The 72089-nt window shown below is 43.4% G+C and overlaps 2 protein-coding genes and 3 pseudogenes across 2 annotated transcripts; 3 read left to right on the forward strand and 2 right to left on the reverse strand.

The window, feature by feature from the left end:
• Positions 1-419: 419 nt before the first annotated feature.
• Positions 420-1320, forward strand: LOC136386294 (olfactory receptor 10Q1-like; annotated as a pseudogene).
• Positions 1321-1426: 106 nt separating this feature from the next.
• Positions 1427-7285, reverse strand: LOC136386295 (urotensin-2 receptor-like; annotated as a pseudogene).
• Positions 7286-14456: 7171 nt separating this feature from the next.
• On the forward strand, positions 14457-15559 carry LOC136386296 (EKC/KEOPS complex subunit LAGE3-like). Its single transcript, XM_066357784.1, has 3 exons — positions 14457-14689; positions 15038-15169; positions 15421-15559. Exons 1-3 carry the CDS (start codon positions 14457-14459, stop codon positions 15557-15559), a joined length of 504 nt encoding a protein of 167 aa, XP_066213881.1.
• Positions 15560-24716: 9157 nt separating this feature from the next.
• On the forward strand, positions 24717-25936 carry LOC136386297 (EKC/KEOPS complex subunit LAGE3-like). The gene is made up of 3 exons (XM_066357785.1): positions 24717-25054; positions 25507-25635; positions 25834-25936. The coding sequence occupies exons 1-3, from the start codon at positions 24717-24719 to the stop codon at positions 25934-25936; spliced, it is 570 nt and encodes a 189-aa protein (XP_066213882.1).
• Positions 25937-26534: 598 nt separating this feature from the next.
• On the reverse strand, positions 26535-28639 carry LOC136386298 (splicing factor 3A subunit 2 pseudogene; annotated as a pseudogene).
• Between the last annotated feature and the right edge of the window lie 43450 nt (positions 28640-72089).

Genomic DNA, 72089 nt, shown 5'->3' on the forward strand with positions numbered 1-72089 from the left:
ATGGCAGAACTTATATCCTACAGGAATTCCCCTGAGGTCAATGACCCTGGAAGGCCAGTTGCTCTGTTTATATCTATTTAGTAGCCTCGAATTCAGCATCTCCCCTCCAGACAACTCTTCAACATGTAGACAGAAAGACTATCCTTAAGGTCTGTGAAAAACAACTCCATGTGTGCACTTTACTTATCTTGGTACATTCTTGTAAACTCAACAGGTGAAATAAGTGATATCACAATGCACAGGTCTGTATTCTCAGTGAGCAGAGGGCAGAATTCCAGAGGCCTGACAAAGTGGGTTCCGGGCCCTGAAGGGGAGGCTATACTCCCATCTGTGCAAAGGGCTCCAAGTGGCCCACAACTTGGAGAATTGCTAGAAGACTGCCTTTTCCAGCCCAGGATCTCTACAGAGGGGAATATAGGATGGCCCCATTGCAGAAAAAGCACATGTTAACCTTAGAGGATATTATCTTGGGCTTTGGGGACCTGGCTGGACAGAAAATCTTTCTTTTTGGACTCTTTCATAATGCATCTTGTCACCCTAACAGGGCACACAGCCATTGTGTCATTACCATCACTGACTCCCGCCTCCAGGCCCCCGTGTACTTCTTCCTTAGCAATCCATCCACCACGGAAATTTGGTATATATTGGTCATTGTCCCCAACATGCTGGCCAATTTCCTGTCCAGCAGCCAACAGATGCCCATGCTGGGCTGTGCCTTGCCAATGCACCTCTTCATGGCTCAGGGAGGAGCAGGGTGTTTCCTCCTAACCGTGATGGCCTATGCCTGCCCCATAGCCATGTGCAACCCCCTGCATGACACACTCACCATACGCAGGGCCCTCTGCCTGCACATGCTGGCTCTCACACAAGTCAGCGGCTTTGCACTCTCATTCACCCTTACCACACTAACCACCCTGTTGCTTTTTTTGTCAGTCCCACGAGATCAGTCATTTCTCCTGAGACATGCAGGACAATGAGATTGCAGTTTTCCTGGTCTGCGTGCTCATCTTGAATACGCCCTTCTTGCTGATACTGCTCTCCATGGGTTCCCTTTCACTGCCATCCTCAGATTCCACTCAGCTGAGGGCACAGGCAAAGCCTTCTCCACCTGTGCCGGGCACCTGCTGTTCTCTCCTCTGCACTACGGCCATGTGATATTCATCTACATTTATCCCAAGTCATGCTACACCCCAGAAGAGGCCAAAATTGTGTCCTTATCTACACCAGTGTGACTCCCATGCTCTACCCCATATCTATAGCCCCAGGAACAGGGAAGTCAGAGTTCCCTCAGGAGACCCCCGCAGAGCCACAACGGGATGAGGCAGCAGCTAAATGCCAGGTGAAGGGCAAAATGGAGTCCACCGGGGCTACCTTAAACCCCTTACAAGAACCCAGTCGGTCACCTCACTACACACCTTAAGCTCTACTACTCCCTCTGAGGGCTGCTTCCTGGTTCTGCATGCGTCTGAACCTTACCACCCCATTTTCTATGGTCAGAGATGGAAGGAATACTGAGGCTTTTCAAAATATGGCAGTTCTGGGGTGTTTTGCTGTCCCTTCGTGGACAGTTACACTCATCATCTGGAATGCCATCAGAGACATGAATAGTGACAGGAAGGTCACGAGATGTCCCAAACAGCATTAAGGTAGCACCTGCTCTGACCAAAGAGTTGCTGAGGATAGAAACACAGGCGGCTCCCAAGTCCAAACTCTGTAAAGTGAAGAAGTGGAAAGGCAGAGCCTGCCCACAGACTGAATCCTGCATCATCAGAAAATGACCTAGAGATCACCTGGGATACAACAAAGCGAACCAAAGCAGCAGCAACAGCAGCAGCACTGTCGGGGGATGGGGCACTGCGGCCTGCTGCACTCCCATCCCGCTCACCATCCTCACTAGGGCCCTTCACTCTGTGCCCCAGTCCAGACTCTGGGCCAGGTCACTTCTCCTACTTCTAGTGGTTAAAGGGCCACTTGCCCCTGGCAGCCTGTGCCTGTGCCGACTGCCCCTCCTCTAACCTGACCTGCGGGCTAGGGCGGGTGCCTGTCCACTGTGGCCCCACGTGCTTACTCATCACCCAGTACTGAAACGATTTGTCTGTCTCCCTGACTGGCCTGGAGGCCTGGTGAAGCAAGAACCATGGTGAACCTCTGTTACCAGAGGACCTGGCACATAACAGGTATTCGGTAAGCAGTGATTGAACTCTGCTCTGTTCGTTAGAGCACGAGCTGTGGTTATCTTCAGACCCTAATTGCTAATGCAATGAAAGTCTTCAATATCCTGCTGAACCAAGGCCTCTGTGATTCAAGGACTCAAGTCAGAGATGATGATCTCAAGAAAAATGTTTGCTGACAGCACTGACACCCCACACACTGTGCTAAGTGCCACGGATGCTTGAATTTTCCTCCATCAAAACACTTAGCAAGAAATAATTGGTGAGTGAATAAATGAATGGAGGATCGAGCATCTTGTCTATACCAAGCACTGGGCATAGCATGGGGGATACAGAAAAGCACATACTCGGTCCCTGCCCTCCAGGAGCTCAACAATGTAGCCTGGGGGTTGAGGCACCAAAACACTTTTTTTTGTCATTATCACAATTGTTACAAGCTCTTCATAGGCAGGAGGGATCTGTCCCAACAGCAAACCTAGGAACCCCCACATTCTGTTAGGAGTGTCAGGAAAGGGGGCCTGTGTCCTTGATGACCCCTCATTGGACAACTAAACCAGCATGGTGCCCATCTCCCTCTGGACTTCACACTCAGTCAACAATACATTTCCTTATAGTCTAAGCCCAAAGGACACTCTGAACTGGCTCACAGAAAAACACCATGAGCATCAGCCATTTCCAACTTGCCTGCTCCCCTGCATTTGTGGATCCTCTTACTTACCCCATCATGCTTAGGCCACGACCCCATCTGCACTGGATACAGAGCTGTCCCTGCCAGCAGCGTGAGGTCAGAGGGCATGGAGAGTAGGGTGCGGGGGCCCAGAGTCTTAGCAGGAACAGCAGCCTGCACAGGAAGGAGAGCAGGAAGAGATTCCAGAGAGACTCAGAAAACACGGGAAGGAGCTCAGTAGTGGCAAAGCAGAGCTCTTCATTTGTCTGCCTGGACTGTTTTTTCCCTCCATGGACTCATATCACTATGATCCAGACACGGCAACACCTGGAGGTCTTCCGTGAGATCACACATCTTCATCTGCCTTTCTGTCCTTTGTCCTTCCTGAAATCTGTGGCTTTTGACCTGCTAACAAGTATTTCCTGTGTTTTCTCTTGAATTCCTACATCCACCTGTCTAACCTGGTGTGTTCCTCTTGTCCATACTGTTAGCCTTTCTGCCCAAGGAGTACCAATTCTTGGGGAAAAGGTTTTCTACAGCACCCTTCCCTGTTTCGTTATTCCAGTTCCTGGACCAGTGCAGGGTCTGCGATCGCAGAACAAATACTTGCCCAAGGAAGCAGCTGGATGTGGGGAAGAGACCCTCCTACTTCCAGTCCCATCCCCCCTCAACCTGTCCCTTCATAGACAAGCAGAGGTGGAACAAAAACCAGCTTTTGAAAATGACATTTCTACTGTTGTTTCCAGGGGCTCTGGTTTTAAAAGCTACTCTGAACCCAAACCTTAGAGAAGCTAGGGTAGGTCTCTGCAGGGTCATTCTAATACAGAATTGGAGACACCCAAAAAAGTCAGGTCAAGGAAGTACTCATGGTGTACTGGGCCTGTCACCACCTGAGGGGGCAGACAGAACTAGGTACAGAGTTATCACATTTAACTCGATTTCCTTTGTCCCTCATTTAGCCGACTGACTGCTGAATATCCTCGTCAGCTCAGAATTTCTACCACATCCTGTGCCCATCAGCTTAGGCTGTTGCTTCGGACCACACAGGGCCTTGTACTGTTGTAAAGTACATATTTTACGTTAATTCCACAGGTTACATAGAGACACTGAGGCAGGATACAGAAGAAATTTTAGGAGGAGATTTATTAATAAGCCGCCTACATATGACATACATGGGGTATAGCCAACCCAAATCTTGCAGCCGTGAATATAATTCTGAGGCGAGTTATATAGACATGATCACATACAGGTTGGGGGTGCATGACACAATAGTTAATTTCCTAACAAGTTTACAACATTCATCTATAGGATCTATTAAAAGGAAAAAACATTCCTACATATTAAAACTTACAAAGTAACACAATAGTGGAAAATGTCGTTTTACATATCAAAAGACATCCCCAAATATTCTAGTGTCAACCCCCATCCCTGCTGCCACAGCAAAATGGTTAGCTCAGGATAAGGCCAAATGAAAATACCCTTGGAAACCTAACAAGCTAGTCTCCACTTGTTTAGTTTACAAGTTTTTATACATATAAAGGATTTCAAGAGGGATGATTATTAGAAAGCATATAAAATGTTACAGAATGTAGGTTTTTCAAGCAAGGGGGAGTGGTCTTGTGACTCCTTTGTCTAGAGGTAGATACATCAATCACACAATTTCAGGATGAGAGGGGGCTTACATGATGTCAGAGGATAAGCCTTTGTAAATCACCCATTAAGGAGAAAGAAAGGTGAGACAAAAGGGCTACTTAAATCTTTCTTCCCTCTCCCTCATTCCTGGCTGGCTGTTTACCTTCTTCCTCACAGGTGTGGGGAAGGGAGGGGGTCCAAGTCTCCTTCTTCCTTCCATTCAAAACCTTCTAGTAGGAAAACCTCTCCATTTACAATATAACAGCCCTTCCTAAGCAGGAAGGCAATCAGCCATCTTGAGCTGGTGTAAATCACACACAAGTATAAAAATCATATTTACAAAATCTCTCTGAACGCTTGGCCTAAATCATAAAATGCCTTTTAAGCCTCTTAGTAAAAGGGGGTTTCTTATCTCAGGACATAGTATGTCTTTGTAAGCCAGGAAGCTCCCACATTCTTCTCCCTCCATTCTCCACAGAAAGGAGGGGGCAAGAAACCTGACTCTTCTTTCTAAAATATTAATATTAATTTTTGTAATTCCTCAGCACTTTATCACAATCCCCACTGGTTTTATATCCTGAGCCAAATCCTTGACACATTTTAACAAGGTGCATGAGGCTGTTGAGTAGGCCGGAGCTTGAAGTTGAGGCTAGGATCAGTGATCTGCAGATCCTGTAAGTAGGAATATCAACCTATAACATGCAACAGATATTTAACAGGTAGACTTGATGTTTTCATTAATAGTAATATAGTCTACTGAAGAAACAAATGCTATTGATTAATTTCTTACAACCTGTACAAATCTTTTGCAACTTATATAAACCCTTAATTTTTATAAACTTTCTTAACTATTCAGAAATAACTGGTTTTTATAACTATTTTTTTTTCTTTTTTTAAAGTATTTTTATATTTTATACTTTTTATAATTCCTTTTTAGTAAGAACGTTTAATTTTAAAATTTTTAACCTTTAGTGACAACTAAACTGGCAATAAGTAATTTTTGTTTAAAGTATATTTCCTTTTGGGGTTTCCTTCCTCTCAGTAACTAGTATTCATAGGTTAAGTATAAGCACATATATTTTCCATTTACCTTGTAGCTTTTCTTCTAGCAAAGGGACTTATATTTCCCTTCTGTATGACTTATAGAAGTACATGCATTAAACTTTAAGAGAACTTGTTCTGGCTTTCTTTTTACCTTAGTTTTTCTTTTTTCCCAAAGTGTAAGTAAAAGGAGGTCCTTAGTGAGTCTCTTTAGGCATTAACCATGTGTAGACCAGCCAGCTTCCAGTTTCTGGCTGGAGCAGGGCATGCCGTAGTTCTCCGGGTCAACTTACAAGGGTTGGTGGGGTTAGTCTCTGCTGTCCATGAGGGTGTGTGTGCTGGGACTGCAGGCCTCAATTGGCTATGATGGACCCAGGTGGGCATGCTTTCTACCTTGACTCAGTGGGAGTGGTCAGGAACCCGCTGTGTGGACCCATCCACGGGGGAGTCAGTCCTTGGGTGGTGTACTTCTTTACCCAGACTGAGTCACCAGGCTAGAAAGGATGTACCAAATCTCCTGGCAGTGTTGGAAGTGCCTCTCAGACAGTATTTTGAACAGCATACTGAGTAATTTGCAGACCCTGTAAGCACTGGAGGCTGGGACACTCAGGGACAGAACCCCCCAGGGTCCTCCTGGGACAGACTGATGGACTCAGTGACCTGCTGACAGCTGGAGGACAGCAAACTGCCAAAGGCATGCTGGGAGTGGTAGGGGCACTGCCAGAAGTCTTGGGTGCCCATGGGCCCACTGGCACTCCTGCTGCCGGGTGAGCGCCAGCGGAAGTCACGGTAGTTCTCATTAGCAGTGTGTAGAGAAAGGGGTCGATGCAGATGTTGCCATAGGTGAGGCAAGTGATCAGGTAGTTGATGATGCGTGATCTGATGGGGGATTTGGTGTGAGCGGGCATAGGACAGACCAAGGTACTGGGCACATAGCTAGCTATATCCCGAAAGGCTATGAAGCAATGCCCAGAAACGCGAGCACATTGCCCAGGATGAGGTGCAAGCACTTTGGGGTTGGGGCTGCTTCTGCGTCAGTGGGAAGTGGAGGACCCTTTCTGCGACACGGCTCAGGTATAGGCCCAGGCCAGGTGCATGTAGAGCAGCCCAATGACCATGCCAGGCCCCACAATGCTGGTCCTAAAGAGCAGTGTCAGGTAAACACGGTAGGTGCTCTGGCCCCAGGCCAGCAGGCAGAGGCTCTTGTGTTCCCTGTGGACCAGCCGAATACCCAGCATCATGGGCAGCACCAGCAGCAGCACCAGCAGCCACGTACCAAGCGCCAGGACCTTGCGATAGCCCTTAGAGCACTGTGCGGTGTCCAGCGGCCTCAGCACTGCAGCATAGCATTCACTGCTCATGACAGTCAGGGTGAAGATGGTAGCATGTATGGTCAGGAAGTCCAGGCTAAAGAGGACACGGCAACCCATGTCTCCAAAGTGCCATTTCTTGGTGATGTGTAGGTGGTCACAATGAAAAGGATGCTGAGCAGGTAGAGCAGGTCATCCAGCACCAGGTTGACAACATAGATGTACATGGAGGCTAAGGTTCGCAGGAAGCAGCACACGTTGCCCGCCACACTCACCACGCCCATGACCAAGAGCACTGCTCCAATGGCACCCGTGGCCACCAGGTCCTCCACGGAGCTAGGTTCCATCAGGCTGGCCCACGAGCTGTTGAGGGATGTGTTGGTGTGGCTGCATGGTTTGAGCACAGAGCTGCCTGTCATAGCTAGCATAGGGAACCTGCTTGCAGGCTCTGGGCTCAGAGCCATCTCTGCTGCCTCAAGTTGGACTTAAGGCTGGGGTGTGCTGTGACAGGGACATCTGTGGGTGACAAGCCTGTCCTCGGTCACCGTGCAGCAGGTCGAGCTCCTGCAACCACACTTCTGCAAAAGCTTCGCCTTGCTCTGTACTGAGCAAACAAAAGCGGGCCGAGCTCTGTATGACTAGGTCCTGGTCGTCGCCACCGCCTGCCCAGCTGCCGGTTAGGAATGCACCAAGGGCCCACGTGGATATTAATTAACTGGGGAGCAGGTGCCAGGAAAGGGGTTGCTGAGGGGCGCACCAGGAGGAGCCTGCACTGGATTGAACATAAGATAGGATTGAAGGGAAGACAGTGCTGTTGGCACTGGAGGGGTGAGAGGGGGTGCACCTCGCCCTAAGGAGGGCCACTTTTCACCAGTTTTTAAAAACAAATTTGGTTAAAGTTTCCTTTACGATTCGATTCATGCATTCTACCTGCCCTGAACTTTGGGGCCTGTAGGCACAATGTAATTTCCAATTAATATTGAGTGCCTTTCCCACTAGCTGTGAGATCTTGGATATAAATGCAGGCCCATCATTAGAATGGGCAAGCTAAACCTGCAAAGAATTTCATATAGCAATTTCTTAACAACTGTTATTGCAGTCTCATTTCTAGTAGGAAAAGCTTCTACCTACTTGTCAATTACTTTAGTAAAATCTATTTCTAAATGTTCTGCTGGGAAAGTTCTTCTCTCTCTCATTCTCTTTATAATTTCTTTTACTTTGCTTAGTATTTATTTGGGCACAGACTAAACCATTGGACATTATGCCTTCTGAAATAGATTCTAAGTCTGGCTTTTCTAATTATTTCTTATGCTTAATCATCCCTTTCCTTCTGGCAAAATATTTTTCTAATTGGTTTTGAATAAACCTTTGGCAACAAGGGTTCTAGTAAAGTCTCTAAAATTTCCTAAAAACCCACTGGTTTTAGGGCTACCTTATTGGTAGTATCATCAGCTGCTTGGTTTTTCTTGAGTTTCTAGGGAATCCCCCTCTTTTGGTGCCCTGGATAGTGGATGAAGGCCACTATTTCAGGGGAGCAGGCTCCTGCATTGTTGGGGTGAGGATTTGAGCCTCACCTTTGTTAGTTCTTAAGCCTTCTCCTGATGGCCCCTCTTCGACTGTGCCTGTCTTAGGTTGTTGCTGCCTTCCAGAATCTTACCCGTCTTTGGCTAACTAGCCATCCTAGGGGCCAAACAGAGTTATGTGATTGAAGGAGGAGCAATATCCCTTGCAAAATGCTTAGTTTTATTAATTTTATAGCAGCTGATGATGCTATCTTAAAAAAAAACTTATAATATTGTACATTTCCTTTCTAATTTCTAGAGCTGAATGTTATGTAAAGGCTAAGTTGACTATCTTAGTATCTTCTGGCACCTCTAGGTCTAGAGGGGCATAGACTCCGTAAGTTTTCCATAGTTTAAGAAAGCTGTAGGGGTCTTCTGAGGATCCTGAATAACTTCTGACACATTAGATAAATTTATGGTTCTTTTTCTTAGTATTTTCTCTGATCCTGGCTAAAAGAAACTGGTGGAAAGTGCTCAAGATTTCCTCACTTGCTTGGGTGCTTGAGTCCTGCTTAGGCCAGGCAACCAGAAACACTTTCTCAGAGTGGTTTTGGTTGCTTAGGTGGGGCAGCATATGTATCATACAGATTCTAACACTCCTGTTAAGGTTCGAGGCTTCCCCGAGAAAGGGGATTCTGAGCTTTCTAATTCTATAGGTCCCTTGGCAAAAAAGTATTTAAACTATTTTCTATTACATCTATGCCTCAAATTCTAAAGATCTAGTTAAAAGCACCAATTGAAATGACCAATATTTCATTAAATAAATCTTATACTCTACTTAATCACAGATTCCCTTTTACATTCCAAGAAAACATACCTTATTTATGTTGTAACTTTATGCACCCTAACATAATGTCTAAAAAGCTAAAGAGAAGCAGATTTCTGTTCACATCCTTTAGCCTTTTTAATCTGGGCTTAAAACTTAAATGTTTCCTACTACCACAATTAGTCATCTATTTTCTGTTTTCTCCTTTCCACCTATTATGTTGAGAATTCTACTGTTAAGCCAATCAATAGTAATATTTGTCACCTTATCACAGTACCTCGATATTTTTAGGTTAAGCCTAGACAGGAAAAACAGGGCTAAAATTGAAGTCCCTCGCTAGGTGGTGCACCCTTCCCTGGGCCATTGTTCCTACAGGAGTTGCCACTGGATTACAGGGACCTACCTGTTTGTTCACATTGGCCCTATGGCACTCTCAATCCTATTGTTTCCCTGTTGCTGGAAGAGGGGTTCTTAATTGTTTGTTACAGCAGAAAATAAAACTGAACTGCTTTCTACTCTCGTCTGAGTTTGTTTTCAGTTACTGGGCCTCCACATTTTCTTGCCTTTGTCCCTAGTTTGGAGGGGAGGATGTGGGATTCAGTTTTTGTTGTCAATTGAAGACAATTTAGGAAATGGAAGATGATAGATACATGAATTACAACTGCCCTTTTGCTGTTCCCCTTGGCTGCCTGACCCCACCCTTAATTACCGGACAATAGCTCCTGGGACAAAGGAATTCCAGGAATCTGGTCAACCTGCCCCAAGAAGGAGCATTCCAGAAAGCTGAAATCCTAAAACCGTAAAAGGGAACATACCAGAACCTTTGACTCAGTATCCTCTCAGGCTCTCCCAAACACTATATAATTCACCCCTAGTCTGTAACCAACACTCTTCTCCCTGGGAGAAGTGCCCAGCAGGGTTCCTTTCTTCCTTTCAATAAAGCCTGTTACTCTGGTCTTATCGAACTCCCATGGATTCCAACAGAAGAAAATGCAAATGAATTGCGTCATGTCATTCAGCATTACTAATTGTCAGTATTTTGGATTATGTTCTTAGTTTTATAGTTGCATTTATATATTAAATGCACAATAGTGACATATAAAGTGTAGTTTTCGCACATTCAGGATTAAGGTTTTTTCTGAACTAGATTCATTTAACATATGAGCTTTTTCCTTTTTCTAAAAAAAAATAAATACATGCCATTAGACCCATAAAAATTACAGTAATGGAATTGTTAGACATTTAATGTTGCCATTTTTCCTTACTGTAAATAATGATTCGATGGAATTCTATATGATTTTGCCTGAATGATTATTTCCTCAAGACTTATTCCAGAAGGTAGTATTACTGAGTTATACATGTATGTTTCTGTTTATTGTTGAAGGCTGTTGGTCTACACTACACAGCTGTTATCCAGAAAGTGTGTCTCCCACCAGAATTCTAGTTTGCCCACGTCCTTATACCAGTAGGTCTGATTTGGCCAAAAGTAAAGAAAGGAAGAAGAAAGAACAAAACTTAGTTTGCACACGAAGATTAATCATCTCAGAAACACTAGAATTGGAATTCTGGGGCTTACTAACATTTCAGATCAGTGGAGAAGAGTGTTGAGAGGATTAGTTAAGTGTCTGGGGGAGGAGTTAACTCTCTCTAATATACAGTGCCTTGTTTCCTACAACCTTGCCAAATTTGCCTATGCTTTTAGCAGCCTCCTGAGGATCCAATCAGATTTTCTACATAGGTGATCAGATTGTCTGCAGATAAGGCAGTTTTATTTTTTTCCTTTCCAATCTGGATGATTATTTGTGATTGATTTCTCTCCTCATAATAAGATCGAATTTTCTTGCTTCTTTGCATACTGGCAATTTAAGATCAGGTGGAAGACTTTGTCAAATTTTACCTTGGGTGACATTTGTGTCCCCAAACCTACCCTTGAGCTTCGTTCTGGGATTCTGTTAAGTTACTTGGAAACAGTTTGGCTCTATTAGATTAGGAAATAATCTTTCCTAGCCTTGTTCTTTTAAAACATCAGAAATGGACTTTAAATTTGATGAAATATCTCTACCACATCTGTTGGCTTTGTCACCAAACATGCACTCTTATCCCCTTGGTACCAGTATCCTTAATTCCTCCTAGGCATGCGCAGTACCCTTCCCTGACCAATCAGAACACAGCTTTCCTTCAGCCATGGTGATCCCATCCACCCACTGACACCTGCAGGGGTAGATGGCGTGCAGGCAGGCATTGGACAGAAGGGAAGTCGGGGCAAGAAAGGCAAATCTCAGACAACTAAATCTTGGATAGAGCCATGCCTAAAGCCAGGTACTACCCCTTACGCTTTCAGTTACATAGACCCAGAAACTCTCCCTTTGGCTCAAGTCAGAGTGGAAATTTTGATTGTTTTGTCTTTTTTTTTTCACTTGCAATAGAAAAGTCTTGACTACTACTGAATTGAGGAACCACAGTTTTATTTATCATTTAACCAATTTTTGTGATCCCGAAACTTGGATGTCCTTTATGTAAAGGAAGAAATGAGCCTATTTTCTTGCTAAGGGATTGTCTCCCTGCTGATCAAGCCTTGTTATGGCAGAAGATGGGACAAATCTCTTTTGTAGTAAAACTCCCAAGGAGCAGGGGAGGGACTGCCAGGAGCAGCTGCAGGAAAGGGACAAGGAGAAGGACCATCCCCTTCTCAATAGTGCTCCCAAATTTGGCTCAGTTTATGTGTTGTCTGTAGCTGTTCCATTGTGAATAGCATAAAAATTTGAGGAAATGCTTTTGCCATATTTCAACACTATTATTTGACTCAGGAAAGAAGTTGTTCACGTGACTGATGGATGTGTATATATGTTGTCTCAGTTTTGCCTTACTCATTCACATGAATGAAAATATCAAGAGACATTTGTGTCAGAGCCACACTGTTCATCACTTGCAAGCACAAGTTGGCTACAGACACAACAGTTTGGCAAAAGTCAACCAAAGCAGGCCTGGCCTGTGGTGGCGCAGTGGATAAAGCGTCGACCTGGAAATGCTGAGGTCGCCGGTTCGAAACCCTGGGCTTGCCTGGTCAAGGCACATATGGGAGTTGATGCTTCCAGCTCCTCCCCCCTGTCTCTCTCTCCTCTCTAAAATGAAAAATAAAATTAAAAAAAAAACACACAAAAAAAGTCAACTAAAGCAATCTGTGAGAATCCATGAGGTCTATGAAATTTACAGTAAAGACTATTTTATATTTTACTATTATTTGTGAATTGTGTGCTACACATTCTTTATGTGGGTCAGAATTATAACAAAATTAGAATTATACTAAACTTATATACATGTGTATATGCATACTTCCACTCCCCCCAATCTGCCCACACTCCAGAGAACCAGTTGTTAAACATTTACCAGCATGTCACAGCTACCAAGGGATGGTCAGGTACCACGGCAAGCCTGGGCCTACAGAGGCAGGGATAGGGGTCAGTGCTACTGCATCCTGGGAAGTGCTGAGGAATGCAGCCACTCCCAGAACTGCAGGGAGTCTCAGAAAATGTGTGTGGGGGACAAATCGCCCTGGTTCTCAGTCCTCACACCTTCTGGTCTCTTGCCCGTGCCCTCTATTGGCTGAGCCCAATTGGCAGCCTGTAAAGGGAGCTTCCCGAGTAGCGACATCCACCTGGGCAGCCGACAGGGCACAGCAGAGCTGGGGAAGGTCAGTAACCAGAACAGCAGGAAGAAGGGTGGCCCAGAAATAACAGACAGGAACCTAGACATGGCCGCTGTCACTTCCTGGGCCTGAGGGGTAAGGGGTGGGCCTGGCACAAGAGGGTGAGCAGTCAGCAGCACTGATAAGGAGAGCTGGGAAAGCACTGTCCCCAGGCAAGGAGGGGAAGGGTGAAGGTGAAAGAAAGTAAAATAGCCGTCATCACAGATCTTGACCCCGATAGCTCCTTGGACTCCAGGAGCTCCAGGAGGGCACTTGGATTTGAATTGTTTAAAAAGTATTTCTCACAAAATCTTAGTTTACTGTCTCTGTCCTGGCCCTCACCTAAGATGACCTGTGAGACCTTGGGTCCTCCTCCTGTCATACCTCTCACAACAGCTAGTATGGATTATTGATCAGTGAAAACATTGTTTCTATGTTTGGTCACATAAAACCTCGGCTCCCTGTTAAAAATAATCACATAGAGAAAGATAAAGTCAGTGAGTAGCACTCTGCTATGGACTGAATGTTCGAGTCCTCTCCCAGAAAAATTCATATATATTGAAGCCCTGACCCCCACCAACATGGTATTTGGAAGCGGGGCTTTGGGGAGGCAATAGAGCTGAGATGAGGTCGTGAAGGCGGGGCCTGCCGTGATGAGTGACCAGCCATGAACACACTTCTCAGCACTAATCTCCCAATTTGGGGGAGACCCCTTTTCTTGGAAGTCACATGCTTCCCCATCTGATGTTTTGCTTCATCTTTGGTTTTATGTGGGGGTGGTGAGAGAGGTTGATAGGGTGAGGCAGTAGCCCTTATTGCATGCCTGGCGCAGCACGGTTTGGGAACTGCTGTCAAGGCCGGGGGAGTGGAAAACTCTAGTTAATCTCCTGTCATGGGGAGGGGGGCTCTGTGGGCACTTGGGCACTTTCACAGCACGTCCTTGGTAAAAGTTTCTGGGTTCGCCCGAGGGAACTGGTTGGGACAGGAGCTCATTAGTACATTTTTTTTTTCAGAAATACTAGTTATTCTCAGAATCCTAAATGTCTGAAGCGGGTGGAGATATTTTAATACGACTCAGTTTCCCTACGTGCCCTCCGACACTCACCATTTACCAATGGACACAGAAGGCCCACAAGGACCTGGACCAGTTCTTCCCCTCAGGGCACAGCTCTCCCAGTCCTAACCGTGGTGTCCCTGCAAGGCTAAGTTGGTCACATCTTGACCCTATTTCTCTGCCACATTCGCCCCATCTTTCTGCTCCCCTCTGTCTACACTCGTTCTGCCACCCTGAACTTAGCCCATTCGGGGGCCATAGCACCAGGGGCTTTCACACTCACTCTCTCCTCCAAGATGGAGAGGGTCTGCAGAGTGGGCCTCAGGCACAGAGAGGGGCACAGAGAGGAGGAGCTTCGTGAGGGGGCCAGTGTCTCCCTAGCAACGGGGTCTTCGAGAAAGGGCAGAGTAGGTGGCAAGGATGGATTTGTGGGAACCAATCCCATGGCAGGAGCCTCCCCAAGGTCTGTGTGCGCAGGCGCTGCGTGCGGAGGGGCGGGGCTTTGCGGAGGGCCGGTCTCTTAGTGGTGAGCGCACGGTGTGTTGCCGTTTGAGGCCAGCGAGCTGCCATGGAGGCCCCCGAGGACGAGGACAAGGAAGGCTCAGGCAGTGTGGTCCGTGGTGCTGAACCACCCAGTAGCCCAGGGGGGAACCCCGTGGGCCCTGGAGACACAGGCAGTGTGGCAGGGGAGAGCGCAGCAGCTGAGGGCGCTCCCCAGGGCGAGGAGGTATCCGTGGACTTGGGGCAGGCTGCACAGGCCGCTGCCTCGGACAGACCCATGGAAAGCCAAGGGATGGTGTGGTATCTTTCTCAAGAAGTCTCCTTTTCCCCATGGAAGTAAAGGGTGAGGGGATGGACAGGAGGTAGGGGGACACAGGAGGATGGGCAGGACAGGCTTTGCGGGCTGGTAGGAGCGGGGTAGACTTCTGTGGGGACATCGTGGAAAATGGGGACCCAGGGTGGCCAGGGGAGCAGCTGCGGTGGCCTGGAGGCATACGGGTGGTCTGAGAGGGGCTGTGACGCAGAGGTCCTTGAAGGGTCATCCTGGAGGGTGGGCTGAGAGGAAGCCTGGGGGACGCCCGGCCTCTTGACAGAATGGGGGCATGAACCATGAAGTCTGTGCGGATGGTGCACTTTCCTTAACTCCAGCAGCGCCCTCACAGTGCCTTTCCAATCCTACCTGCATGCGGAGGTAGCCCGCAGTGTCCTGAGCCAAGATGCTGAGCCCTACCGCGGGACGGTGCATTGGGAGCTCACAGTGACTGGCAATTGGCTGACAGTGTAAGTTCTAGAAGGGACTCGGTGGGAGTAGCAGCAGGAGGAGGTGGGGTCAATCTCTGCTTGTGGGGCACTCTATTGGAGATGTGCAGACAGCCAAGGGTTGGTGGAGGGAGGGCCGTGGGGCCCAGATCTGTCACAGCCTGCGGACCTCTCTAATCAAGGGGTAAGTCTAATTGCCACCTGGGGGGAGGGGTGGACCTGAGGAAGGCCAGGAATTATGGCCTCTAAAGTGATTTTCTTTTCCCCTTTAGCCAATTAACTGCTCAAGATTCTGACCTCTTGCAAAATGCCGCTGCCTCCTTGGTCAACCGGCTAGCCATGGTGTTTCGGAACATACAGCTCTTTGAACCCCCGCTTTTTACCACATTTCAGCGCTCAAAAGGGGCCTGAGGCCACGAGGGTATCCTGTCCTGGGTAATGCATCGTTACCTTGGACCATTATTTTTGCAGTAGTTGCCACTTTACTTGTGGGGGGGCCCAATTGTTTGCATGTACTGGCCCTTTGGCACTCTGCCCTCTTGTTTTGATTGATGCTTAAATATTGCCTTCGGCAGATAATAAAACTGAGCAGATACGTTGTGCCCGAGTTTCTTTCCAACATCTAGATTTTATTGCCTTTGTCTTGGGTTGGAGGGAAGGTTCTGGGGTTCAAATATTCAAGTAGTACAAGCAGTTGAAACAGTTTAGGAAATGAAAGAAAATGAAAATTACTGGGTCTTCTCTTCCAGCATTAACTACTGTCAGCATTTTTAAATACTTTTATACTTTTAGAGTTCTAGGTCTACATTAAATATATATAACAGTCATATGAACAAGTTAAGTTTTGCAAAGTTAGCACTAATTTTCCTGAAATTTTCTCATCCAACATCTGGGCCTTCACTCTGTCTAAAAATTATTCAAAAACACCTTCTTGAATGGATGCATAGAAGATGTATTATAATGTAATTGTTCAACGCTTAAATCGTACTCATTTTCCCCTATTGTACATAATGTTTTAATGGGATTAGTGTTTATAGGCCTCTGCATGAATGCTTGTTTTCTTAAGATAGACTCCAAGAGGTAAAGCTACAATACAAACTAGCTCTCCAGAGACTGTGCCACCCCCACCAGAATGCTGGTTTTCCCACATCCTTGTCACTGCTGCATTTGTTTCCTGTTGTAAATAATAAATAAATAGCCCAGTTTGCATGAGCATAGCAGAGAATCCAGAAATTCTAGACTAAGAATTTTGTGCTTTACTGCCCCTGTTTCAGATCAGAGAAGAAAAGTGCCAGGACAACTGGTTAATTATTTGAGGGAGGAAAGGAGGCAGTGTAGTGTATTCTTAGGAAAATATAATTAAAACAAAATTATCTTTGTGGAGGTACTATGCGATGTACTTTACCTACATTATTATACATAATTCCCACAACAACCCGTTAAGCTAAGTACTGTTACACATTTTATCGGTGAAGAATTGAAGCTCAGAGAAGCTAAGTGACTTTCTCAAGGTCACTCAGCTGGGAAGTGGCAGAAACAGAACTTGAATCTTGAACTGTTTGATTCAAGCACCCACTCTGTTGGCCACATTGTCATACCAACCTGAGCACTGCTACTTGAAGCTGCCAGGAAGCTGAGATAGTGAGTTTCCTTTTGATGGCGCTGGGAAACCTCCATGTGACTGAGGAAAAATGGAGGAATGTACAAATGTAGGAAAAGTAGAAGAGAAAGGCAGGGTGCCAAGAAGCCCAATCCAGGCTTCCCAGTGCTTCCTTATTCTCCCAGGTCCTCTTACACCTTGAAACCTTATGTGACGTCTTTGAAAAGGATGGACAATGGTGATACCTGTTTCCCTACCCACCTTTCCCTGTATCCTCAACTCTGAATAGGGCTCTTTTCAGGTACTTTCAGGAGCTACGAAATAAAAATAGAACAGCAGGTTCTGACAACCTAGAAAAAGTCTCCACAGAGGTAGGAGAAGCTTATTACTGAGTGAACATTGCACCAGAATGTGATGTACATCACAGGCTATCTGCCAAGAGATTCCAAAGGCAAACACAAATCTAACCCCTATATATAGCAAGCAGATATAACTGATTATATATATAGTCCCAAGATATACATATTAGTCCTCAAATAAGAGGACTTGACACCACCAGTCTCCCACATACTTCATCTGAAATTTACCTGGCAACTGGGGTGCCATATGTATCAGTACACCAGTGTTTGGACTGAATGTTTGTGTCTCCCCACTCCTCCAATTCATGTACCGAAGATCAAAACCCCACTGTGGCTGTCTTTGGAGATGTGGCCTTTTGAGAGGTAACTATGGTTAAATGAGGTCCTAAAGACCAGTGTCCTTATAAGAAGACATCAGAGCTTACCTGCGCTCTCCCCTCCCTCTCTCCCTCCGCACGCACTGAGGAAAGGCCATGTGAGGACGTAGGAGAAGGTGGCTGTCTACAAACCAGGAAGAGAGTCCTCACCAGAAACTGAATTTCCTGGCACCTTGATTGTGGTTCTAGCCTCCAGAACTATAAGAAAATACATTTCTGTGGTTTAAGCACCCAGTGTGTGGTATTTTGTTAGAGCAGCTTGAGTAGACTAATACAATTGGCTTTCTGCATGGGAAAAATAAGTGTCTCATATCTTTATGACAGGATCTAGTTTTGCAGCTTGGAGCCAGGTGCCCACTGAAGTTAGGCTTCTACCCTCCCACAGAAACTGAGTGATAGGGACACAAGCTTGCTTGATGTTTATATTTTAAAGAGATGTTTCCCAGTTCCTTGAAAAGATATTCTTGTGTCATAAAGCTGGCAAGAAGCTTTATTAGTCTTTAAAAATATTTACGTTCTTGCTTGACTGGTGGTGGCACAGTGGATAGAGCATCAGCCTGGGATGCTGAGGTTCCAGGTTTGAAACCCCACCGTCACCAGCTTGAGCATAGGCCCATCTGGCTTCGGTGCAGGTTCACGACCTTGATCGTGGGACTGCGGCCTTGAGCATGGGATTATAGAGATGATCTCATGGTTCCCGGCTTAAGCCCAAAGGTCCCTGGCTTGAAGCCTATGATTACTTGCCTGAGCCAAAGGTCGCTGGCTTGGGCAAGGGGTCACTGGATTGGCACCTATGAGAAGCAATCAACGCATAACTGAAGTGCCACAACTACGAGTTGATGCTTCTCATCTCTCACTGTTCCTGTGTCTGTCTGTCTGCCTCTCTCTCTCACCCTCGCTAATAAATAAAAAACTATTTACATGCTTTCAAAGAGAAACTTACAAGTTTTCTAAAGTAAATGCTTTAAGAAAGGAGAACGAATGTGTCTCTTCTCCTATTTCAACAGAGAGAATTAAGCCTCTTTTTATTTTTTTGTATTTTTCTCAGGTGAGAATCCAGGAGGCAGACAGACAGACTCCTGCATGCACCAGACTGGTATCCCCACCCTCGGTATGCCCACTAGGGGGCGATGCTGTACCCAATCCAGGGTGTTGCTATGCTCCAACCGGAGCCATTGTAGTGCCTGAGGCAGAGGCCGTGGAGCCATCCTCAGTGCCGGGGCCAACTTTGCTCCAGTGGAGCCTTGGCTGCAGAAGGGGAAGAAATGGAGAGGAAGGAGAGAGGGAAGAGTGGAGGAGCAGAAGGGTACTTCTCCTATGTGTCCTGACCGTGAATCAAACCTGGGACTTCCAAGTGCTGGGCAAACGCTCTACAGCTGAGACTGTCAGCCAGGGCCAAGCCTCTTATTTTTAATTTTTACATGTTCTAAAAATAGCTCTCTCTAAAAATATGTGTATCCTGCAAATTTGCTAAACCCTCCTCTAATTAGTCTAGTCGTTCTTTTGTAGACCATCAGCTTTTCTCTGTAGGTGATCATATATGCAAAGAAGGCAGTTTTTCTTTCTTTCCATCCTCGATGCCTCTATTGCTTGATTTCTCTCCTCATTGTTGGTTGGATTTTTCTGCTTCTGTAGTTTTTTATTGGATGCCAAATATTATAATTTTGCCGAGTGCTGGATATGTTTATAATCCTAAACATACAGTGTGGGGAAAAGTAGGTTTACAATTCTATGTGAAACACAGTGTTTATTTTTGTATTACTATTTATGAATTATTGTGTTATTTGCCATACAAAAAACTAGAAACTTACTTTAACACAACCTTTTTTAAGCTTTATTCTGGATGCTGCCCAGTGACTTGGAAAGAGTTGGATCCTTTAGAGTCTCATCTGAAGATTTGCTGCGTGGGCCCTTTCTGTGTAGGAGTCCTTTTTTCTCAGAGTACTGAGGCGGGACCCTTCGGAGCACCCTACCAGATGCCTCCCAAATTGTAACGTCTGCCATCCTGGCCGGTGGGGATAGTCAGCAGTCCCTGTCCTGCTTGAGCACTGGGCATTGTCACCTTTCATCTCTTCAGGTGGTTCTTCCCCCGGCCTCATGTTGTTTCCTCACATGCTTGTGCTGATCAGTGGTCTGTGGAATATTCCAGTGGGATCCTTTGAGGATACATGTGGTCCTCACTCTGTGTCACTTTTTTGCCTAGTCCTCTACACCACAAACTGGGTGCTGAGAATTTCAGTTCCATGTCCTAACTCAGGGTATCTGTAGGGAAAACAACTGTGTTAGGCTTGCTCACTTGCACTTTGCATGATTAGTGTGTGAGCATGTGGCAGACCCAGGTGGGTGACGCCTATGTAAGGCTATGGGTGCTTGCCCTGAGGGCAGATTGTGAATATCTAGCCAGCCACTGCAAGGGACCATTTTCCTGTTTGCCCAACTGCTGCTGTGAGAGGTGGTGTTTTTCAACCTCTTTGCTAATCCACTATTGTGAGAATCTATTAAATTTAAATGGCCCAACACTTTCCGTCTCCCCAGTTCCTTTACAATCTTCTCGAATCCAGTGTGAACCTTCCTGGCCTCGACCATCAGCATTACATATGGCGCTATGAGTAGGATTCGGATCAGATCGGTATGGAGCCACCAACACCCTTGAAGGGTGGAATAGAGGAGTGGCTGTTGTTCTCCGGCATACGGTTCTCTTTAGCTATCCTGTTGGGGGCCATAGGCTGCGTGTTTTTATAGCCCTGCCAGAAGAAACCAAAAGCTCTGTGCAAGACACTATGTGAGGTTAAAAGCTCTAGGATGAACTGTGGACTGAGTGCAGACAGGGGCTGAACCACAAAGTTTTTGGAGAGGGAGACTGACCAATTTTGAGAACTCCAGTGAGCTACAGGCTGAGAGGTAACAACAGCTAGAACTTGAAACATTGATGAAGAAGAAGATTGCAAGTTCAAGAGCTCTAGTTTCTGTAGAAGCTGAACATGTTACCAGCAGTTGTTAGAGAAACAACTATGGGTTCAAGAGCTCAAGTTTCAGCTTTAGGCCAAGGGGTGGCAGCTACAAGAGCTAAAGCAGTTGCTAAAGATGGAGCTGCATTTGTGCAGCAGTGGAGTGGCTCTGAGTCTGTGGTGGCAGGCATTTCTAACTCCTTTGAGGAAGAGGAGGGTCAGGTTAAATCTGCTGTCACCAGACTCAGAGCCCACTGGTGTTCACCCAGACGGTAAAAACCCAGCATCAAAAAGTGCCTCAGGGGCAGGTACAACATCCTCTGCAAGTAATGGAGCACTTTGTGGTCTAGCCCTATACACAGATAGAGTTGATGGAGTTAGGGGAGAAATTCAGGCAGAAATCCACTGAGTCCCTGGAAGCTTGGTTGCTACGGTGGTGGGACATAGTGTCGGGTTGCATCATGCTCTCCGGAACACAGATGGAAAAATAAGCTGCCATTACCACACACTCTTCCTTGAGGCAGTGTCTTTAGAATTGCCATGACAACACAGGAAACCATAGCCTATTAGAATGGATGATGAGCTCTGACCAGTTGGTTCAGTGGTAGAGCATTGATTGATCCAGTGTGTGGATGTCTCAGGTTTGATTCTCTGTCAGGGAACACAGGAGAAGTGACAAACTGCTTTGTCACCTCTCTCCCTCCCCCTTTGCTCTCTCTCCCTCTTATTCTCTCTCTTCCCTTCCTGCAGCCATGGCTCAATTTGTTCAAGCGCATTGGCCCGGGCAATGAGGATAGCTCCCTGGAGCCTCCACCTCCGGTGCTACAAATATTTTGGTTGTGAGCATGGTACCAGATGGGCAGAGCTTTCTCAAGGAAAATGCACGCAGGGGTAATTTAAAATTATGAATATTTACAGTAAGCTAGAAATCATTCCTTGGAATAATTTAACCATATAAAAATTTTCCAACACTAGTTTAAAAAGGTATATGTGGCCCTGGCCAGTTTGCTCAGTGGATAGTGTTGGCCTGGTATATGTATGTCCCAGGTTTGAATCCTGGTCAGGTCACACAAGAGAAATGACCATCTGCTTATCTCCCCCTCTTGTTCTTGTTCTCTCCTTCCTCCTTTCCTGAAGCCAGCGGCTTAATTGGTTTCAGTGCAGGCCATGGAAGCTGAGGATAGCTCCGTTGATTAGAGCATTGGCCCAGACGGCAGTTGCTGGTGGCTGCCATTAGGGGCACATACCAGAGTATGTCTCTCTATTTCCCACCCTCACTTGAAATAAATAAATAAACAATCAAACACGCAAATAAATAAATAAATTATATGTGTGAGAGAGTATCAGGCATAGTTTCACAAAACTCCTTTTTTTTTGGCTGGGGTGAATTGAGCAAAACTGTTTGAAGTCCACTGATGAAGTAGACAGAATCCTGGGCCTGGCCTTCTGCCCTCTCATTGTCTGCTCTGACACTGGAGCACAGAAAGTGGATATGACAATCCATCCCGAGGGTCTCACAGAAAGAAATGTGATTCCCCGCCTCCCCTGTGAGCTCCTCACTGCTGAATCCAAAGGGCAAAGATGGAAACTGCTTTCAGGATCTCTCACTATGTTTAGAGTGCAATGCTACGAAGGCATGAAAACCTTCATGTGGGAAGTGAAAGTGAGAAATATGGAAAGTTGGAGTCACATGACAGAGACATGGCTTAACAGCCCCGGGGAACAACAGCAAGGGAGGATCATTTCTTTGAGAAGACCTGACTGTCAGATTACTAGGACACAGAAGAGGCGTAGAGGCAGGCTGGTTTCTCTCAGATGAGGGTGAACATTTTCTCTCCCATTCTGATGTTGGAATCCTACAATTATTAAACTGTGAAAAGCCTCCTATGTCTGTTCTTCTCTCATTCTCGCTTTAGGACAAAAGTTGAAAAGCACCAAGGAATAAGTGAAGTGTACTTGAAACAAGTGGTTCTCAAACTTCAGAGACATCAGGTCATGTGCCCCACGCCCTTCCATAGAGCTATATCCCCAGATTGCTAGGCTCTACCTCCAGGGTTCCAGAGTATGCATCTCTAGGAAGTCCCAGAAGACATGATGCTGATGGTCCACAGGCACAACCTAGAGAAGAGCTGCTCTAACCAGGTGCACCTGCCCATGGTAACCGAAATGAACCACTTTTGAATCGAGTTAGTTCCTTCCACTGTCTACCCCTCCTCATCCGAGATTAGGATGGTCAGATCTTCTCACCCCATTGTTGGTTGGCAGAGACGGATGTATTTGCCTTTGTTTCTTCTCTCTTCCCTCCTTGTCTCTGACTGGCTGTAGAAGGAACTGACTGGCTAGGTCTTACTCATTGTTCATGTCTCCGCTGAGATGTCACTTCTCCCCTGATAAGAATTGGTCAGGTACTCTTCCTGGGTGATTTTGCAGGCCCTTGAACCTCCCCCAATATACTGCGTGTCACTTTGTATTATAATAGTCTGTTCCCTTTTCTGTGACCACCAGATGTTCTAAAAATGTTTAATCCTGAACTTGCAAAATGTTTACCGTATATGTTATTGTACATTTAACATATAATTGCAACTATAAAACTAAGAAAATATGCCAAAATACTGACAGGTGTTAATGCTGAATGGCATGACAGAATTATGTTCTTTTTCTTCAGTTTCCTAAATTGTCTTCAGTTGACTAGAATAACAATCCCAGACCTCCCCTCCAAACCAGGGACAAAGGTAAGAAAATGCAGAGGCCCAGTAACTGAAAACAAACCCAGATAAGAGTAGCAAGCAATCTAGTTTTATTTTCTGCTGTAACAATTAAGAACCCCCTCCTCCAGGAGCAGATAAACAATAGCGTTGAGAGGGGCAAAGGGCCAATATAAGCAATTAGGCGCCGATAATCAAGTGGCAACTCCCGTAGGAATCAATGCGTCAGCTACAGATCCACTGGCAGTTGTAGATCCCTTTTTGTGCCCTAGGCTCAATGAAGAAACATGGGGGAAGAACGAACAGTGAAAGCTGGTTGAGACAGGAGGTGACAGAAGTTTGGATTTCAACAGGATCTTCAGTAGTCAGTTGGCTAAATGAGGAAAAAAGAAAATCAAGTTAAATTTGAAGACGCTGCACCTAGCTGTCTGACCCTCAGGTGCTGACAGGCCCAGTATAGCACAGGTTCCTCCTCAGACCTGATCTTTGGGGGTCTTCAATTCACCCACTATTAGAATGATTCTCCAATGACTGACCTTAGCTCCCTGTCATCACTACGCCCCCCACCTTGGGCCTTTACAGAACTAACATAATTAGCAGATTGTCAGACACTATAAGCTCCTTCCCAACCTCCCCTGGGTAGGGTTGGGCGTGTGTGGTCAGGAACTGGCGGGCCATCTCTGCCTCTACGAGTGATGGGAAAGGCACAGTGAGGAAGATAAGGGAGACTCAGTTAAGGCACCATGCCATGCTGACTTTGCCTATTTCCCCTCAGACCTCTTTCACCTGTCTTAATCCATTCACACCTGCTCTCCTCCTTCCTGCTCCCTCGGGCCTTCCCCCCGCCCCCATCTCAACTGGCCACCCCTGGTCCACCCCCTCAGCAGCCCCGGTCCCCCCTCTTCCTTCAACACTCGGTACTGCCAGGTTGACCCTCTTTTCACTCCGTCCCTTTACCTCGCCTACGTCTGCCACGCTGGCACCCGACCAGTCCCCAAATAGGATACAACTTGGACAGTCGTCTTGTTGGCCTTCTGGCTGTGGACACTGCACGCTCACTGGGCCCTGGCAAGGCATCTCCACCCGGTCCGGGGGAGAGGAGTGCCCACAAGACCTGTGGACTTCCACTGGCAGGGGCACCGGCCTCTCCGCTGCCGCCTCTACCGGGGCGCTCCTGGCCTCCAGGGCCACCCGGACTGCCAGCGTCACTCAGACCGTCCTGGCCTTCGGCACCGGCAACCTCGGGGCCTCGGCCTGGGTTTTCAGCCTGCATGGCTGGCTCCTCAGCCTTTCCTTCCGACTTCTGAGCGCCAGCAGTTCCTGCCACCAGTTTCCAGAAACTTTTCTTGCGAGGCCCCTGGGCAAGTGACTGTTTCCCGCGCGCAGCGTACAGCAACGCGGGAGTGAGGCTCCGTCTGAAGCCCCGCCGCTTCAGGAGCTCCGCCCCTTCCAGGCGTCCCGCACTTGGACTTCCCAGAGCGCCTGCGCAAACAGGTCTGTCCGCCATTTCCTTCGGCGGGCTGAGGGAGCCGTCTGGTTCGAGTAGGCCTCTGAAGGCTGCAGGGAAGTTGCAGCCGCCATGCAGGCTGTAGACGAAGATGTAGGTCTTAGAGCCGGTGCAGGGGGCAGCCTCAGCGACCCTGAAGACCAAGGTGGCCCTGCGGGCCCTGACAGCCGTGGTCCCCCCGGGGTCCTAGAAGGCCACGCTGGTCCTGGCGGCCCCCAGTGCCGGGGTGACCTTGGTGCCTCTGACAACCAGGGTGGCGCTAGTGGCCTGGGTGGCCCTGGAGACGGAGAAGGGATGAGGTCGGCAGCCGTCGGTGCTCCCACTGAGGCAGGGGCAGCACAAGCGTCAGGGCCACGTAGAGATGCAGCGTCATCAGTGGCTGTAAGACCACGAAACCGGAAGATGGTCTTGTATCCTTTCCAATGAGCCCCTGAGGCCTAGAGGCCAAGGGATGGTCAGGGACGCCCTGCAAGTCCAGGGCTGGCTTTCGGGGACAGGGCAAAGGGCAGCCTAGAGGAGTCCAAAGTGGGAGCGTGCAGGGGAACCTGCGGTAGCCTGGTGGGAAGGGAGTGGACACCCGAGGAGGCTGGAGGGTGGGAAGCAGGCCTGAGGAAGTGGGGAGGTCGGACAGGATGGAGCGAGTGAGGAGGGAGGCAGGCCAGCTGGCCTGAGCTGGCTCGACTGGGCGGTGTTATGGGACCGGGTGGGGGGTGTGGGGGCGGTGGCGGTGGGGAGTGGGGGTGCATGACCTGAGGGGAGGCCTGGGGTGACAGCCACCCTCTGAGGAATAGGGAAGTCTGAGGGAGGCACTGGCAAATTCAAGTTCAGTTGCTGGTGGTGCCTTAACCCCCTCTCCCTCCAGCAAGCTCAGGGTGCATTTCCGGTGTCCCGTGGAGGCAGAGATTGCCCGCAGGGCCATGGACCAACCCCTCCAACACCACCAGCCGACTGTTCGAATCGAGTTGAAAGTGAAGGGCAGCGTCTTTGCTATGTCAGTCCTAGAAGGGGCCAAGATGGGGGAGGGGAGGGCAGGCGTTCAGGGCCTAAGAGCCAGCCTTAGGTGGAGAAGGGCTCTGTAATGGATACAAGGAGACACACAAGTGTTAGTTCTCAGGAAGGGGTGTGGTGTGCTGGGTGGAAGAGACGGTCATCACCTTTAACTTGATGTTTACCCCCCACCCACTTTTAGCAAGTGGGCTGCAGAAGACCCTGGTCTCCTCCAAGTTTCTGTCAACGCCTTCTTAGATAAGTTCTGCGTGGTGATGCGGAACATTCGGTGCATTTGGCCTTAGTTTCCACCACGGCTCACCTGGGGAAAGGGGCTGGGACCTAACCTGTGACCCCCTACTGGGCAACGCACAGGGACTTGGGGCCTGGAGTAGCGCCTCTCTTTTCCAGGGGCCTCGTTGTTTCCCCCTATTGGCATTATGCTCTCTAAGCCCACTTGCTTTGCTTCCCTGTTGCTTGAGGAATGGGGTGATTAAAGGTTTGTACAGCAGAAAACAAAGCTGAGCTAGCGCTGTGTGTCTGAGTTTCTTTTCACCTACTGCACCTGCACATTTTCTCGCCTTTGTGTTCATGTTGGAGAGGTGGGGAGGTTCCCGGATTCATATACTGGTACAAAGCACTTGAAGGCAGTTAGGAAATGGAAGAAAACGAAAATCAATTCTGTCCTGACATCGTCATTAACTACTGTCAACATTTTGGAATGCTTTTGTAGTTTTGTGCTTGTATTTGTACATTAAGTGGCTAATAATAATACAAATGTATAAGATTATTAATAGTATGATTTTGCAAGTTTAGCATTAATTTCCCCTGAAAATATTTCATTGAACATATGAACATTATCTTCTTTAAAAAAAGTTTTTATTTTTCCCTCAGATAGACTGTTTAGTGAGGTCTGGGGACAAGGGACAACCCACAACAAAACACTAACACTGTCCCCTGGAGGGACAGGTAAGACAGGAGAGAAGACTTCCAAGGAGGGGTTGTCTTTGCAGTTGGCTGATGGAAGGGGCAGAATGTTCCCAGGACCCTCAGAGGGCATGGGGGAGACTGGACCCTGGGAATGGAGTGGGGAACTCCAGGAGCTGGAGGATGAACCCCAGGAGGAGGTGAGTGGACCCCAGGAGGCTGGAGGGTAGACTTCAACATATGGGGAGGGTGGACCCTAGCAGAGGGAAGATAGACCCCAGAGGTCGCTGGGTGGACCACTGGTCTGGGGGATGGATCCCAGGAGCTGGATGTTGGGCCCCACAGGTTGGTGGGTGGGCCACTGACGCTGGCCGGTGGACCTGGAAAGCTGGAGGGGGTCATCTGGGGAGATCTGGGGGCCCTGAGGATGCAAGCCCACTGGGCAGCATGGGGGGGCAGAAGCAGGCCGCCCAGCTGGGGCGGAGACAAACACTGGGCTTGACAGCTGCTTTCTACCAGGAGGCCCTGTGAGGAGGCTCGGCAGGGAGGTGGCTTCTCCATCTTGAAATGTAACTGAAGGAAGAACTGTTTGTTTTCCCAATTCCAGTGAGCCAAACCTTGCTCTGGGCCTTGTCAGAGTCCCAAAATGCACCTGAAAGGCGATGGTCTCGTAGGGCTCAGCCGCCGTCAGCAGTTCTTGCCAGCACAGCTCTATGAAATTGATTCTCTGCTCGTAGGCAGACAGGAAGCTGTAGCTTACTTAGCATGATGCCCTCGACGATCTCAGGGTAGTAGCTCTGGAAGAGTAGGCTCTGCTGGCCCACCTCTGTGTCCCACTGTGTAGCCCAACTGTGCAATCTTCACAAACTTCTTCACCTCCACCTTCACCTTCTCTGGTGCCAGCTGCATGCGGGGCTCCTTAGCCTCCGTGGTTCCTTGTGGAGCCAGGTTGGTCTAGTGCAGGGGTCCCCAACCTTTTTACACAGGGGACCAGTTCACTGTCCCTCAGACCGTTGGAGGGCTGGACTATAAAAAACTATAAACAAATCCTTATGCACACTGCATATATCTTATTTTAAAGTAAAAAAACAAAACAGGAACTAACGCAATATTTAAAATAAAGAACAAGTAAATTTAAATCAATAAACTGACCAGTATTTCAATGGGAACTAACTATGCTCCTCTCACTGACCACCAATGAAAGAGGTACTCCTGGAAGTGCGGCGGGGGCCAGATAAATGGCCTCAGGGGGCCACATGCGGCCCGTGGGCCATAGTTTGGGGACCCCTGGTTTAAAGTATAAGAAGAGAAAAAACTCAGGCACACTAAAATAAGGATTCAGTGGCGGCTGGAGTTGTTTCAGGTCGGTGAGAAAAGGTGCTGGGACCAGGGTTAAGTGTTTGGGGGAAGGTTTCAGCTCCCTTTAACATAACTTTTATCCTGCAATCTTGCTAATGTCAGTGATGAGTTTTAGTCACTCTTTTGTAGTTCCCACTGGATTTTCTCTGCAGATAAAGTTTTTCTCCTTCCTTATAATTGGAGTGTTTTCTCTTGATTAATTTATCTCCTCGACACACCAGCCTGGTTCCCATCTCTGAAAGAGCTTCAGCTTACTCCCAAAGCTGGTTCAGAGCTTGATACACCACCATGTGTGGTCCAGACAGCTCTGCATACTCTTCTCCTATTAATGCAGCTTAAGAGTGCATCTGGGAGTGACGTCATAGAAATGGCGCCGTGAGGACACGGACCAAAAAATCTCCCCAAAATTTCAACAAGTTCAACAACCAGAGACAGAAAAACTTATTCTTGGAGCATCCGAGAGTTTCACACCCTGAAGGCGAAGGTAGGATCGAGCGAAAAATTGGCTAAATATATAATCAACCCTGAGGGAAATAAGTCGGACAAAGAAACTCTTTGACTTCCTCACTAACCTGAGCAAAGGCTTCTTTCACTTGGAACTGAGAGTCGGGAGGACTTAGGGGTGTGGAGGTAGCTAGGCTATGGCGCGGACGTTCATTCAAGCCGAGGAAAGAGTATTCCTGTGGTGAATCAGCCCACATGAGCAAACACCAGTGTGCCATGCCCCGAACATCCCAGCCTCCAGCCCACGCCATGAGCGACCGCCCAAGCCCTGGGCCATGGGCAGCCCAGCCTCCTGCACACCCAGCTGTGAGCAGCCCAGCCCCCGTGCGCAGGGCCGTGAGCAACCCAGCCCCCCACGCGCCAGGCCGCAGCTCAGCCTCCCACGCCGGGCTGCGAGCAGCCCAGCCTCCTGTGCACCGTGCCGGGAGCAGCCCAGCCTCCCGTGCCCTGGGCGGCAAGCAGCCCAGCAACCACCCATGTGCGAGTAATCGCCTGCGCCATGAGCAGCAGCTGCCAGCAGTGCACCGGGAGTGTGCCTCCCAAGCTTCTCTAGGCGGGAGGGGTGCCTCACCCAGCCATTCAAGCTAACAATCAAGTGTTGGGGGAGGGGTATGCGCACAGCTTGCAGTTCATTCTGCAGAAATTCCGCGGATCCAATCGCTGAAATTAGCCTAACCCACAGGCTGCTCACCTCCCAACTGACTTACACAGTTATAATTGACAAGATCTCTCTCAGTCCAGCTATCCAAGACAAGAGGCATGATATTTTTTAATGCCTCTTGCTAAAGGGGTAGGGGCAACTTCTGATTGGCAGAGCTTTCATACTCAGGAACATATGCTAAAAAGAGGGACTTGGCAGTATTAAGACCTCCTGTACTGCAGGCAGAGACTAGGGCATCTTCTTCCCACCCAAAACAGGCTACAAAGTGTGGAAAGCCTGGGGACAGTGGTCCCACAGAGTGCTGGGTGTGCTGAACAGGCCTAGAAGCTCAGAGAACATCACCTTGAGAGCAATTGGCTCCCAGCCCCGCCTGATTACGCTGGTGGCTCTGACTGCCAGAGCCTTACCCAGAGCCCTGCATTAAGTGGGGTTAAAGTGAGGATTTGCCAGCTCTCTAAACCTCTTACTCCCCAGGCAGAGGCAGCAGCAGCCTCATAGCTGGATCATCAGGCTGCTAATTCAGGAAGGAGAGACTAGGAGAGAGGCTCTGGGAAAATGGACTCTCTCATTGTTGGAGCCTGCAAACGCTAACAAGCCTTGACTATCAATGAGACTGAAGCCAAATATATGACATTGCCATAGAGTCTCATCAACTGCAAATCCCTACCTAAGCATGCCACAGGGGCAGAGCCTGGGGTACAGAGTCACTGACTAGGAAGAGGGAGAGGAAAGAAAAGGGAAGAAGAAGATAACCTCTCAAATTCAAGAAAAATCAACAGACTTTATAATTTGTTCCACAATTTCTTTTGTTTGTTTGTTTCTTTCATCTTGCCTTTATTAGTATTATTTCTATTTCCTAAACCTTGGTCCTGTTATTCTCTGCCCATCTTACTCTTTCCTTTTCTTGAACTACACTACCCATAACTGTTTCATTTTATTTCTTTTCTTCTTCCTTACTCTCCATGAGGGTTACACTCCAAAACCCTTAACTCTTGCTCTTTTTTTTTCTTTTTTCTTCCTTTCCTTTTCCCCTTTTTCTTGTTTCTCCCTTTCTATTAGTTTCTTCTTTTCTCCTTTTAATTTTCCTCTCATTCAATCCTCAAACACAAATTATTTTATTTGGGACTCAAGTATTTTTGGATTTTGGGGGGGCATTCTGGGTGCTTTTTACTTCGCTTTTTAACTCAGTAGCATTCCTCCCAACCCAGGATCTCCATTCTATTCAGTCTTTGCTCCACTTAATACAATAGTTTGTTTTTCCCCCCTTTTTCTGGTTTCTCTCTTATCCCTCTCATTATATCTCTTAGTCGACCATTACTTACAAGCAAATATTATACTTGACCCAAATTTTTTCCTTTTTTGCATTTTGTGGGTCCCTACTTCCTTTTTTGCCCCTTGAAGAGTTCCCCCCAACTCAGGCCCTCCGTTATAGGCAGTTTTTGTTTCATTTAGCATAATATACTTCACAGTTTATCACAATATTTTCCTAAGGAGGAGGGAAGAGGAGGGGAAGAGAAGAAAGAAAAGGGGAGGGAAATAATAAATTATTATTGGGGTTTTTTTCCAAAATTTTTTTTTATTTTTTATTTTTTTATTTTATTTATTTTATTTTTTTCTACTTTTTATTCTTTATTAATTCTCATTAGTGCTATCAACAAGACCACCCTCAGTTGCCATTAAGAAAAAGGAAATCAAATATCATGGATACAAAAGAAAGAGAAGTAACACAGATAGATGTGGAAAAAATCTATGGAGAAAAAATTTAATATATTGGAAACCTTGGAGCTAAATGACAGAGAATTTAAAATAGAAATCCTAAAAATACTCAGAGATATACAAGAAAACACAGAAAGGCAATTTAGGGAGATCAGAAAACAACTCAACGAACACAAAGAATATATTAGCAAGGCAATTGAAACTATAAAAACAAATCAAACAGAAATGAAAAACTAAAATTCATGAACTAAAAAACGAGGTAAGAAGCTTAGCTAATAGAACAGGCAAGATAGAAGATAGGATTAGTGACATAGAAGACAAGCAACTTGAGGCACAACAGAGAGAAGAAGAGAGAGACTCAAAAATTAAAAAAATGAGAAAGCCCTACAGGAATTGTCTGACTCCATCAAAAAGAATAACATAAGAATAATAGATATATCAGAGGGAGAAGAGAGAGAAAATGGAATGGAGAATTTATTCAAACAAATAATAGACAAGGACTTCCCAAGCCTGTGGAAAGAACTAAAGCCTCAAATTCAAAAAGCAAACAGAACACCGAGTTTTCTTAACCACAACAAACCTACTCCAAGGCACATCATAATGAAAATGGCACAAACCAATGACAAAGAAAAAATTTTCAAGGCAGCCAGGGAAAAGAAGAATACAACATATAAAGAAAGGCCTATTAGATTATCATCAGATTTTTCAGCAGAAACTCTACAAGATAGAAGAGAGTGGACCCCAATATTTAAAGTCCTGAAAGAGAGGAACTTTCAGCCAAGAATACTATACCCATCAAAGTTATCCTTCAAGTACAAAGGAGAAATAAAAACATTCACAAATACAGAAAAAATGAGGGAATTTATCATCAGAAAACCCCCACTCCAGGAAATACTAAAGGGGGTTTTCCAACCAAATCCAAAGAACAAAACAAAACCACAAGAACACAATAAAACCAAATTTAAACTGTGACAACAAAAGCAAAAAAAAGGGGGGGAGAGGACAGAGATTAACAGTAGCAAAAGACGATGAAGTGCAGAAACATTCGCAAGATAGGGTACTACAATGAATATCATATTCATTCATTACTTAATGGTAACCACCCTTGAAAAAACCACCACAAAAGCACATGACTTAAAAAAGGTAGCAAAAGAGGAAAGAAATATGGAATACAAAAAAACAAAAACAAATGATAGAAAAACAAAAGAGAAGGATCAAACAAGACACAAAACTAACAGAAAGCAATTTATAAAATGTCAATAGGGAATCCACGTATCAATAATTACACTAAACGTAAATGGATTAAACTCACCAATAAAAAGGCACAGAGTAGCAGAATGGATTAAAAAAGAAAATCCAACTGTATGCTGCCTACAAGAAACACAACATCTAAGCAACAAGGATAAAAACAAATTCAAAGTGAAAGGCTGGAAAACAATACTCCAAGCAATAACATCCAAAAAAAAGCAGATGTACCAATACTCATATCTAATAATGCTGACTACAAGACAGCAAAAGTACTCAAAGACAAAAATGGTCATTTCATAATGATTTAGGGGATGTTGAATCAAGAAGACATAACAATCCTTAATATATATGCACCAAACCAAGGAGCACCAAAATATATAAGACAGCTACTTATTGACCTAAAAACAAAAACTGACAAAAATACAATCATACTTGGAGACCTCAATACACCGCTGACGGCTCTAGATCAGTCATCCAAACAGAAAATCAATAAAGATATAGTGGCCTTAAATGAAACACTAGAGAACCTGGATATGATAGACATCTACAGGACACTTCATCCCAAAGCGACAGAGTATACATTTTTCTCTAGTGTACATGGAACATTCTCAAGAATTGACCATATGTTGGGTCATAAAAATAATATCAGCATATTCAGAAAAATTGAAATTGTACCAAGCATATTTTCTGATCATAAAGCCTTGAAACCAGAATTCAACTGCAAAAAAGAGGGGGAAAAAAACCAGAAAAACATGGAAACTAAACAACATACTTTTTAAAAATGAATGGGTCAAAGAAGAAATAAGCGCAGAGATCAAAAGATATATACAGACAAATGAAAATGACAATACGACAGCAGAATCTCTGGGATGCAGCAAAAGCAGTGATAAGAGGGAAGTTCATATCACTTCAGGCCTATATGAACAAACAAGAGAGAGCCCAAGTGAACCACTTAACTTCACACCTTAAGGAACTGGAAAAGGAAGAACAAAAACAATCCAAAACCAGCCGAAGAAAGGAGATAATAAAAATCAGAGCAGAAATGAATGAAATAGAGAACAGAAAAACTATAGAAAAAATTAATAGAACAAGGAGCTAGTTCTTTGAAAAGATCAACAAAATTGACCCTTGGCAAGACTTACCAAGGAAAAAAGAGAAAGAACTAAAATAAACAAAATCCAAAATGAAAGAAGAGAAATCACCACGGACATCATAGATATACAAAGAATTATTGTAGATTACTATGAAAAACTTTATGACACTAATTTCAACAACCTAGAAGAAATGGATAAATTCCTAGAACAATACAACCTTCCTAGACTGAGTCATGAAGAAGCAGAAAGCCTAAACAGACCTATTAGTAGAGAAGAAATAGAAAAAAAACATTAAAAACCTCCCCAAAAATAAAAGTCCAGGCCCAGATGGCTATACTAGTGAATTCTATCAAACATTCAAAGAAGACTTGGTCCCTATTCTACAGAAGGTCTTCCAAAAAATTGAAGAAGAAGCAATACTTCCAAACACATTTTATGAGGCCAACATAACCCTCATACCAAAACCTGGCAAGGATGGCACAAAAAAATTAAACTACAGACCAATATCTCTAATGAATACAGATGCTAAAATACTAAACAAAATACTGGCAAATCGAATACAACAACATATTAAAAAAATAATACATCATGATCAAGTGGGATTCATCCCAGAATCTCAAGGATGGTTCAACATATGTAAAACGGTTAACGTAATACACCACATCAACAAAACAAAGAACAAAAACCACATGATCTTATCAATAGATACAGAAAAAGCATTCGATAAAATACAACACAACTTTATGTTTAACACACTCAACAAAATAGGTATAGAAGGAAAATATCTCAACATGATAAAGGCCATATATGGTAAACCATCAGCCAACATCATATTAAATGGCATAAAACTGGGGACTTTCCACCTTAAATCAGGAACAAGACAGGGTTGTCCACTCTCTCCACTCTTATTTAACATGGTGCTAGAAGTTCTGGCCAGAGCAGTCAGACAAGAGAAAGAAATAAAAGGCATCCATATCAGAAAAGAAGAAGTAAAGGTATCACTTTTTGCAGATGATATGATCCTATACATCAAAAACCCGAAAGACTCCACAAAAAGATTACTAGAAACAATAAACCAATACAGTAAGGTCGCAGGATACAAAATTAACATACAATAGTCCATAGCCTTTCTCTATGCCAACAATGAAATTTTAGAAAACGAACTCAAAAAAAGTAATCCCCTTCACGATTGCAACAACAACAACAAAAAATTCCTAGAAATAAACATAACAAAGAATATATAACGAAAACTACAAAGCATTGTTAAGGGAAATCAAAAAAGATACAATGAGATGGAAAAATATTCCTTGTTCATGGGTAGGAAGAATAAATATAATTAAAATGGCCATATTACCCAAAGCAATATATAATTTTAATGCAATTCCTATCAATCTTCCTATGACATTCTTTAAAGAAATGGAACAAAAAATTATCAGATTTATATGGAACTATAAAAACCCCCGATTAGCCAAAGCAATCCTAAGGAAAAAGAATGAAGCTGGGGGCATTACAATACCTGACTTCAAACTATATTATAAGGCCATGACAATCAAAATAGCATGGTATTTGCAGAAAAATAGACACTCAGACCAATGGAACAGAATAAAAAGTCCAGAAATAAAACCACATATATATGGTCAAATAATTTTTGATAAAGGGGCCAACAACACACAATGGAGAAATGATAGCCTCTTCAACAAATGGTGCTGGGAAAACTGGAAAGTCACATGCAAAAGAATGGAACTTGACTGCAGCTTGTCCCCTTGTACGAAAATTAATTCAAAATGGATCAAAGACCTAAATATAAGACCTGAAACAATAAAGTACATAGAAGAAGACATAGGTACTAAACTCATGGACCTCGGTTTTAAAGAGCATTTTATGAATTTGACTCCAAAGGCAAGAGAAGTGAAGGCAAAGATAAATGAATTGGACTACATCAAACTAAGAAGTTTTTGCTCAGCAAGAGAAACTGATAACAAAATAAACAGACAGCCAACTAAATGGGAAATGATATTTTCAAGCAACAGCTCAGATAAGGGCCTAATATCCAAAATTTATAAAGAACTTTTAAAACTCAACAACAAACAAACAAACAATTCAATAAAAAAATGGGAAGAGGACATGAACAGACACTTCTCCCGGGAAGAAATACAGATGGCCAACAGATATATGAAGAGATGCTCATCTTCATTAGTTATTAGAGAAATGCAAATCAAAACTACAATGCGATACCACCTCACACCTGTTAGATTAGCTATTATCAACAAAACAGGCAATAGCAAATGCTGGAGAGGCTGTGGAGAAAAAGTAACCCTCATTCACTGTTCGTGGGACTGTAAAGTAGTGCAACCATTATGGAAGAAAGTATGGTGGTTCCTCAAAAACTGAAAATAGAACTACTTTATGACCCAGCAATCCCTCTATTGGGTATATACCCCCAAAACTCAGAAACATTGATATGTAAAGACACATGTAGCCCCATGTTCATTGCAGCATTGTTCATAGTGGCCAAGACATGGAAACAACCAAAAAGCCCTTCAATAGAAGGATTGATAAAGAAGATGTGGCACATATACACTATGGAATACTACTCAGCCATAAGAAATGATGACATCGGATCATTTACAACAAAATGTTGGGATCTTGATAACATTATACGGAGTGAAATTAGTAAATCAGAAAAAACCAAGAACTACATGATTCTATACATTGGTGGGACATAAAAACGAGACTAAGATACATGGACAAGAGTGTAGTGGTTACCGGGGGTGGGGGGGAGGGGGGCGCGGGAGGGAAGGAGGAGAGGGGGAGGGGGAGGGGCACAAAGAAAACTAGATAAAAGGTGATGGAGGACAATCTGACTTTGGGTGATGGGTATGCAACATAAGTCAATGACAAGATAATCTGGACATGTTTTCTTTGAATATATGTACCCTGATTTATTGATGTCACCCCATTAACATTAATAAAAATTTATAAAAAAAAAAAAACCAAAATTTATCTCCTCATAATGCGTTGATTTTTCTGATGCTTGGTATACTTTGTAACTTTTTTGCCAGCAGTGAGCATTTTTGGCCCACATCTAAGTTTATGCTAAACGAAGTGACTCATGGTGAGCACCTAAGATAGTTGTAGGATGGGAGCTGACCGTGCCAGAGTGACCACTTATGTGGTTAGAGAGTTGAGGCTTTGAACCAGGTGATATCAGTGTGACCTCCAGGAAGGAAAGGGTGCCTGGAGATTGAATTCAATCATGCCTGCAGAATGAACCCTAATGAAACACTCTGGACACGAGCTCCGGAGAGCTTCCTGGTTGATGATACCCATTGATATGCTGCAAGAGTGACACACCCTGAGGACGTGGGAGCTTTGTGTCTGGGACTCTCCCAGACCTGACATCTCTTCACTGGTTTATCCTCATTTGCAACTTTTATAATAAAATTGTAACAGTGACTGTAGTGTTTTCCTGAGTTTTGTGAGATGTTCTAGTGATTTACTGAACCTGAGGGAGTAGTGGAAACCGCTGAATTTTGAGCAATTGGTCAGAAGGTGGTGATCTGAAAATCCTAGAGATTGGAAACGTTGTCTGCAGTGAGGGGAGTCTTGTGGAAAACGGTGGTCTCCACATGGCAACTCTGATCTAAGTCCAGGGAGCGTCAGAATCGTGCTGTAGTACATTGGTCTTCAGCTCCAGTGTTCCCCTTAGGCGGGCCGTCCCAAGCTCTAGGCTGGCCAGAGGGAAGTTCGCAAGTTCACTAGGCTCTCCCACCTAATCCACATTCTTCCCAATCAGTTTTATCGAGTGGTGGGATTCAGCCTGCTTGCACCAGGTCGGCAGAATCGATACCTACTTTTTTGTTGACTTTGGCGAACCGGTTGTTAAAATGGCGCATGTAATCAGGGTTCTCTGTAAGGTGGGCACCTGGGCAGCTGCCCAATGTAGAAATCACAAGTTTACATTCCTTACTCTTTGTTAACGTTCATCTGCGCAACAGCGTATTCTAAGCACCCGTGTTAATGTTCATTCTGTCCATAGGTGAAAAAAATTGATGAAACTATGCTTGTAATACTTATTTATTCATTTCATAAAACTCCTGACACCTTTGATGAAATATTACATTTCAGTTCCCTCGCATTTGTTACTTCAGTAAACAAGCTGTCGTTGGAAATACCTTGAATAACAGTTTTATAGTTTTTGGCAGGTATTTTTTTTTTCTACAGTGACAGAGAGTCAGAGAGAGGGATAGACAGGGACAGACAGATAGGAACAGAGAGAGATGAGAAGCATCAATCATTAGTTTTTCATTGTGACACCTTAGTTCTGGGGTCGGGAAGCTTCTTGGCTGAGAGAGCCATGAACGTCACATATTTAAAATGTAATTCCGTGAGAGACATACAACGACTCATGTACATTACGCCTTATCCAATAAAAATTTGGTGTTGTCCTGGAGGACAGCTGTGATTGGCTCCAGCCACCATGAACATGAGCAGAAGGAAATGAATGGATTGTAATACATGAGAATGTTTTATATTATTAACGTTATTATGTTTTTATTAAAGATTTGTCTGCGAGCCAGAAGCAGCCATCAAAGGAGCCACATCTCGCTCACGAGCCATAGGTTCCCGACCCCTCCTTAATTGTTCATTAATTGCTTTCTCATATGTGCCTTGACCGTGGGCTTTCAGCAAATCGAGTAACCCCTTGCTCAAGCCAGTACCTTGGGTCCAAGCTGGTGAGCTTTGCTCAAACCAGATGAGCCCGCGCTCAATCTGGTGACCGCGGGGTCTCGAACCTGGGTCATTTGCATCCAGTCCGACGCTCTATCCACTGCGCAACTGCCCGATCAGGCTTGTCAGGTATTATTTAACATTTTTTCATTAATATTTTAAAACTCTTATAACATAATCTCATTTTGCGTGTCTTTTATTGTTCTTACTTAAGTATTAAATGCATGAAATAATAAACTACCTTTTGTTATATCTTCTTATACTTAAAATGGTCATTGGGGCAGAGAACTGGTTGTTAAATTATTTGAATCCCACCACTGCTTTGATCACTAATAAAGATGATGTTTAGATTGAAATGCACTTCAATGTTTGCAGACAATAAGTTAGACCTGTTTGAAAGAGGTGAGAAAGCAACAGTCAGCAAGCATGAATGGATGGTGTCAGTGAACTAACTGCTTAGAAAGCAAGCCCTGGCTGGTTGGCTCAGCGGTAGAGTTGGCCTGGCGTGCGGGGGACCTGGGTTCGATTCTCGGCCAGGGCACATAGGAGAAGCGCCCATTTGCTTCTTTACCCCCCCTTCCTCTCTGTCTCTCTCTTCCCCTCCCACAGCCAAGGCTCCATTGGAGCAAAGATGGCCCGGGTGCTGGGGATGGCTCCTTGGCCTCTGCCCCAGGCGCTAGAGTGGTCGCGGCAGAGCGACCCCCGGAGGGGCAGAGCATTGCCCCCTGGTGGGCAGAGCTTCGCCCCTGGTGGGCGTGCCGGGTGGATCCCGGTCGGGTGCATGCGGGAGTCTGACTGACTGTCTCTCACCGTTTCCAGCTTCAGAAAAAAAAAGAAAGAAAGAAAAAGAAAGCAAATGATTCAGATTGTCCAAATGTAAAGCCACACATTTTTTTTCAGAGGAAAGTACAGGCTACAGAAATGATTTGATTCATTCCAGAGTAACAGAGAAACATGAGTAAAGGAAAGGGGGCCAGTTGATTCAAGAGGTGAAGACATGTTCTTGTATGAAAGCTGTATGGGACTTCAAGTGTCTCAGTCAGTTATAGACGACCTCAGAAATGAGTTCTGTTTTGTTTTCTTCTGTGGGAGCTGCAAAGGTGGAGGCTTGAGCGGAGGTGGTAAGTTTTAGTATAAAGGTTAGAAAATAGGTTTTCATCATTATCACTGAAGAAACATATGTCGGTACAGAACTGGATCCCCATGCTCAGGTAGAAAGCAGGCATAGGCACTGTGGTCAGATATGTGAAGGAAACCCAAAGGAACATACTGAGCGATCATCTAGTGTTGGCTTCTGCGAATGTTCGCATCACAACAAGATCATGAATTAAGCAGACCCACCTAACAGTCTGAAAAGGCAGAATTGCAATCAGTGGGACATCTAGATGGCTCTGACTCCCACCACTGCAAACAATGCTGTGATGAGCACCCTCATACATAACCCTTAAGGGGATAGGTGACACATTCCCAGGAGCAGAACTGCTGTGTTTTAGGGATGGGCATACTTATTTGACGGAGTCACGTTAGGGTGCTCTTTTCTGTGGCTGTTCTCATCTCCACTTCCACTACGTACTTGGGAACTTGGGGGGTTTACTCCTTTGTAACTAGACTGTTCATATCCTTTGCCCATTTAAGGAAAGGTTTTGGCACTGGTTGGTTTGCTCAATGGTAGAGCTGGGCTCGGCCTGTGGAAGTCCTGGGTTCAAGTCCAGATCAGGGCACATGGGAGAAGCGACCATCAGCTTCTCCATCCCACCCCCTCCACTACAGACAACATTTGCAATCTCTGGGAATTTTAGACAACCTATCTACTGAAAACTGCTAAAAATTCAGAGGTTTCCACTACTTACTCAGGTTCAATAAATCACTAGAACATCTCACACCGGCTGATGCTCTACCACTGAACAAACCGGCCAGGGCCCATTTCCACATACATTTTAGAATCAGTTTGTCAACTCCTGCAAATTCAGGATTTTTATTACCTTTACACAAAATTTATAGAATAATGTGTTGAGAAAGCTGGGTCTTCCAGTCCATGAACATGACATGCTTCTCCACTTATGTAGGTTTTCTTTAATTTCTCTTATCAACAGTTTTTAGTTTTCTTTTCTTTTTCTTTTTTTTTTTTCTTTTTTTTGTATTTTTCTGAAGTTGGAAACGGGGAGGCAGTCAGACAGACTCCCGTATGCGCCCAACCGGGATCCACCCGGCATGCTCACCAGTGGGCGATGCTCTGCCCATCTGGGGTGTTGCTTTGTTGCAACCAGAGCCATTCTAGCACCTGAGGCAGAGGCCATGGAGCCATCCTCAGCACCCAGGCCAACTTTGCTCTAATGGAGACTTGGCTGCAGGAGGGGAAGGGAGAGACAGAGAGGAAGGAGAGGTGGAGGGGTGGAGAAGCAGATGGACGCTTCTCCTGTGTGCCCTGGCTGGAATTGAACCTGGGACTCCTGCATGCCAGGCCAACTCTCTACCACTGAGCCAACCGACCAGGGCCTCTTTTTAGTATTTTTTTTTATTTTTTTCACATATTTTATTAAGTGCATCACTAAGTATTTCATGTTTTGGGGTACCATTACAAATGACAGTGATTTTTAAATTTTTCTTTTTCTTTTTTGTAGAGAGGATATTTTTTTTAAGTAGAGAGAGGGAGAAAAAGAGAGAAAGGGATGGGGAACAGACAGGGTCAGACAGACAGGAAAGGAGAGAGATGAGAAGCATCAACTAATAGTTGCAGCATTGATTGTTTCATAGTTGTTCACTGATTGATTTTTCAAACATGTCTTGTGGGGGGGGAGCTTCAGCTGAGCCAGTGACCCCTTGCTCAAGCCAACTACCTTGGACTCAAGCCAATGACCTTGGACTTCAAGCCAGCGACCTCTGGGCTCAAGTCAGTGACCTTGGGGTTTCGAACCTGGGTCCTCAGAGTCCCAGGCTGACTCTATCTGCTGTGCTACTACCTGGTCAGGCATAGATAGGATTTTCTACATACACTAACATGTCATCTCTGAATAAAGATGATTCTGTTTCATTTTTTCCCAATTTCTATGAGTTTGATTTCTCTTTCTTTCATAGTGCACTGCCTATGATTTACAGGACAGTGATGAACAGAATTCTATCTCTTACCATTAAGTATCATGTCAGCTGTAGGACTTTTTGTAGATTCCCTTTATCAGGTTAAGAGAGGTTCCTTCTAGTTGTACAGTTCTGAGCGGTTTTCATCATGAGTGGTTGTTGAGTATTGTCAAATGCATTTCCTGCATCTATGGAAATGATCGTTTTTTGTCCTGTATTTTCTTAATATGATGAATGACATGGGTTCATTTTTTTCATGCAAAACCAATATTTTATTTTTGAGCTAAATCTCACTTGGTCATCATGATGTATCATCTTCTTTATATAATGCTAAATTAAATTTGCTAATATTTATTTAAGTTGATTTGTGTGTGTGTGTACAACTTCGTGAAGAATATTGGTCTATGGATTTCTTTTCTCACAATGTCTTCTTCTGTTTTGGGTATTATGTAATGCTGGCCTCATAAAATGATTTGGGAACTATTTCCCCTCGTCTACTTTCTGAAAGAATTGGCAATATTTCTTCTTTAAGTATTTGATAGTATTCACTAATAATGCCATGTGAGCCTGGTTTTCTGTTCCATTTCTTTCATAGATTTAGGGATATTCATGTTTTCTAATTCTCCTTGTGTCAGTTTAGGTAATTTGGGCCATTCAGGGAGTTTATCCATTTTATCTAAATTAGCAAATTTGTTCACAAATATTGTTCCTAATATTCTCTGGTTGCACTTTTTATCAGGTTTATTGGTATTAAAAAAACATGCAGTCTCATGGATATTTCTCTATCGTTTGTCCATCTTACATTTCATTTATGTCTGCTCTTATCTTCATCATTTCTTTGTTACATATTTAGATTTCAATTTGCTCCTCTATGTCTGATTTTCTGCAATAAGTTTCTATCAATTACTAAAAGAAGAGTGTTAAAATATTTACCTCTGACTGTGGATTTATCTATTTCTCCTTTGTTTCCTGTGCGTTTTGTTTCATGCATTTTGAAGCTCTGTTATTTGTAGTGCTATATATTTAAAATTATTATGTCTTTCTCACAAGCTCACCCCTTTATCATTATCAAATGTTTTCCATCCCATCATATTCCTTGTCCTGAAGTGTACTTGGCCTGCTATAAATAGAACCACTCAAACTTTCTTATGGTTATAGTTTGCCTGGCATATCTTTATCCATCTTATTACTTTTATCATATCAATATTTTCATACTTAACGTGGATTTCTTATACTTAGCTTATAGTTTTGTTTTACTTTTTTTTCTAGTGTGACAATCTTTGCTTTCTAATTGCAGCATTTGGACCATTTACATTAATGTAATTAGTGATATGGCTGCGGTTATATCTATCATTCTGCTATTCATTTTATATTCCTTCCAGGTATTCTGTGTTCTTCTTTTCATCTTTGCATGACTTCTTTTAGATTGAATAATTTTTAGAATTGTGCTTTATCTCCAATATATATTTAGGTCTAGTGTTTCTGTGTTTTTTATAGACTACTTTCAAATAATTTAAAGTCATTTCACATGTAATGTAAGAACATTACAACAATATACTTCCAATCACCCACTCGTGTCTTTTGTACCATTGCTGTCTCACACATTTCATTTGTACAGAGGTTATAAACCCCATACTATGTTGTCAATATTTTTGCTATAAACAGTTTGCAAAACTTAAAGAAATTTTAAAATAAGAAAAATTACTTTACCTTCGCCTACATATTTTCCACGTCTGGGACCTTTCGTTCCTTCATGTCGACCCAAGTTTCCATTTGGTATCATCCTTCCTTGTGGAGGATGTCCTTAACATTATTAAGAGTTCAGGCTTTCTGCTGACCACAAATGATCGCTGATTCTGTGTGTCTGAAAAAGCCTTTATTTTGTTTTCCTTTTTATTGAGGCAAAATTGAGATACACGAAAGTAACCGTTTTAAAGCGAACAATTCAGTGGCATTTAATACTTTCATATGTAAAAGAATTTCGTCATGCCTGATGATCAGGGAGGAGAGGAGAGGGTGTATCACAGAGGACCTGGTAGGCCACTGGGAGGACTTTGGTTTTGGCTCTGAGTGATATGGGAGGCACTGAAAGGTTCCAGGAAGGAGGAGGAGGGACCTCACTGATGTGTTATCACTGATCCTGAATTGGCGCTCTGCTGGGTTGGTGATGGAGAAATAATGGCGCCATTTCAGATAATTACAAGGTCCAGGGTCATTTATTCAGGGAGAAGTTTCTGAGGGGTTGACCTTGATATCCTTACAGGGGTGAACACACTGTGACTTCAAGGTCGGCACACCTTCTCTTGGTGCGGGGACTGATGGGGTTACCATTTCCATTCTCCTGGCCTCTAACTTACCACTGGCCTCTGGAGCCTAACCTTGTTACTCTCATTCTGAGACTTTCCTGTAAGCTTGAAACCTGTCTTCTTTTTCTCTGGGCCTTCTTTCAACCCCACTCCCCTTTGTAAATTGGAACTCCAAACTTAGACCCTCATCTGTCCCTGAGTTGGACTCCATAGGTGCAGATTCCTGTGCGTGGTTTCATGCAGCTGGAAAAATGGGACTGTAGCGTCCCAGTTTCATCTGGAAGGGTTGACGGCCACAGGGAGTTGAGGCCCTTATGCTTTTCCATCTTTCTGCCGGGCTACACAGTGGCTATGGTTGGGAACCTGGGCATTGTCAGCCTTATTGTAATGGACTCTTGACTCCACCCTCCCATGTGCTGCTTCTCAGTGAGCCTGTCACTGCCGGGCACTGCTTGTATCCCCAACACGGTGCCATGGGCTCTGGTGCATCCGCTGGCACCAGTGCGGACCATGCTGTCACGCTTGTCTTACCCAGATGCTCTTGGTCCACTTCCTGGCACCTTGGGAGTGCTTCCCACTCACAGCCATGTCCTATGACCACTATGCAGCCATGTGCCAGCCACTGCACTACCTAGCCCTCATGGGGTAAAGGACCCCTACCAGACCAGCTTCAATCTCTTGCTTTCTTGCCTCGATCAACACACTCACCCACCCCATCCTTGCAGCTCTACTGAAGTTCTGTGGGCCTCACCTTATCACCCACTTCTTCTGTGACCTCCGTCCAATGCTCAAACTCTCTTGCTCCAGCACGCAGGCAAATAAACTTGCCCTGTTCTTCTCCAGTTTTCTGCTGGCTCTTGCACCCTGTGCCCTGGTTGGGATCTCCCATCTACACGTTGTAGCTGCTCTTCTCAGGATTCGCTCTGCTGAGGGCCAAAGAAGGTTTTATCTACCTATGGCACTGACATCACTGTGGTCTGTATTTTCTTTTCTGTTCTCTTTTTGAAGGTATTTTTATTTATTGACTTCAGGGGGAGATGAAGAGGAAGGGGGGGCAGGAACATCAATCCATTCCGGTATGTGCCCTGACCTAGGGTTCAAACCGGCAACCTCTGCACTTCGGGTGATGCAGAGTATAACCCACTGAGCTATCTCACCAGGGCTGTGGTCTGTATTTTCTGTATCACTTCAGCCCACTGCTACATCCTTCCCAGCTCTCTATACTCTGGTTTGCAGGACTGAGTGCTCTCTGTGCTGAATGTGGTCCTCACTCCCATGCTCAACCCCATCATCTACACCAGGGGTAGTCAACCTTTTTATACCTACTGCCCACTTTTGTATCTCTGTTAGTAGTAACATTTTCTAACCGCCCACTGGTTCCACATTAATGGTGATTTATGAAGTAGGGAAGTAACTTTACTTTATAAAATTTATAAAGCAGAGTTACAGCAAGTTAAAGCATATAATAATAATTACTTACCAAGTACTTTATGTTGGATTTTCGCTAAGTTTGGCAGAATAAATTTTTATGAAACAACTTACTATAGTTAAATCTATCTTTTTATTTATATTTTGGTTGCTCTAATACCGCCAACCATGAAAGCTGGAATGCCCACAAGTGGGCAGTAGGGACCAAGCTGACTATCATTGCTCTACACTCTGAAAAACAAGGAGATGAGGAGGGCTTTGTTTAAGGTCCCTGGGGAAGAACGCCTCCTGGGCAGGAGTCACATCAAGTCAAGGCCACACTCCTTTTCCACAGTGAGACTGGCACGTGCCTGGTGCCTTGTGGGTGAGTCCAGTAACACAGGAGCTTGGAATTTAATGTAGATGGTCTGCTTGATGAATCCTATTTTGTGTCCCAGGGTTTCCCCCATTCCTGCAAAGATTATATATCTCTCTTGCATATTTTTTATTCTAAAACATTGTTTTCCATTGATAGAACTAAAACATGGTCATCGGATAAGTTGTGCAGTTAGAGAAACTGATAAAATGATGGGAAAATAGGCTTCACACTTTTACCACCCACAGAGAGCCAGTGTGAACATTTTGATTTCCTCCAGGTTTCTTTTTGAACTACAAATGTGTCACGTGATTATTTACAGCAGGGATACACAGTTGGAATCAGAATGTATCAATATTTACAGTTCTGGATGCTTTGATACTTTCAATGTATTTTCAACTGTAATATATGCTTATTATAAAACCACTCATGCTTTATAAAACGGTATGTTGTTAGAAAGTAAAAATTTAGCCTGACCTGTGGTGGTGCAGTGGATAAAGCGTCGACCTGGAAATGCTGAGGTCGCTGGTTCGAAACCCTGGGCTTGCCTGGTCAGGGCACATATGGGAGTTGATGCTTCCAGCTCCTCCCCACCTTCTCTCTCTGTCTCTCCTCTCTTTCTCCCTCTCTGTTGTCTCTCTCTCCTCTCTAAAATTAAAAAAAAAGAAGAAAGTAAAAATTTGTCATAATCTGAGTCTGTACTGACCATTATAAACAGGTTTTTCTGTTTTCCTCCAGATTTTTAAAGGATATATTAAACTGCATTTGTAACATATTATATTTTTTACATAAATAGGTCATACCACATCCAAATATGCTGTTTATGATTCTTATTTTGTGAAGTTTATGTTCCTGTCATTTGTACAGTTTTCTTCTAGGTTGTTTGTTATTTTTATGTATTGATTTCTAAAACATATTTTTATTATCAGCTAGAGCACCCAGGTCAAGACACATATGAGAAAGCAATCAATGGGCAACAAAAAACTGATGCTTCTCATCTCCCTCTCTCCTTGTCTGTCTGTCTCTGTGTCCCATTCTCTCATTCTTGCTAAAAAAGAAAAAAAGAAATGCTTTTGAGATATGATTTCGGTTACTATACGGGCAGAGATTTAAGATAAAAAATGTTTTGTTTTGAGTATATTATGAAACGACTTGGTCTGCCCTGCCCAAGTCATATCTTGAATCCTAATGTGACTGTGTTTGGAGATAGGGACTTTAAGGAGGTAATTAAGGTTAAATCAAGTCACCAGGGCTAGCTCTAATCCAACAGGACTGCTGTCACAGAAACAGGAGCGGACAGCCGGGGGCTCCTCTTTCTCTCTCCATATATGCAGAGGAAAAGCCATGTAATTACACAGTGAGAAGGTACCTGTCTCTAACTCAAGGAGAAGCCCCTTCAGAAATCAACCCTGCTGGTATCTTGATCTTGGACTTGGAGGCTCTAGAACTGTGAGAAAAATAAATTTCTATTGTTTAAGCCACCTAGTCGGTGTTATTTTGTTACGGCAGCCTTAGATCACAGACAGAGGCATAGCAAAAAGAGATAGCAGGTTTGGTTCAAAACCACCACAAATGAAAGTAATATTGCAAAAAAGTGAGTCAGAAATATTTCATTTTCCCAATGCATATAAAACTTATGTTCACAGTATATTATAGTTTATTAGGTGAGCAAAATCATTATATCTAAAGATTCAATGCACATACCTCAGTTTAATAATGCTTTATTGCTAAAAAAAAAACAAACGCTAACCATCATCGGAGCCTCCAGTGCATCCTACTGTCTTTGCTGGTGACGGTGTTGCCTTGATATTGATGAAAATGCAGTATCTGTAAATTACAATAAAAGAGACTTGCCTATACAGGGTGGGAAGTAAGAAAATGGACAATTCCACCTACTATTCGTTGGAATTAAATTCGTGCAAACTTTCTGGAATGCGTTGGGATAAATTGTAATGTATCTTTGAAAGGGCTTATTCTTTGATCCAACAGTTCCCGTTCTAAAAATCTATTGTACAAATTGTGTCGCAGAAAAAGAAATGCATCAAAGTATTCATTTCAGCCTTGTTTACAATACCAAAAGTCAGAAATAATCTGAAGGCTTATATATGAGACTGGTTAAAATGATCATGGCATATACATTGTGCAGAATACTATAGAGGCATTAAAAATAATGTGGAAGGCATAGGCGTCTCCATCTCCACTGTATGGCCCTTTTCTGAGCCAAATTTGGGAGCACTATCGAGAAGGGGATGGTCCTTCTCCTCGTCCCTTTCCTGCAGCTGCCCCTGGCAGTCCCTCTCCTGCGCCTTGGGAGTCTTACCACAAAAGACATTTGTCCTATCTTCTGCCATAACATGACTTGGTCAGCAGGGAGCCAACCCCTTAGAAAGAAAATAGTCTCATTTCTTCCTTGACATATGGGAGGTCCAAGTGTTGGGATCACAAAAAAAGGTTAAATGATAAATAAAACTGTGGTTCCTCAATTCAGTAGTAGTCAAGACTTTTCTATTACAAGTGGGGAAGAAAAAGACAAAACAATCAAAATTATCCACACTGACTTGAGCCAAAGGGAGAGTTTCTGGGTCTATGTAACTGAAAGCGTAAGGGGTAGTACCTGGCTTTAGGCATGACTCTATCCAAGATTTAGTTGTCTGAGATTTGCTCTCTTGCCCCGACTTCCCTTCTGTCCAATGCCTGCCTGCACGCCCTCTACCCCTGCAGGTGTCAGTGTGTGGATGGAATCACCATAGCTGAAGGAAAGCTGTGCTCTGATTGGTCAGGGAAGGGTACTGCGCATGCCTAGGAGGAATTAAGGATACTGGTACCAAGGGGAAAAGAGTGCATGTTTGGTGACAAAGCCAATAGATGTGGTAGAGATATTTCATCAAATTTAAGATCCATTTCTGACGTTTTAGAAGAACAAGGCTAGGAAAGATTATTTCCTAATCTAATACAGCCAAACTGTTTCCAAGTAACTTAGCAGAATCCCAGAACGAAGCTCAAGGGTAGGTTTGGTGACACAAATATCACACAAGGCAAAATTTCAAAGTCTTCCACCTGATCTTAAGTTGCCAGTATGCAATGAAGCAAGAAAACTTGATCCTGTTATGAGGAGAGAAATCAATCACAAATAATCATCCAGATTGGAAAGGAAAAAAAAATAAAACTGCCTTATCTGCAGACAATCTGATCATCTATGTAGAAAATCTGATGGAATCCTCAGGAGAGCTGCTAAAAGCATAAGCAAGTTTGGAAAGGCTGCAGGAAACAAGGCACTGTATATTAGAGTCAACTCCTCCCCCAGAAACTTAACTAATCCTCTCAACACTCTTCCTCACTGATCTGAAACTTTAGTAAGCGACAGATTTCCAATTCTAGTGTTTCTGACATGATTTAATTTCGTGTGCAAACTAAGTTTTGTTCTTTCTTCTTCCTTTCTTTACTTTTGGCCGAATCAGACCTACTAATATAAGGAAGTGGTCAAACTAGAATTCTGCTGGAAAGACACACTTTCTGGATAACAGCTGTGTAGTGTAGACCAATAGCCTTAAACAATAAACAGAAACATACATTTTTTTAAAATAATTTTATTTTTTAATGGGGCGACATCAATAAATCAGGATACATATATTCAAAGATGACAGGTAATCTTGTCATTCAATTATGTTGCATACCCATCACCCAAAGTCAGATTGTCCTCTGTCACCTTCTATCCAGTTTTCTTTGTGCACTTCACCCTCCCCCTTTCCGTGTCCCTTTCCCCCTTCCCCCCATAACCACCACACTCTTATCAATGTCTCTTAGAGAAACATACATTTCTAACTCAGCAATACACCTTCTGGAATAAGTCTTGAGGAAATAATCATTCAGGCAAAATCGTATAGGAGAATTACGTCAAATCATTATTTACATAAGGAAAATGGAAACATTTTTTGCAGCCTCTTTGCTGCAGCAGATGGGGTCGTTGCCTAAGCATGATGGGGTAAGAGAATCCACAAATGCAGGGGAGCAGGCAAGTTGGAAATGGCTGATGCTCATGGTGTTTTTCTGTGAGCCAGTTAGGAGTGTCCTTTGGGCTGAGACTATAAGGAAATGTATTGTTGACTGAGTGTGAAGTCCAGAGGGAGATGGGCACCATGCTGGTTTAGTTGTCCAATGAGGGGTCATCAAGGACCCAGGCCCCCTTTCCTGATACTCTTAACAGAATGTGGGTGTTCCTAGGTTTGCTGTTGGGACAGATCCCTCCTGCCTATGAAGAGCTTGTAACAATTGTGATAATAACCAAAAAAAGTGTTTTGGTGCCTCAACCCCCAGGCTAAATTGTTGAGCTCCTGGAGGGCAGGGACCGAGTTTGTGCTTTTCTGTATCATGCTATGCCCAGTGCTTGGTATAGACAAGATGCTCCATCTCTATTCATTTATTCATTCACTAATTATTTCTTGCTAAGTGCTTTGATGGAGGAAAATTCAAGCATCCTTGGCACTTAGCGCAATGTGTGGGGTGGCAATGGTGTCAGCAAACATTTTTCTTGAGATCATCGTCTCTGACCTGAGTCCCTGAATCACAGAGGCCTTGGTTCAGCAGGATATTGAAGGCTTTCATTCCATTAGCAATTAGGGTCTGAAGATAACCACAGTTCATGCTCCTACGAACAAAGCAGAGTTCAATTACTGCTTACCGAATAGCTGTTATGTGCCAGGTCCTCTGGTTACAGAGGTTCACCATGGTTCTTGCCTTCACCAGGCCTCCAGACCAGTCAGGGAGACAGACAAATCATTTCAGTACTGGGTGATGAGTAAGCATGCGGGGCCACAGTGGACAGGCACCTGCCCAAGCCCGCAGGTCAGGTTAGAGGAGGGGCAGTTGGCACAGGCTGCCAGTGTCAAGTGACCCTTTAAGTATTGGAAGTAGGAGGAGTCACCTGGCCCAGAGTCCGGACTGAGGCACAGAGTGAAGGGCCCTAGTGAGGATGCTGAGCAGGATGGGAGTGCAGCAGGCCGCAGTGCCCCATCCCCCGACAGTGCTGCTGCGGTTGCTGCTGCTTTTGTTCGCTTTGTTGTATCCCAGGTGATCTCTAGGTCATTTTCTGATCATGCAGGATTCAGTCTGTGAATCTTCACTTCTTCCCTGTTCCTGGGGCTATAGATATGGGGTAGAGCATGGGAGTCACACTGGTGTAGATAAGGACACAATTTTGTCCTCTTCTGGGGTGTAGCATGACTTGGTATAAATGTAGATGAATATTACTCGGCCGTAGTGCAGAGGAGAGACCAGCAGGTGCCCGGCACAGGTGGAAAAGGCTTTGCCTCTGGCCTCAGCTGAGTGGAATCTGAGGATGGCAGTGAAAGGGAACCCATGGAGAGCAGTATCAGCAAGAAGGAGTATTCAAGATGAGCACGCAGACCAGAAAAACCACAATCTCATTGTCCTGTATGTCTCAGCAGGTCAGAAATAGCACAGCAGGAATGTCACAGGAGAAATGACTGATCTCGTGGAACTGACAAAAAAAGCAAGAGGGTTGTTAGTGTGGTAAGGGTGAGTGAGAATGCAAAGCTGCTGACTTGTGCAAGAGCCAGCATGTGCAGGCAGAGGGCCCTGGTGATGGTGAATGTGTCATGCAGGGGGTTGCAGATGGCTACGGGGCAGGCATAGGCCATCACGGTTAGGAGGAAACACCCTGCTCTTCCCTGAGCAATGAAGAGGTGCATTGGCAAGGCACAGCCCAGCATGGGCATCTGCTGGCTGCTGGACAGGAAATTGGCCAGCATGTTGGGGACAATGACCAATATATAACAAATTTCCGTGGTGGACGGATTGCTAAGGAAGAAGTACACGGGGGCCTGGAGGCGGGTTCAGTGACGGTAATGGCACAATGGCTGTGTGTGTGCCCTGTTAGGGTGACAAGATGCATGATGGAAGAGTCCAAAAATGATGATTTTCTGTGCGGCCAGGTCCCCAGAGCCCAAGATAATATCCTCTGAGCTTAATGTGTGCTTTTTCTGCAGTGGGGCCATCCTATATTCCCTTCTGTAGAGATCCTGAGGTGGAAAAGACAGTCTTCTAGCAATTCTCCAAGTTGTGGGCCACTTGGAGCCCTTTGCATAGATGGGAGTATAGCCTTCCCTTCAGGGTCGGAACCCACTTTGCCAGGCTTCTGGAATTCTGCCCTCTGCTCACTGAGAATACAGACCTGTGCATTGTGATATCACTTATTTCACCTGTTGAGTTTACAAGAATGAACCGAGATAAGTAAAGTGCACACATGGAGATGTTTTTCACAGAAATTAAGGACAGTTTTTCTGTCTAGATGTTGAAGAGTTGTCTGGAGGGGAGATGCTGAGGTCGAGGCTACTAAATAGATATAAATAGAGGAGACTGACCCTCCAGGGTGATTGACCTCATGGGGAATTCCTGTAGGATATAAGTGCTGCTGTGTTGATATTAAACACACTTTTGCTCTGGCTGGATGGGTCAGTTGGTTAGAGTCTCCCCTGGATAGGCAGAGATTGCCAGTTCTTTCCCTCGTCGGGGTGCATACAAAAACATAGTGATATTTTTTGTATCTCTCTCCCCCACTCTCTCCTTTCTCTGTCTGGGGTCAATAAGTGCATTTTAAAAAGAAAAAAAATAAAGACAATTTTGACTTTGTACATTGGCTAAATTGTTTCTCCTTGACCACCACTCCTGCCCCCAAACTCCCAGGATTCCTGCAGTGGAAAGGCTGTGAACGCAGTGCCCAGACTGGAAGAAGTGTAATCAGCAGTAGCTGCTGTCTCTCCTGTTTCAGCATGCCTCAGTTGCAGGGAGGCCGCAGTTTGTGTGTCACCTCCTTCCAGACACCTGCCTTGATGCCTAACCAGAGGTAGTTCCTCCCTTAGGTGTCTACAGCATTCCATGCTTCCCCAACCATACTACTCACTACTGAGTCCTGTGATTCATCAATTATATCTCTGTCGATCTCAACAGACTGTGAGCTCCATGATGGCAAGGATGGTGTCTTCTTCCACCTCTAAAACAGTGGCTGGCACATATTGAAATCATCAATGAATGTGGAATAAGTAAATAAATGTTGTGTTAGGCTGTGAGGATGCAGAAAGACCTTGTTATTTGTCATGGCTCTTGGCCTCAAAGAGTCAATCTATTTTCTCCCCCGGGACCATTCTAATAATTGCGACTGTCCATAGAAGTTACTCATAACTTCAGTGATGCTGTTGGTGTATATCTCCATTATTTCTCCTGAGGTTTTTGTTGCCAAGGTCATTTTGTATTTTCTAAAACTCTCTCCCTGGTTAATAATGCCAACAGAGGTAACCCTTCTTCTCTCCCAAGTGAGCTCTCCCCTCCCCAACCTGACTGTGGATGGAAGATTGGTCTTACTTTCCTGATATACACTGTGAACCAAATGACTCTGGCAGGTGTCTCTCTTCCTAGAGTGTTAGTCAAAGTTGGAGGTGTACTAGGTACAGTTGGCCTTTTTCTGTCCCTAACAAGAAGAATGCAGTTTCTTATCACCAATCCTGATGTCACTGCCGTCCTGAACTGTCGGCAATGGGGTAGAAGCCAAAGGCTATAAGGTGACTGAGATTCAGAGGACTCTGAAGTTCTTGGCAAGCTTGTGCCTAGAGGGATGTCCCTTGTACCTGTTTCAGGTGGACCTCAGATCTGGGGCCAACTAGTCAGGCGATGGTGATAGGTATGGAAAAACAGTGAAACTTAAACCTACTCTCCTGGGAAACAGGAATTACTCATCTCTGCTCACACTGCCTGCTTTTCACAAGTACAATGAAACTACCTATCAAGCTTCCAACCTCTGAAAACATGACCAGGAAATAATTTATTGGTTGTTGAAATGTATAACCCTGAGATCCTTAAGGCTATCTTATTTTAATACCTTACTATTGAGCTGAGTTAAGTAAACTGAAAACAGACAAATCAAGACTTTAAAGTGGCTCTACTAGGTAAGGAGACCACAACTGGAACAAGCCTGCAAGCCACACACAGAAACCATGGGAACACAGAGAAACATAAGTCATATGAATTAACAAGAAAAATCCCCAGAAAAAGATTTGGATGAAATGTAAGTAATCAAATTACCAGATGCACAGTGTAAAATAATGATTGTTAGGATGCTTAAGGATCTCAAAACTACAAAGGATGGACTTAATAAACACCTAAATAAAGAAAATGTAAGCATCCAAAAAAAAGCACATGGAAATCATAAAGAAGAACCAGACAAAAATAACAAACACAATGTCAGAAATGAAGACTAGACTAAAAGGAATTAAAAGCATGCTGGATGAAGCAGAGCATTGAATCAGCGACTTAAAGGACAAGATAAGCAAAAGCACAGAAGCAGAACAGCAAAAAGAAAAGAGGACCAAAAAGTCTGTGGAAACTCTAAGAGAGCTCTGTGACAACATAAAGAAAAACATTATCCACATAATTGGGGTTCCTGGAGGTGAAGAGAAAAAACAAAAAATAAAGAATCTGACTGAAGAAATTATAGCTGAAAATTTTCCTAAATTGATGCAAGAAAGAGTAACTCAGGTTCAAGAAGCAGAGAGAACCCCATTAAAAAATAACCCAAAGAAATCCACACCAAGACACATCATAATCAAAATACAGAGGCTAAGAGATAAAGAAAGAATACTAAAAGCTACAAGAGAAAAACAGTCAATCACCTACAAAGGAACTCCCATAGGATGACATCTGACTTTTCAACAGAAACACTTGAGGCCAGAAGTGAATGGCAAGAAATATTCAAAGTAATGTAGAACAAGAACCTACAACAAAGGTTTCTTTATCCAGCAAGGCTATCGTTTAAAATTGAAGGAGAAATAAAAAGCTTCACACACACACACACACACACACACACACACACACACAAACAATAGAACAAAAAAAACTCAAGGAATTCATCACAACCAAACCAATGCTGCAAGAAATGTTAAGGGACCTGCTGTAAACAGAACAACGTGGAGAAAAAAATGTAGTAAAAGAGGAATGTAGATTTAAAGGAAAAAAGTGACAATAAACAATTACATATCAATAATAAGCTTAAATGTAAATGGATTAAATGCTCCAATCAAAAGACATAGGGTAGTTGAATGGATAAGAAAACAGGACCAGTACATATGCTGTCTACAAGAGTCCCACCTCAAAACAAAAGATAAACATAGACTGAAAGTAAAAGAATGTAAAATAATATTTCATGCAAATGGAAATGAAAAGAAAGCTGGGGTAGCAATACTTATATCTGATAAAATAGACTTAAAACAAAGACTATAGTAAGGGATAAAGAAGGTCACTACATAATGATAAAGGGAGTAACCCAACAGGTTAACCATTATAAATATCAACACACCTAATATAGCAGCACCTAAATATGCAAAACAGACTTTGATGGACATAAAGAACAATATCAAAAGCAATACTATAATAATAGGGGATTTCAATACCCCACTAACATCACTGGATAAGTCCTCAAAGAAGAAAATTGACAAAGAAACAGCAGAATTAAGGAACATACAAGATTAACAGGATTTAATAGATATCTTCAGAACTTTTCACCCTAAAGCAGCAGAATATACATTCTTTTCAATTGCGCATGGTACATTCTCTAGGATAGACCACATATTAGGGCATAAAATGAGTCTCAACAAATTTAAGATTAAAATCATATCAAGCGTCTTCTCTGATCACAATGACATGAAACTAGAAATCAACTACAATAGAAAAACTGAAAATCACTCAAACACTTGGAAACTAAACAGCATGTTATTAAATAATGAATGGATCAACAGTGAGATTAAGGAAGAAATAAAAAATTTCCTTGAAACAAATGAAAATGAGCATACAACAACTCAAAATCTGTGGGACACAGCAAAAGAAGTCCTGAGAGGAAATTTCATAGCATTACAGGCATACCTTAAGAAGCTAGAAAAAGCTCAAGCAAAAAACTTAACCCTGCAACTAAAAGAACTAGAAAAAGAACAGCAAGTAAAGCCCAGAGGTAGTGGAAGGAAGGAAATAATAAGGATCAGAGTGGAAATAAATGAAATAAGACTAAAGGAACAATACTGAGGATCAATGAAACCAGAAGCTGGTTCTTTGAAAATGTAAACAAGATCAATGAACCTTTAACCAGACTCACCAAGAAAAAAAGAGAGAGGACTCAAATAAATAAAATTAGAAATGAGAGTGGAAAATAACAACGGACACGACAGAAATACAAAATAGTGTAAGAAAATACTATGAAGAAATGTATGCCAAAAAATTAGACAACCTGGATGAAATGGACAAATTCTTTGAATCATATAATCTTTTAAAAATCAATGTGAAAGAATCAGAAGACCTAAACAGACCAATTACAACAAATGAGATTGAAACAGTTAACAAAAAACTCCCAACAAACAAAAGCCCTGGGCCAGGTGGCTTCATAAGTGAATTCTACCAAATATTCAAAGAAGAACTAACTCCTATTTTTCTCAAGCTATTTCAAAAAATTTAAGAGGAAGGAAGACTTCCAAGCTCCTTTTATGAGGGGCGCATAATGCTAATTCCAAAACCAGACAAAGAAAACACAAAAAAAGAAAATTATATCCAATATCCCTGATGAATCTAGATTCTAAAATATTCAACAAAATATTAGCCAACAGGATCCAGCAATATATGAAAAAAAATCATACACCATGATCAAGTGGGATTTATTCTGGGGTGGCAAGGCTGGTACAATATTCACAAATCAATCAATGTGATTCATTACATAAACAAAAGAAAGAAGAAAAACCACATAATAATTTCAATAGATGCAGAAAAAGCATTTGATAAAATCCAGCACCCATTCATGATCAAAACTCTCAGCAAAGTGGGAATACAAGGAACACACCTCGACATGATAAAAGTCATCTATGACAAATCCACAGCCAATATCATAATCAATGGGCAAAAATTAAAAGCAATCCCTTAAGATCAAGAACAAGGCAGGGGTGCCCCCTTTCACCACTCTTATTCAACATAATTTTGGAAGTCCTAGCCACAGCAATCAGACAAGAAGAAGAAATAAAAGGCATTCAAGTTGGAAAAGAAGAAGTAAAACTATCATTATTTGCAGATGATATGATATTATATATAGAAAACCCTAAAGTCTCAGTCAAAAAACTACTGCACCTGATAAATGAATTCAGCAAGGTGGCAGAATATAAAATTAATACTCAGAAATCAGAGGAATTTTTATACACCAACAATGAACTGTCAGAAGAGAAATTAAGGAAATAATCCCCTTCCCTATTGCAACCAAAAAAATTAAGTACCTAGGACTAAATTTAACCAAGGAGATTAAAGACTTGTACTCGGAAAATTATAAAACATTGATAAAAGAAATCAAGGAAGATACAAACAAGCAGAAGCATATATCGTGCTCACGGTTAGGAAGAATAAACATCATTAAAATGTCTATAGTACCCAAAGCCCTTTATAAATTCAATGCAATACCAATTAAAATACCAATGACATACTTGAAAGATATAGAACACATATTCCAAAAATTTATATGGAACCAAAAAAGGAACACAAATAGCCTCAGCAATCTTGAATAGGAACAATAAAGCGGGAGGTATCACACTTCCTGATATCAAGTTATACTACAAGGCCACTATACTCAAAACAGCTTGGTACTGGCATAAGAACAGGCATATAGATCAATGGAACAGAACAGAGAACCCAGAAATAAACCCACACCGCTATGAACCAGTGATATTTGACAAAGGAGGTAAGAGCATACAATGGAGTCAAGACAGCCTCTTCAACAAATGGTGTTGGGAAAATTGGACAGCTACCTGCAAAACAATGAAACTAGACCAACAAGTTACACCATTCTCAAAAATAAACTCAAAATGGAGTAAAGATTTAAATGTAAGCCGTGAAACCGTAAGCATCTTAGAAGAAAACATAGGCAGTAAGCTCTCCGACATCTCTCGAAGCATTATATTTGCTGATTTATCTCCAAAGGCAAGTGAAATAAAAGGCAGGATAAAAAAATGGGATGATATCAAACTAAAAAGCTTTTGCACAGCCAAAGACAAAAAGAACAGAAAAAAGACAAACTACACAATGGGAGAACATATTTGACAATATGTCTGATAAGGGGTTAATAACCAAAATTTATAAAGAATTTGTAAAACTCAACACTAAGAAGACAAACAATCCTATCAAAAAATGGGCAAAAGAAATGAAAAGACACTTCTCCAAAGAGGACATACAGATGGTCAATAGGCATATGAAAAAATGCTCAACATCTCTAATCATTAGAGAAATGCAAATTAAAACCACAATGAGATATCACCTCACACCAGTCAGAATGGCGCTCATCAACAAAACAACACAGAATAAGTGCTGGCGAGGATGTGGAGAAAAGGGAACCCCCCTGCACTGCTGGTGGGAATGCAGACTGGTGCAGCCACTGTGGAAAACAGTATGGAGATTCCTCAAAAAATTAAAAATCCAACTGCCTTTTGACCCAGCTATCCGACTTTCAGGAATATACCCCAAGAACACCATAGCACTGTTTCAAAAGAAGAAATGCACCCCCATGTTTATGGCAGCATTGTTTGCAATAGCCAAGATCTGGAAACAGCCCAAGTGTCCATCAGTGGACAAGTGAATTAAAAGGCTTTGGTACATATATACTATGGAATACTATTCAGCCATAAGAAATGATGACATCAGATCATTTACAACAACATGGATGGACCTTGATAACATTATACTGAGTGAAATAAGTAAATCAAAAAAACTAAGAACTAAATGATTCCATACATAGATGGATCCTAAAAATGAGACTCAGAAACATGGACAAGAGTGTGGTGTTTACGGGGTAGGGGGAGGAGAGGGAGGGTGTTGGGGGAGGGGAGGGGCACAAAGAAAACCAGATAGAAGGTGACGGAAGACAATTTGACTTTGGGTGATGGCAATGCAGCATAATCAAATGTCAAAATAACCTGGAGATGTTTTTTCTGAACATATGTACCCTGATTTATCAATGTTACCCCATTAAAATTAATTTTAAAAATGAGGGAATCAGGGAACTTGAAGATACTCCAGTACTTTCAACCTTTCGTATAGCGCATTTTCACCAATGAAATAAAAGTTGGTTTTGCATCTTATTTACATAATAAAAAAAGGTAAGCATGGCAAAAAAATGTACTGGTACATATACACAATGGAATACTTATGTGGCCATGAAAAAGAAGTACATATTACTTTTTGCGACAACATGGATGGACCTGGAAACTACTATGTTAAGTGAAGTAAGCCAGGCTGAGAAAGAAAAATATCATATGACCTCACTCATTAGAGGAATGCGATGAGCAATATGAACTGAAGAACAGAACAGAGACAGAGGCTGGATCAAAGGATCCAGAGGGAAAGCGGACAGAGGGAAAGGGGATGATAGGACGGGATGAGAGCAGAAAAATAAATCCTGGCGGGAAGAGGGGAGGGTGTTATGGGGAGGGGGACAAGGGGGATGTAGTGGGGAACACAGTGGAGGGGGGATGCACTCCGGGGGACACTAGAATCTATGTAAACACAATAAATTATATTAAAATTTATAAAAGAAAAAAGTCAACGTTTTAGGTAACTAAAGACATCATGGTTTAAATAAAAAAGATATGGTTTAGTTTCTCGTTTTGTTGTTTGGAGAGAGAGAGAGAAAGGGAGAGAGATGAGAAGCATCAACTTGTAGTTGCATAAATTTAGTTGCTCATTGGTTGCTTCTCATATGTGTCTTGATGGAGGGCAGAGGCTCAAGCTGAGCCAGTGACCCCTTGCTCAAGCCAGCGAGCTTGGCCTTCAAGTCAGAGACCATGGGATCATGTCGATGATCCCATGCTCGAGCTGGCAACCCTGTGCTTAAACTGGAGACCTCGGGGTTTCGAACCCAGTTCCTCAGCATTCCACATTAACACTATATCCATTGTGCCACCACCGGTCATGCCTAACAAATGTATTATGACTTGAGAAGAGGAGGGTTATAATAATATCATTATCTTCATTGGAAAATGGATTTAATCTTGAAGGAACAAAGTTTGGCATATCAGGAAGAGGCTCTCTTTTTTATTTTCTCCACCACCATCTCTGAGAATTTGGGCTCCTTGTCAAAAAGGCCTGGCTACAAATTTGGGGAGAACCAGGACGATTTGAGCCAGCTGCTCAGCCCCTCTCTCAGATGCGATTTTCTCATGATTCCGTGTTATGCCTGGGGGACTGGAATGCCATTTCCAGAAACACATACTGCCGGTGGAGTTCCCAGTAACAGCACGTTCGGGTCTTCTCCTTGGGGATGATGTCGCCAATGTCTCAGTGATGGAGGACATTTTCATTTTTTATTTTTCCATTCGTGAGAGGAGGGGACATCAATCTGCTGCTCCACCTAGTTGTTCCATTTAGTTGTACACTCTGTGCCTGCTTCTCATATGTGTCCTGATGGGACCGTACCCACGAGCTCAATGCACTGGGATGACACTCTATCCACAGAGCCACCCAGCAGGGCTGACACAGGTCATTTTTGAGTGCATGGAGGCTGCTTTCCTTAACCTTCGGGACGGAGTCCCCACAACAGAAGGCTCAGTGTGCTCACACAAGCACAGCTGCGTAAGGTCGAGGTGACACTGGTGCCATGAAGAGGTGACCACCGTCCAAAATGCCTGTTCTGTACCTTATGACATGGCAGCCACCTCTTCCCCAGGAGGTTGCTGTGAAACAAGCCCTATCCATGGCTTTTGGAAGCTTGTGGACTCTTAGTGCCTGTTCTTCCAACACACACACACACACACACACACACACACACACACACACACACACTGCTGAGGGTAAATAGAGCTTTCTCAAGGAAGTGCAGGCAGGGGTCATTTAAAATTATGAGTATTTACAGTAAGCTAGAAACCATACCTTGGAATTATTTAAACATATGAAAAATTTCCAAAACTAGTTTAAAAATGTCTGTGTGGCCATGGCTGGTCGCTCATTGAATAGAGCAGCGACACAGTGTATGTACGTCCCAGGTTAGAGTCCTGGTCAGGGCACACAAGAGAGGCAACCATCTGATTCTCCCCCCTTCCCCTTCTCTCCTTCTTCCTTTCCTGCAGCCAGTGGCTTAATTGGTTCAAATGCTGGCCCTGGAAGATGAGGATAGCTCTATTGATTGGAGCATCTGCCTTAGGCACTAAAAATAGCTTCACTTTATTAGAGTATCGGCCCCAGACAGTGGTTGCAAGATGAATGCCATTCAAGGTCCATGCCAGAATCTGTCTCTATCCCCCCCCTCACAAATAAGCAAACAAACAAACAAATAAATATGTTGTGTGTGTGAGTATCAGGCATAGTTTCACAAAACTCTTTCTTTGGACTGGGAGGGGGGAACTGAGCAAATCAGTTTGAAGTCCACTGATGAAGTAGACAGAACCCTGGGCTTGGCCTTCTGCCCTCTCATTGTCTGCTCTGACACTGGAGCACAGAAAGTGGATATGACAATCCATCCCCGAGGGTCTCACAGAAAGCAAATGTCATTCCCCGCCTCCCCGGTGAGCTCCTCACTGCTGGATCCAAAGGGCAAAGATGGAAACTGCTTCCAGGATCTCTCACTATGTTCAGAGTGCAATGCCACGAAGGCACGAAAATCTTCATGTGGGAAGTGAAAGTGAGAAATGTGAAAAGCTGGAGTCACATGACAGAGACGTGGCTTAACATCCCCGGGGAACAGCCAGGAGGGCGCATTTCTTTTAGAACACCAGGCTGTCAGATTACTTGGGCACAGAAGAAGCATAGGGGGCAGGCTTTTTTCTCTTGGACGAGGGTGAATATTTTCTCTTTCATTCTGATGTTGGAACCATACAATCATTGAACATGTGAAAACCCTCTTATGTCTGTTCTCTCATTCTCGCTTTAGGTCAAAAGTGAAAACCACCAGGGAATGAGTGAGGTGTACTTGAAGCCAGTAGTTCTCAAACTTCGGAGACATCAGTACATGTACTCCACCCCCTTGCAGAGGGCTCTGTCCCCAGATTGCTAGGCTCTACCTCCAGGGTTCCTGAGTCAGTAGACCTGAGTTGGGACTCTCTAGGAAGTCCCAGAAGATGCTGATGCTGCTGGTCCACAGACACAACCTAGAGAAGAGCTGCTCTAACCATGTGCACCTGTCCGGGGTAACAGAGATGAACCAGTTATGAATCAAGTTAGTTCTTTCCACTGTCTACCCCTCCTCATCCGAGATTGGGATGATCAGATCTTTTCACCCCATTGTTGGTTGGCAGAGACGGATGTATTGGCCTTTGTTTCTTCTCTCTTCCCTCCTTGTCTCTGACTGGCTGTAGAAGGAACTGACTCGCTAGGTCTGACTCATTGTTCATGTCTCCACTGAGATGTCACTTCTCCCCTGATAAGAATTAGTCAGGTACTCTGCCTGGGTGATTTGGCAGGCCCTTGAACCTCCCCCAATATAGGGCATGTCACTTTGTATTATAATAGTCTGTTCACTTTTCTGTCATTCCCATCCTATAGTGAACCCCTTGAGGCCATGGACTGTCTGGGAGGTTGCTGGTAGTGAGTCTTGGTGTAAGGTAATAAATTCTTGAATTCTAAAAACATAATAATATAGAAGAAGGAATGGAAATGAGAGGTATTGTAAAGGAATATTCCTCTCAATCCCTGCTCAACAACAGAAGTCTACAAATTTTTATTCAATGAAATGGACATAGTAACAGCCTTTTGACTGGTGGGATTTTTAGAGTAAGTTGAAGAAGGGATCTAACTTTTCGTGAGCCCCTAATATGTGCCAGACACCGATAGAATGCAAAGTGGGAAATGGCATTGACTTAGAGGGGAGTGGACATAGGAATGAATTTGAAATTAGTCAAGTGGTGCCCAAATGTAGGTGCACACCTGGGGATTTATTGATTATAAATTTCAGCACAGCAGTTAGGAGCGCAGTCAAGAGCACAGACATAAGAGTCAGACACATGCCAGCTGTCACACCAAGCTCTCAGATCTCATCATTCTAGCCCAAGGGAAGCCAGTCCAGACCTTGCCAACAAAAAGCATACTTGTGACAAAGCCCAGAGCAGCGCTGGCTGGCTGGGCCTGCCAGCCCCGCCCACCTGTTCACAGGCACAGAAGAATCAGAGAGAAACAAAGAGGTGCCCAACAGGGCAGTAATAAGGCTGCTTCCCCGGGTCTCCTGACCTATCAACCTTCACTTTCTCCTTTCCTTCTTCTTCACTCTGAGGAGCACTGATTCGCTGGTTGAACGGTGGGAGAAAACCATTGCAGATCTTTTAGTCTTAGCCTCAGGGTGCGAAGGGGCACAAGACCTTGAGAGGTGAGTTTGAGTGAGTAAAACAAGAGACCCTGGGCCCTTTTCCTGTGCCACCACACTATCTTCCTCCTGCCCTTGCATGACAGGCAGTCAGATTCTACCTGTGTTCAGGTCTCATTTAGCTTGAAGGGGAATTTCATGGGAGGCTTGCCCAGAAACCTTGATCGAATCTCTTCTTCAAGTACTGTGTTCACACAAGTCCAAGTTCGGATCTTTATTTATTTTTTATTTTCCCTGCAGAAGATGCAAGGATCGGGCCGGGCTGCTGATGGTGCTGTTGGCTCAGAGGCTGAAAACCTCAGAGATGAGCGTGTGTCAAGGGGCTGGTTCACTTCACCCAACCAGACAGTATAATCCGTCATTCCTTGTTGATCAAGATGTGGTGCATTTGCTTTCTCTCCCCACCTGGAACTGAGGATAGAGAAAATGTGTTACCAGGAAATTGGAAACCACACCAACATGAATGAATGCGTTCTTGGAGGACTGTCTGAGCACCAGACATCCCAGAGTGTTCTCTCCTGTCACTGATGTTTCTCTACAGAGTAACTTCGGCAGGAAACAGCATGATCATGTTCCTGGTAGGAGTCAATTTTCAGCTCCACGACTTGTCTTTACTAGATCGCCTCTTTCCACCAGCGCTGTACCACTGATCATGGCAAACTTTCTGCAGAACTTTCCCACCATCTTTTATAGTTCTTCTTCTGTCCAGATCACCATCCAAGCCTTTTTTGGCACTGGCTGACTGTTTCCTTCCTGTCATTATGGCTTATGACCTATTTGTAGCTATCTGAGAGCCACTCAGGAATGATCTGGTCACGCCTTCTCAAAGATACCCTTTAATCGCTTTGTTTGCCCTGGTGCCGGATGGGGGTGGTGGGGTGGATTTCGGTCAGGAACCATGCAGGAGTCTCTCTTACTATCTCCCTTCCTCTCATCTAAAAAAATGAACAAAAAACCTGAATATACACTTCTCTAAAAGGTACATACAGTTGGCCAATAGGCATATGAAAAAAATGCTCAATGTCACTAATCATCAGTGAAATGCAAATTAAAATTACAATGAGATGCAACCCCATATCTTTCACAATGGCTCTCATTAACAAATCACAAACAACTGCTGGCGAGTGTGTGGAGAAAAGGGAACCCTCCTGCACTGGTGGTGGGAATGCAGGCTGGTGCAGCCACTGTGGAAAACAGTATGGAGTTTCCTCAAAAAATTAAAAATATAACTTCTTTATGGCTTACCTGTCCCACTTCTAAGAATACATCCTAAGAATCCCAAAACACTAATTCAATAGAAGATATGCACCCCCATGTTCATTGCAGCATTCTTTACAATAGCCAAGATCTGGAAACAGCCAAGTGTTCAGCAGAGGATGAATAAATTAAAAAGTTGTGGTGAATATACAAGATGGAAAACTAAGTGGCCATGAAAAAGAATAAAATCTTACCATTTGCAACAGCATGGATGGACCTGGAGATTATTGTGCTTAGGGAAATAAGCCAGGAAGAGAAAAACAAATATCATACGCTCTGACTTATATGTGAAACGTAATGAACACAATAAACTGAGGAACGAAATAGAAACAAGCAGGGTCACAAGGAAAGATGGACAGCCATCAGAAGAAAGGGGGATAAGGAAATAGGATCAAAGAAGGTGAAGGGGCCTGACCAGGCAGTGGAGCAGTGGATAGAGCATTGGAATGAGACACAAAAAACTCAGGTTCGAAACCCCAAGGTCACCAGCTTAAGCACAAGCTTATCCGCCTTGAGTGCAGGCTCACCACCTTGAGCGCGGGGTTTCTGGATTCAGCATGGGATCATAGACCTAACCCCATGGTCAGTGGCTTGAGCTCAAAGGTCACTGGACTGAAGCCCAAGGTCGCTGGCTTGAGCAAAGGGTCACTAGCTCTGCTGTAGCCCCCCTCAGTCAAGGCACATAGGAGAAAGCAATCAATGAACAACTAAGATGCCACAAAAAAGAATTGATGCTTCTCATCTTTCTCCCTTCCTGTCTGTCTGTCCCTATCTGTCCCTTTCTCTGTCTCTCCCTATCTCTGTAACACACACACACACACACACACACACACACACACACACACAAATACCCCAAGAAAAAGAAACAAAGAAAGTGAAGAGATTAGCCAAATTATATTTACATAACACATAGGTACAGATAACAGGGCAGCAAGTCCCAGAGCCAAAGGAGGAAGGAAGTACTGGGGAAGGGCAAAGAGTGTGAAATGGGAATAAGGAGAGACTTTGCATGGGGCATGGGGGTCAAGAGGCGGGAGTTTGAGGGTGTTATATGGAGTGGGACACTTGAAACCATGTTAACACAATAAATTTATAAAAAAGAATATACCCAGCAAAGTTATCCTTTAGATACAAAAAAAAGAAATGTCATTTCCCAGATGAACAAAAACAGAGAATTTACCAACCCTGGATTATAAGAAATGTTGAGCCCTGGCCATATCGCTCAGTTGGTTAGAGCATCATCCCAGAATGCTGAGGTTGCCAGTTTGATCCCCAGTCAGGGCACATACAGGAACAGATTATTCCTGTCTTTCTCCAGCTCTCTCCCTTTCTCTCTCTAGAAAATCAATACAACAAACATTAAAATAAATATTTTAAAAACAATGAGAATCTTTAATAATAAAAAAAGAAATGTTGAAAGGAGCTGTTCTACCTAAAACAAAAATGCAAGAATATTCAAAACATGACAGCTGGAAGCAGGAAATTGCAACTCTAACTCAAAATAGGGCATTAAACACTTACTTGTATCACTTTAGTGCCTTTGAAAAGGCACTAAAAATAACTATAACTGCTACAAATTGATAATGAATTCACAACATAAGAAAGGGTTATTTTTGATAACAGAAACATAAAAGAGGAAGAGAAAAAGGACTGGACTTGTATAGCTGGATAAAATAAAATAGCAACAGGAAAAAGAGGACTATTGTATCTATGAGACATTTTATACAGACCTAATGGTAATCACAAAACAAAAATCCAGGGCTGAGACACAAAGATAAAAAAGGAGGAAACAGGCCCTGGCCGGTTGGCTCCGTGGTAGAGCAACAGCCCAGAGTGTGCTTGTCCTGGGTTTGATTCCCAGTCAGGGCACACAGGATAAGCACACATCTGCTCCTCCACCCTTCCCCCAACCTTTTCTCCTTCTACAGCCATGGCTCTATTGGAGTGAGTTGGCCCCAGGCGCTGAGGATGGCTCCATGGCCTCCGCCTCAGGTGCTGAGAAGAGCTCACTTGGTGAGCAATGGAGCAATGCACCAGATGGGCAGAGAATTGCCCCCTCGTGGGCTTGTTGGGTAGACCTTGCTCAGGACACACGCGAGAGTCTGTCTCTGCCTCCACTCTTCTCACTGAATTAAAAGAAAGAGGAAACAGAGAAAAACCATAGAAAACGACTCAACTAAAATAGCAAACAGAAACATGAGGGAAAAGAAACAAGGAGACACAGAGCAATAAAAAAACAAATGACAAAATGGTTGTAGTAAGTCTTCATTTAGCCATCAGCACACTCTAAATGTAAATGGACTGAACTCACCAATTACTTAGTACTATACACCCAACCTTGGAGCAACAAAATATACAAAGCAATTATCAACAAACTAAAATGGAGAAATTGACAATAATATAATAATAGTAAGGAACTTTAATAACCAACTTACAAAAATGGACAGATCATCCAGACAGAAAATAGCAAGGAAATATTGGCCTTAAATGACACATTAGACTGGATGGACTTGACTTAATATCTATAGAACTTGCCATCATATACCAAGAGATGGGGAAAATATCACCGTGAGATGGTTTGGAATTTGAGTGGTTGGCGTTGGTGAGACAGTGCGTGTGTTATCATTTGTTTGTAGAGTGGTTTCATCAAGGCAAATGGGAGATTGTCACAGCCATTATTGTCTGAAAATTTACGTGATTAATACATGTAAACCACGTGAAGCAGTGTCTGGAACATAGTAAGTGCTAGCTATTACTGCATATTAAAAGCATATATGTCAAGCAGCCAAAGAGAGGACAGGTGGATTCTGCAGCTTGGCCCTTACCAACCTTTGTCTAGTGCGCCTTTTTCAGCTCCACACAGTAGAGAAATAAAAACTGCACTTCCTTCGCTCATTTTGGAAGTAGCATTGTGGACACTGTTCAGGTTTGGCCACCTCATTGCACTTACACGTGATTTGGAATGTAAAATGAGGCAAAAGTCTGCTTCTGGCCCTTCTTTCTGCAACTCACCAAGATCAGAGTTTCCATGTAAGTATCAGAGAGTGTCTGTGTGTGCTGAGGGGCAGGGTTTAAGCAGTGGTGGTGTGCTGGGCCATCTTGGACCTGCTGGTGATAGCAGACTACTAGCATCGTTTTGTAGTGACGTCATATATTCAGCTTGAAATTGGCTGTGGTGGCAGTGTATGTGTACACCATGGTGATCAGCAACTGCTACAAACAAGGGTTCCTCCCTACCTCTGGAGAGCACATTGTTATAGTTCAGCAGCACACGCCTGGGTCCAGGGTATCCTTTATTGTGTCTGTGCAGATCTAGCAGCCAGTGTGGCTCTGGAGCCTAAATACTTTCTGATAACTTGGACCATAGCAAGGGGTACGTGTTCCTGGAACCAATGGTGGAGCTGGTACCTTCCTGATTCTCTACCTTCCTTATAGCCTGGGTACCGCCGCCCTTGGCAGGTCATTTCTGTGGTGTTCTGAGTCATTCCCAGAGCCTCAGCCTACAACCCATTCTTCTGGCCCTTACAATGTTTGCAAGCACCAGGTTTTCTGTGTTAAACTCCTTGTGTAAAACGAGCCAGAGCAGTTTGAGATATCTGCAAATGAACCACGACTGATACATGAGGACACCCCAAATAATTCTGAGATGCCTGCATCTACTGTGGGAGCGCTAGTCCGGGCACCAGCAGGAAACAACTGGGAACTTTAAAGCATTTGACTGAGGAGTGCTCAACGAAAGGACTATGTAGAGCGGTGTGAGCTAGGACGAGGGACAAATAAGCAGTGGGGAGTGGGAGCTGGCTCATGTGGGCTCCTGAGAGCTAAATCGTCAGAAATTTGAGAACTGGATGTTCAGTGCAGCCAATAATAAAAGCTTATTTTATTTTATTCCCTAAATCACTTTACTGATATATGTTTAATACATAAAAAGCTGTGCATGTTTAATGTCTACAACTCTATGAGTTTGGGGAAAGCATGGCCCTGGGTAACCATCAGCACCATCAGGGGCACAGACATGTCATCAACAAAGGTTTTCTCCCACCTCCTTTACTATTTTTTGTGTATGTGTGGTAAGAACACTTATAATACTTATCACATCAATTTTTATTACATGTCAAACACATCAATTTTTTTTAATTTATTGTGTTAACATCTATTCAAGTGTCCCACTCAATATCACACCCTCACTCCCCAATAACGTGTCCCACATTACACCCTTTGCCCCTCTCCCTCTGACTCCCTCCCTCCTTTCCCTCTGGGATATGCTGTCCTGTTATCTGTACCTACATGTCATGTATATGTAATTTCACTAATCCCTTCACCTCTGATCCTGTCCCCTCATCCCCCTCTGACAGCTGTTGCTCTGCTCTCCATGACCCCGTCTCTGCCTCTATTCCATTCCTCAGTTTACCATGTTCATTAGATTTCACATATAAGTGAGATCATATATTTGTCTTTCTCTGCTTGACTTATTTCACCTAGCATGATAACCACCAGGTCCATCTTTGCCATCACAAAAGGTAACATTTCCTTCCTTTTCACAGCCACATAGTATTCCACTGTGTATATGAACCACGTTTTTTTTTATCCATTCTTCCACTGATGGAAACTTGAGCTGTTACCAGATCTTGGCTATTGCAAACAATGCTGCAATAACGATGGGGGTGCATATCTTCTTTTGAATCTGTGTTTTGTGGTTCTTAGGATATATTTCTAAAAGTGGGATATCTGGGTCAAAAGGCAGTTCCATTTTTAATGTTTTGAGGAATCTCCATACTGTTTTCCACAGTGGCTGCACCAGTCTGCATTCCCACCAGCAGTGCAGGTGGGTTCCCTTTTCTCTACACCCTCACCAACGCTTTTTTGTTGATTTGTTAGTGAAAGCCGTTCTGACAAGTGTGGAATGGTATTATATTGTAGTTTTATCTTGCATTTTTCTGATGATTAGTGAAGTTAATTTTTTCATATGCCTATTGGCCATCTACATGTCCTCTTGGAGAAGTGTCTATTCAGGTCCTTCGTCTATATTTTAATTTGACTGTTTACCTTCCAGATGTTGTTTTAGAAATTCTTTATAAATTTTGGTTATTAACCCCTTATCTGACAAATTGGCAAATACGTTCTTCCATTGTGTGGGCTCTTTCTATTTTGTTAATGGTATCTTTGCTCTGTTAAAGTTTTTTAGATTGATATATTCCCATTTGTTTATTTTGCCCTTTATTCCACTTGCGCGTGGAAATATATCGGCACAAATATTGCTATGAGAGATATCAAAAATTTTAGTGCCTGTGTTTTCTTCGAAGATTTTTATGGTTTCATTACTTATATTTAAGTATTTTATGCATTTTGCATTTACTTTTGTGAATGGTGCAAGTTGATCGTCTAGTTTCATTTTTTTGCAAGTACAGTCCAATTTTCCTAATACCTTTTATTAAAGATACTATCTCTACTCCATTGTATACTCTTGCTTCTTTTGTCAAATATCAATGGACTCCAATTGCATAGGTTTACTTTTGAATTCTCTGTTCTGTTCCATTTATCTGTGTGTCCTGTCCTTATGCCAATACCACGAGTTTTTATTATAATAGCCTTGTAGTATAACTTGATATCAGGAAGCATGATACCTCCCACTTTGTTCTTCATTTTCAAGACTGCTGAGGCTATTCAGGTTCTTTTTGTTTTTGTTGTTTCATATACATTTTTGGAACATTTGATTTAGATCTGTGAAGTATGCCATTGGTATTTTAATAAGAATTGCATTGAATCTATAGATTGCTTTATATAGTATAGAAATTTTAATAATGTTTATTCTTACTATGCATGAACACATATATGCTTCCACTTATTTATATCTTCCTTGATCTCTTTTTTAATGTTTTATAATTTTTCAAGTAAAATTCTTTCACATACTTAGTAAAATTTACTCCTAGTTACTTTATTTCTTTGTTGCAATAGTGAAGGGAATTGTTTCCTTAATTTCTCTTTCTGAGAGTTTATTGTACGTGTATAAAAATGTTACTGATTTCTAAATATTGATTTTATAAGCCTGACACCTTGCCAAATTCATTTATCAGGTCTAGTAGTTTTTTCATTGAGACTTTAGGGTTTTCTATGTACAGTATGATGTCATCAGCAAATAATGACAGTTTTCCTTCTTCTTTTCCAATTTGGATGCCTTTTATTCCTTCTTGTCTGATTGCTGTGGAAAGGAGTTACAGAGCTATGTTGAGTAAGAGTGGTGAAAGTGGGCACCTTTGACTTGTTTCTGATCTTAAAGCAGTGGTTCTCAAAGTGTGCGCCAGGGAGCACTGGTGCACCCTAGAAGATTTCCAGGTGCGCCCTATGGTATTCCAGAGAAATATGTGCCTGTTGGAGACCAAAACACCAACAGGGTATTTGGAGGTTGATTTTGAGTGACAGAGGTGTGGGGAATTGGCTGTAAGCTGACAGTCTACCCAACCCCCCACCTCACTTACCTGATTATGTTACAAAACGCTGTTAAGTTGTGGTGCTGGATTGTTTACACTAACCCCCATGTTCCCCAGAAAGACTGGAGGCAAGTTTCTTCTATCCTTTGTTTGATGTATGGTGGAAGTTTTCTGCACTCACCACAGTTAAGAGTAAAAAGAGAGAATTCTTCAATATATTGATGAGAAAATGAGGGTTTGCCTTTCAAATATATACCCAAACATTGAAGAAATCTCTAGGACACATCAGACTCATGTTTCTCATAAACACAGGAATGAAAAAACAACATATTCATGCCAGAACCTGTTGAATTTAGTAAATCTTACTAAGCATGTATCTATATATATATAAAAAGATACCTTTTTTAATTTTTTAACCCCTCTTTTTTACAAATTCTAAAAAGCATAACTCAAGAAATGTAACATAAAAATGTTTTTTAATGTCAGAATAAATTTAATTTTGTCATTTATTTCATTTAATTACCACAAAAGCACACTTGGACTTTATATTTTTTTCTTTAATATTTGACTTAATTATTAAAACATATTTCTCAGAAATTGGTATATAGCGTGCTTACAATTATTTGTAGACTTTTAAATGCACCCCGACACCAAAAAGTTTGAGAACCACTGTCTTAAAGACATTGTTTTTAATTTTTGCCTAATGCATAGCACATTTTAAATAATTAATACAGTATTGTTGACTATGGGCACTTTGCTGTATAGTGGTCTCCAGAAGTCATTTATCTTCCATAATTATTAAAGTTTTAACTGCATGAATTTAGGATTAAATAAATTACACTTTTAAAAGGTAAAAAACCATTGCTTTTTGCCTGACCTGTGGTGGCACAGTGGATAAAGCATTGACCTGGAATGCTGAGGTCACCAGTTCAAAAACCTGGCTTCCCTAGTGAAGGCATATAGGGGAATTGATGCTTCTTGCTCCTCCCCCACTTCTCTCTCTCCAAAAGGAATAAATAAAATCTTTTTTAAATATTGCTTTCTAATTACTTTACTATATGTTACTGTTAGCTGTGCTCTTGTGGTTAATTTTGTCTATTGGACCTGTATGGTGGAAATATTATATAGTAGTGAGCAAGTACACATCTCTACCCAACACTGTCTTCCATGACATCTGCTGGTGCCTTGAAATTGGCCAGGGTTAGAATACTGACACCACAGAAATTAACAAATGCTACAAACCCGGACTTGGTTTCTTGTTTTGCTGAGGAAGTGATGGAGGAAATGTTAATAAGGACATTAAATGTCTTCAGTTTGTGTTTTGTCTGTAGTTGTTCCATTGTGAAAAGCACAAAAATTTGAGGAAATGCTATTGCCATATTTCAACACTATTTTTGACTCAGAAAAGAAGTTGTTCACGTGACTGATGGATGTGTATATATGTTGTCTCAGTTTTGCCTTACTCATTCACATGAATGAAAATATCAAGAGACATTTGTGTCAGAGCCACACCTATCATCACCTGCAAGCACAGGTTGGCTACAGACACAACAGTTTGTCGAAAGTCAACTAAAGCAATCTGTGAGAATCCATGAGATCTATGAAATTTACAATAAACAGTATTTTATATTTTACTATTATTTTAAATTGTGTGCTACACATTCTTTATGTGGGTCAGAATTATAACAAAATTAGAATTATAATAAACTTATATACATGTGTATATGCATACTTCCACTCCCCCCACTATGCCCACACTCCTAAGAACCAGTTGTTAAACATTTACCAGCATGTCACAGCTACCAAGGGATGGTCAGGTACCAGGGCAAGCCTGGGCCTACAGGGACAGGAATAGGGGTCAGTGCTACTGCATCCTGGGAAGAGCTGAGGAATTCAGCCATTCCCAGAACAGGGAGTATCAGAAAATGTGTGTGGGGGACAAATCGCCCTGGTTCTCAATCCTCACACCTTCTGGTCTCCTGCCTGTGCCCTCCATTG

This window comes from Saccopteryx leptura, chromosome X, assembly GCF_036850995.1.
Source record: "Saccopteryx leptura isolate mSacLep1 chromosome X, mSacLep1_pri_phased_curated, whole genome shotgun sequence".
Classification (NCBI taxonomy): domain Eukaryota; kingdom Metazoa; phylum Chordata; class Mammalia; order Chiroptera; family Emballonuridae; genus Saccopteryx; species Saccopteryx leptura.

Bases quoted from the DNA above. Each gene is read 5' to 3' on its own strand.
- LOC136386296 (XM_066357784.1), top strand. From the start codon at position 14,457: ATGGAGGCCCCCGAGGACGAGGACAAGGAAGGCTCAGGCAGTGTGGTC. The intron at 14,690-15,037 runs GTATCTTTCTCA...CCTTAACTCCAG, and splicing joins GAAAGCCAAGGGATGGTGTG to CAGCGCCCTCACAGTGCCTT. The intron at 15,170-15,420 runs GTAAGTTCTAGA...TTTCCCCTTTAG, and splicing joins ACTGGCAATTGGCTGACAGT to CCAATTAACTGCTCAAGATT.
- LOC136386297 (XM_066357785.1), top strand. From the start codon at position 24,717: ATGCAGGCTGTAGACGAAGATGTAGGTCTTAGAGCCGGTGCAGGGGGC. The intron at 25,055-25,506 runs GTATCCTTTCCA...CTCTCCCTCCAG, and splicing joins CGAAACCGGAAGATGGTCTT to CAAGCTCAGGGTGCATTTCC. The intron at 25,636-25,833 runs GTCAGTCCTAGA...ACCCACTTTTAG, and splicing joins AAGGGCAGCGTCTTTGCTAT to CAAGTGGGCTGCAGAAGACC.